Genomic DNA, 72,089 nt, shown 5'->3' with positions numbered 1-72,089 from the left:
TGTTAGAAACAATCACCTGAAAGAAAAAAAAAACATTTGAATACATATCTTAGGGTTGATTTCCTAACATCACCTTATCTGACCTTTTATGCTTGACTCAGACATAAACTAGATATTGCAAATAAGGGAAACCATGGGACCTAAGTTTCTTTGGGCCTGGCTTACTTCACTTAATATAATTTTTTCCAAGTCATTCCATTTCCTAATTTAATATTTTATAGTTGATTATCTAATATGACCCTACTATAAAAAATTTTAAAAGAATAAATTATGTTAAATCATCATGCTTTGTTCCAAATCTGGTTTTCCTATTACTACATTTTTGCCTTTCAGGAGATGAAAAAATTTTTTTTTGGGGGGTCCGGTCGTGGGACCTGAACTCTGGGCCTGGGCGCTGTCCCTCAGCTCTTCAGCTCAAGGCTAGTGCTCTACCACTTGAGCCACAGCACCACTTCCGGCTTTTTTCTTTTTGCCTATGTGGTGTTGAGGAATCGAACCCAGGGCCTCATGCATGCAAGGCAAGCACTCTACCACTGAGCCACCTTCCCAGCCCAGGAGATGAAAATTGTATACATCTTCAACAGAATTGCACATGTTCCATCAATCAAAGAAAAACAAGTTTTCAAAACTTGAATATTTAAACTGTGGTGTTTTAATAAGTGTTAGTTTGTTATTAAAATAAGTTACTGGAGCATTCTCCATCAGAAGTCAGTCCTCACCATAACAAGTATATTAAGGAATAAATGATAACACATATACATGCACACAAGCATACATTGTGTTTCTTAACAGACTGGGAAAATTTGAAGAAAGCTTAGGGGGAAAAATGCTTTTAACTTGTTAAACTTACTTACATGATATAATAAAATTCTTGGAACTAGGGCTGAGAAGGTGGCTTAGTGGTAGAGTGCTTGCCTAGCATGCATGAAGCCCTGGGTTTGATTCCTCAATACCACATAAAGAGAAAAAGCTGGAAGTGGTGCTGTGACTCAAATGGTAGAGTGCTAACCTTGAGCAAAAAGCTCAGCATCAGTACTCAGGCCCTGAGTTCAAGCCCAGGACTGACCAAAACAAAAACAAAAAAAAGTTCTTGGAACTAGACTAATTTAGAAGTTAGCTTCTGCTTTGCTATTTCATTCTTTCCATTTCAAATTTGAAGGTCAATAAACTATTTTTCTAACATTAAGAAATGTATTGTAAATGGTACAACTTATGGCCAAAATCTCAACACAATTAGTTTTAGTCCTTTATGTATTATCTTTTTCATCACATTACTGTAAAGACTGTTGTCATTTCTCAGTAGAAAAAAGATCTTTCTGGGCACATTCTTTAATTTTATGTGTCTTCATGCAGGTACTATACAATAAGCATCTTAGCAATATTTCTGTATGATCCCAACAAGTTTTCCAATAATTACTTATTTTTGAATGATTATGGCTGCAATCATTTAGGCATTGTTTCCTTTGCCTAGCTGTATAGATGAAACATGTGTTTAGTTAACTTGCCTTGATGTATTCAGGTATTCACCCTTCCTGGGGGAGATTCTTAACTGATGTCCTTATTCATCTTGTGGACTCTGTAATTAGCATGCCTGAAACCACAGACTTTCTAAGGGTTAGCTTGTTCAAATGAGTAATCATTACTCATTCTCCTAGCATTCAGTCATCTTTGTGTTTTCTACTGGTCTTTTAAAATACCAAGACCTAATAAAATGTGCTATGTCATTACTGTAGCATATTAATTTAACATTTAAAAAATCATGTTTTCTAGAAGCCCATTTAAAAACATGGAAAAAGCTATTGAAACAACATTTAGTGAGAAAATTAAAACATAAAATTGTATTTATAGAAGTATTTGTAGACATAAACATATCTTGTAGGAAATAGACTATTTGACAGAGTTTGTCTCTAAGAGAATTAATTTAAATAATTTCAAATTTTCCTTCACATCTTCAATATTCTTTGTAGTAAGCATGTATAATATTTGAAAATATATAAATATATAATATAAAGGACATTTTCTTTGCCCTAAATTCTTGTATCATCAAGTGCTTGAAACTAGATTCTTTCTATTTGAAATCATACTTTGGTTTCTTGGGTATCTCATTGCCTTTGCAGAAATAATCACCTGATCTAAGATTATTTGCTATAGTTCAGAAGTCATCAAACTGGTGTGCACAAACTAAATTTGGTACTAAATTTAGAGCTAAAAGGAGTTTACAATTGTAAGTGGAATGCAATAATTGAAGGGAGAATACTTCATTAATGATATGTGAAAATTAAACTTTAGCATTCATAAATATTATTGGAACACAGCCACATTCATTTGCTTATACACTATCTATATGTGCATTTGTAATATAGCTTCCAGTTTGAGCAGTTGAGCAAGAAACAGAAAGGCATGTCTTTCAGTGAGTCATGAATAGACATTTACTAACCCTTGTTTGCAATTTCAAGTTTTGTACACATAATGATTGTAAGTGGAAACCCACAGAAAATAGATTTTTAGCCTGGAGCCTGGAACTCAGCTCCAGGTCATGTCCATACCATTGACTCATGAGTCAAAATCCAGGTACTATTAGAAACACATGCATGAGAGAAAAAAACATTAAAATACATATCTAAGGTTTCATTTTCCTAACATCACATTATCTGACCTTTTCTGCTTGACTCATACATATACTAGATATTGCAAATAAGGGAAACCATGTAACCTATGTTTCTTTGGGCCTGGCTTACTTCACTTAATATAATTTTTTCCAAGTTTTTCCATTTCCTAACAAATGAGGCAATGTCATTCTTTCTGATGGAGGCATAGAATTCCATTGTGTATATATACCACATTTTCTTGATCCATTCATCTACTGAGGGGCATCTGGGTTGGTTCCATATCTTAGCTATGGTAAATAATACTGCAATAAACATAGTTGTGCTGGTAGTTTTAGTATGTCCCTCCCCCACAGTATAAGCCCTGCTTTCACTATATTTGATGTCAGTATAACTTGTGGAAGAGATGGGGAAAAACAAGTCGTTTAAGGATACAGGTGGACCTGTTGCAACAATGAGAAGTACAAGGTGGGGGAGGAGAAGGATTGGGATTGGGGGGAGAGAGGGGGGAGGCTGGGAAGGGATGTGAAGGGTAAACAAAGGAGGAGGCTGGAATGCTTGGTAAGAAATGTATGCATTATCCTGCCCATGTAATTGTAACCCCTCTGTACAGTATGTTCACAAATAAAATAAAAAAAATATATGAAAAAAAAATAAAATAAATTCAAATTCAAAAAAAAAAAAAAAACAAAAAAATCCAGGTACTAAAGTTCCAATAGGATACTACACTGTTGATTCAATATGAAAAACACACTATTTATTCACAATCCATCACTCCCAGAACATTTTCCATTTTGTGTGTATGTGTGTGTGTGTATGTGTGTATGACAACACATCACTCTTTTATTTTAAACCAAATAAAAATTAATCTGTACAGATGTTAAGCAGTGATAACGACAAATGTGTAATAAAAGAAGTAAAGAGGTAAATACATTTTTAATGGAAAATTTCTAAATGTCAAGCACATATAAAAATTTCAACACACTGACCTATCTAGTGTATTGTATTCCCTAACATAATGACATATAATAAAAGAATAAAACATAGTGTGTTCTAACACATCACTAAAATGTTATTTATAATATACTAGCAATGAATGTATATATGAAATCTATAGTGATTATTAGGTTATAACTGCTTAGTTATTTTTATTTTTTGAGAAAGTCTTCTCAAACTATTTACAAAACTACAGCAAAAGTGGCTCTGGGAAGTTTTTGTGTTGACTATAGTCCCAACCAGTTGAACAAGGCCAGGCTTTCTTATTGATGACAGAGTGATAAAACAAGCTATTATGCTAGAAACACTTTCTCAACAAGGAAATCAGGAGTTACAAGCTCTGCTTTCAGGTTTCTCCCTACTTTCAAATTATTTTCCCCTTAGGCTGTTTGGTAAGGATGATTTTATGATTACTTCTCCTTGGGAGGTCTTTTGTCCTCACAAATGAAATGTGGGTAGAAAAGCCTGAATGACCAGTTTATAGCAGCTTCTTTCTAGGCTTTAGAAGAAATAATTTACTTCTTTCAAAATTCCCCATTTCTCCTTAATAAAGAAGATTGCTCTAAGGAAAAGATCAAGAAAGAGACCTGTAAACCTAGTTCCAGTGTACACTTTAAACTAGACAGACAATGGAAATCTTTGGAGATCATAAAGGTAGATAGATGATGGATAGACAGATAGATAGATAGATAGATAGATAGATAGATAGATCAACAGATAAATAAACATACAATTTACTCTCTATATTGTTGCATTCCTGAAACATCTGACATATACTTAAAACATACAAAAATATTTTTTGCTTTATATTTGTAAAAGAATGAGAGTCTAAACATTGTTAGAAGCATTTAAGTTGTAGAAATGTTAAGCAAAATACTTTAAAGTCATGTAAGAAAGTTTTTCCTTCTCCAATTTTTCCTTCCGTTACAGAATGAGACCATTCCTAGCTGTCTATCATTAATAGCTTATAGTACCCCTTATAATGATAAAAACCCAAACTGGGGACCAGTAGCTCATACCATTAATCCTAGCTTCTCAGGAGTCAGAGATCTGAGGATTATGGTTCAAAGACAGCCTGGGTTGGTAGGTACATGAAACAATTATCTCCAATAATCTACACCCCCCCCCCTTCAAAAAAAAGTTAGAAATGGAGCTGTGGCTCAAGAGGTAAAGAACTAGCCTTGAGCAAAAAAAGCTCAAAGACAGTGCTGAGGCCTGAGTTTAAACCTGAATACCAGCATTAAAACAAAAACAAGGAGCTAGGAAGGTGGCTCAGTGGTAGAGTGCTTGCCTGGCATGCATAAGGCCCTGGGTTCAATTTCTTAGCATCACATAAGCAGAAAAGGCCGGAAGTGGTACTGTGGCTCAAGTGGTTGAGAGTTAGCCTTGAGCTGAAGAGCTCAGGGACAGGGCCCAGGCCTAGAAATCAAGCCCTATGACTGACAAATAAAAAACAAAGAAGAAAAAAAACCACATAAACAAAATTACAAAAATTAGCTTATTCTGTGAGCAAAATATGAGAGTTAATTATTATAACAATTAATTAGTTTTTAGAATACCTTACCTTAATTCTTTGGGCAACAACTTTATCTGTGTATTATATTATATACTTACATTATGTATTCCTTTTAAACACTTAAATATTTACAAGACTATTTTCAAACTAAGATCTACTAGCTGTTCAATTAATTTCAATATTTTTGTTTGTATTTCACTTTTAGGTGCCAATCTAATTATGAACTTGGTTTAGAATTCATTTTCTTCATGCATTACTATAACAAGGATGAAGCACATTCCTAATCTTGCACAGTGGCCAGGATTTTCTTAGTCTACATTAACCTTAATATCAATGTACATTAATATCAATGTAACATTATTTATGTTAATTATGGAGCTAAACTGAACCTTTTATTTATTGTTTTTTAATGCTGGTCCTGGAGCTTGAACTCAGGGCCTGAAGATGATCCTGAACTTGCTTTCTCGAGCCTGGGGCTTGGCTTTACTTGAAGCTTTACCAAGTGAAAGTTCCATTTCTCTCTCTCTCTCTCTCTCTCTCTCTCTCTCCCTCCCTCCCTCCCTCCCTCTCTCTCTCCCTACCTCCCTTCCTCCCTTCCTCCCTTCCTTCCTTCCTTTGCTTTTAATTAATTTATTTGTTGATGGTTAATTTGATATGAGTCCCATAGACCTGTCTGGCATTGAACTGAGATCTTCACATTTCAACCTCCTAAGTAGCTCAGATTACGGGTGTGAGCTCCCACCACTAAACTGAACTTTTTTTTTAGGCGGGGTGGGGAGGGGGTCAGTCGTAAGGCTTGAACTCTAGGCCTGGGCGCTGTCCATGAGCTCCTGCTCATGGACACCACTTGAACCACAGTGCCACTTCCGGGTTTTGGTGGTTTATTGGAGATAAGAGTCTCATGGACTTTCCTGCCCAGGCTGGCTTTGAACTGTGACCTTAAATCTCAGCCTCCTGAGTAGCTAGGATTACAGGCATGAGTCACCAGCGCCAGGATTGAACCTATATTTTTTACATAAGGAATAGGTTTTACTTCTCTAAACCTATCCATACTTTCAACATATTTCTACTAATTTCTTAAAAATTGTATGTAGTACAAAAGTCTTATACCCAAGAACACTTTTCAATATAGTTGAGCTTCTTTACATTTCAAATATATTTCTTTTTGAAGATCTGGTTTAAATTTCCACTAAACATGGGACACCTGAATGGGTAGCATAAGAAACCGATTATGTTACTTTCCTATATAATATTGTATTTTCTGGGAAATAAGCCAGGTTCTGAGCTATCTCATCTCTAGTACTTTGAATACTTTACCACATATTGTCTTGTAAAATCTTCCACAAACAGCAATGAAATATATTTGTCCTGAAAAACTTGGTTTCCTTTTAAATATATTTAAAGGTCCTGAAAATCTTATCAAAATATGTTAACATTAGCAAAGTTTTCCTTCCTTTTTGTTCTAATGCTTAAGTTATGACAACATACATTTTTATTTGTTTAAAGTTACAATTCTCATTGTATTTAATGTCCCTTCCCTTTTATCTCCCTTCAAGTTAGAATGTGCTGTTAAACCAAAATGCCCTGTGCAAGGGTGGTTTCTAAATGGATAGTTAGAGTAAATTTTTTCTACTTTGTATAATTTAGGATTAGACTCCCAGGTTGATTCATAAATCTAAAAACAGTGCAGATTTTATTTTTTTTTTGCCTTTCTAAGGCAGAAGTTACTTCAATATTTTGAAATACATTTTAAATGACTACTTTGACAACCTGTAGACCAAAGAGGTTCGTTCTGCTCTGGAAATGGAAACAGCTGGCCTGGTTAGGTGGTGGTGATTCAGCCTGAGTCACAGCCCACACCCAGATGGAAACTGCAAACCCTGAAGGTTTCAGGCATCTCTCTTGCCGGGAATCCCTTTGAGGAATCCCCCATTCCTGGGCTAGAATGGTTTAGAGAATATTTCTTATGGTTGCCTAACTGCATCAGAATGCAAGGTATTCTTTATCTACCTTCCTAGTAAGTACAGGCATGAGTGATTGTAGAATAGCTTGAGATATGACCAGTAGACCCTTGACATAACACAACTTTAGATTAACATCAATTTACCCATATCTTCCTTTAGTCTGGAAGTCTGAAAGAGGATAGACATTTCCCAACAACCAGCGACACTTTATGTTTTACACGTAGGCAAGAAGACCTAGGGTCATACAGTATATGGGATATACCTCACATTCCCCACCCATTCCAAAACATTTTAGAACAAACAGTGGTAAGAGTGACCAATGTTTACTCTGGCCAGAAACTCTTTAATACCTCATTAGGCTTGTTCTGCGTAGCATTCCTCCACAGTAAAGTGAACCTTGCTATTATTTCTACAGTTGGGCAGTAGGTAATTGTTATACCCCAAGAGTGAAACAAAATCTTAGACTTTACAACTCATATTCTTTCTAATCATGATTAAAAGCAACACCAAAAAAACCCCCTAATTGTACCTTTTTATTTCTTGAATTTTCTGTATTTCCTTCAAATTTTCTTTAAATTTAAAGATAACGGAAGCATTCTCAGTATATGTTCATGTACTCAACAAACACATACTAAGCAAAAATTATGTTGAGATACTGTTCTAGTTAGTAAGAATTTGACAATGTATATAAGGGACAACTGATTTAACGGAGCTCTTAACAACAATTCATAAAAGTAAACAAGTAAAAATCAATTATATGGTTGAGGTGCAATACAGAAAATAAAAATCAGAGAAATATAAAATTTAAATCCTGAGGAGAGTCATGGATTTCCTAAGAAGGTGATAAATAAAGGAAGACTTGAAGAAGGTGAAAGAATTAGACCTCCATCATCACTGCAATCTCACCTTCAGGGAAAATAGCTTTCTAAGCTCAAAGGACAAGCTTACTGGCTCTGACTCACTTAGAAATCTCACTAGGATACAGTAAAAACAGCAAGGGGACAGGTGGACTGTAGCAAAGTGGTAAATAAACAGAAGAGGAAACTGGGAGATAATGAAGCAGGGAAGTGGAGACCTACTCAGGTGAGAATAAAATTGAGTGTATTTTAAGCAGAGGTGGGATATAATCTGATTATGTCTTTACAGGGTCCTCTCTGGCTTTTTTTATTCAGAATGGAATAGAGGGAGAAAAGAAGGAACAGTGACTTATCTGTTAGGGAACTTACTGTAATTCTGGAGAAAGATGTGAAGTTTGCATGGACTAGAGAAGATGCTTGGTGAAAATGATGGGAAATGATTGGGATTCTGGACATATTTTGGAAGTGATAGAATTTGCTAATAAACTCTATATAGGATATAAGGTTAACAACCGAATCCAGCCTGAACATCTGGAAGAATAGAGATTTATTAGCTGAGACATAAAATAGCAAGGATAGAAAGTCTTTTTTTTTTTTTTCTAAGCAAGTGTAATAAAGAGACAATGGGTTAAAACACCCTGCAGAAGACTGGCCATCATGATTGTTTTAGAAAGGATGTAAGTGTGCTACATTATCTCATAGGATAATAAAATGAGGATGGGCTGGGGGAAGCAGATGGCAGAAATGTTAATGTCAGTACTGAGGGAGGGCTAATTTAATCAGTAACAATCCTGGCTCTCTCAAGTCAAAAAGCTTATTAGAATACACACTAGCCAAGTTCTTAATCGAAGCTAATTCCTAAGACATTCTTATTGTCTATCGCATGATCACTTCCAGATAAACTTCAACAATTAATTTTTTTTGGAGAGGTCGAGTCAGTGGCTATGAACAATGTCCCCAAAACACTTTCAGCCTCCTATACATTTAATGAATGTTCAAAAAATATTTATTTTGAGATACAACTTTTAAATTACATTAAAAAAACATTCCGCATATAACATCTAGGGGTGTACAAGATATCTGGAATGCATTTGATAATTCCTAGACTAAAATAGACTGTCCTTGATCAAAGCACATCCTCTGAGGCATGAGTCGCTGATTTACCAAGGAAATAAAATGAAATAAAACGTATCAGTATAGAAATTCAAGGCTAAGTATGAATTCTCCTCATTAGTTTTTAAATTGCAGTACACTTTAAATCTTTTAAACTTACTACATATCTAATCATTGGCTAGCTTCCATATTACAAGTACCACTTAAATCTTCAAGATTATGTTAAATTTGGTATTTCCCTAAGGTATGCATATTTAAATGGAGTAGTATAAATACTTAATATTCATGTCAAAAATAGTTGTTTTATGTCTAGCTGTCTTATGAATAAAAGAGGCCCTGTCATTTTGCATGGAAGTTCTACGTGATCGATCACTACTCAGTGAGACTTCTAAGTGATCTACAAAGGAATCCTCATAGAGTTTGGAAAATATAGATGGGTGATACTGCCCTCTGGAGAGATTTTATTTTCTATGAACAACTGCATGCTCAGATCCCAAATATTTTGAAAAATACTGGAAATTTTCCTTACAGAAAAGTATAGGTGTTTTTCCTTTAAATACTTGTTTTGAAGGCCATCACTGATATTTGTTATTGGTGCTCATATTTAATGCTACTATTATTCTCTCCTTCCCCACCCCCTCGCACCCCCGCAAGTAATTTTACTTCTCATCCTACTGACAGTGATCCAGGAAGCATATTTGAGCAGCAGTATATATGCTTGCTGCTTTGAACATCTCTCCTATGACAGTTTTCCTCAGAACATTTCTATGTATATTAGGAAGAACAGTGGTGATCATCGCTTGAAAGGAGAGAGAACGATTTGAGATCCCACAAATTCTATTATTTTTCTCAAGTGATCTTCTTGATCACACGCTGTCACAGATCTTCTTGATGATAGACTGGAAAACAAGGACCACTGTTACCAGCTAATCACAACCAAATCATTTGAGCTTAAGCTACAAAATTTTAGGTTAGGTAATATAACATGAAAATATCTTCTGAATTAACACCAAAGCATGCTTTTTGTGGTTTTAGTAATTAGAAAATTTTATATAGAAATTTGCCCTGTAATTTCGACAGATATATATATATATATATATATATATATATATATATATGTGTGTGTACATTTGAGTTTTATTGTCATGGAAATAGCCAAATCTGTCCAATTGTCTTCACTTAATACTTTTCTAAGTTTATTTCATACTAGGATGCTTTTATTGGAACACATTGACAAATATTATAAATATATTAAAGGAAGAAACCAAAATCTTTCAGAATGTTTTTTGTGGCTCCCATGAGAAAAATTTGCAACTCAATATTTAGCCTCCTTGGGTCCTTTACCAGCAGTAGAGTGAGAGAAAGCAGCATATAAATTTTATAACTTGTTCATTAGTAAGGGTAGACCTTTTCATATTATATAGTCTATTTTCCTACTGAAAAAATTCCCTCAAGAACATGTAGCCCTCAAACCATTTTTCATAACAACAGGCAAAATGCAAACCTATAAACCATAAACAGTATCACATTGCTGTTTTAGACTAAATATTTTTACATTTGGCAAGAATACTTGAAGATTTAATGACTACAAATTGTTTTTTCACTGTTTAGTACTCTTACAAATCTTCTGAGATCTCTAACAAGAGAAATATCCATACAATCTACATATTTATGTAATAAAATGACTCTGTTGATGTAAAATTCATTTAATGTTAAAATAAGGTAAGTTACTAAACTTTGGAATCATTTTTCAAAAAGTTTTATAATTTGTTATAATTAATGACTGTTTACTAAAATTTTTAAAGATTTTTTTGGAATAAGTGTCTACTTCTATGCTTTCATGAGAAAAATTCAATTTATCGTATTTAGAGTTTTGTTTTCAACAAGTTTGAGTTATGGGTGCCTTTATAAATTCTCAAGAATTTCTTTAAGAATACAAGAAATCCTATTTTATGTTGCAATTCTGAGTTCATGCTTCTTCAAGTTGGAATTGCTAGAAGGTTGGAACTAATGAAATATTAAGTGGGATAGGGAGGACTCTGTTTACTTTCTTTGTTTGCTTAAGTGGCACCGTGAGACATAACAAAATGCCCTGAACTTCCATCTGATTTGCCTAAGGTGAAAGCAGAAAGTGCCCATAGAAAGTACAGATAGGAACTCTGTGGCAGATCTTCAGGACTAATGAAGTCTAGGGCTGTGGGAATCACTTCTAGTAGTTTCAGCATCTGTTACATGTACTGAAATCCTGACAAACTTTCTCCCTAGGAGGAATGGATGGAATGTGGATTCTCCACTTCACCTAAGACTTTGAAACAGCAGGGAGCTCTTTAACTTCTCTAAGGGCTCAAGGAGCTGAAGGTATACAACATTCACTAGGAGAAGGGCCAGTATTTGGCCATAAATCAAAGCCAGGGCTCTACACTATTTGGAACTTCAGTGATTGTATTATCTTGACACTATTTCAACATATTCTTTTTGAAATAGAAACCAAACAAACAAACTGAATAGAAGAGGAGGTAAGATTGCCCTATCTAAAAGCCTATCTATATATTTGGCAAGGGCCAGAATATTTACTCAAATGATGATGTTGCTCTAAATTATTGTGTAATCTTTATGAGCGTAAATAATTTGAGCATGTGTAACATCTACTTAATTATTTGGAATGAAGAAAGCAAACTCAAAGGCTTTATAGGATCAGAGGATTGGTATGCATTAGGCACCAGATAGAGTAAATTGCATAACCTCAGGAGATAATTTCACTTTACTGGGCTTCAGTGTCAGTATCAGAAAAATGTGGAAGTTAGAACTAGGTATTTAAAAATCTAGTATTTGAAAATTTTCAGTTTTATGTTGTAAGTGTGTTTTAAACTTAAGTTTTTCAAGATTCATGAATTGCTTTATAGTTTTATTTTTAAAATATAAAAGTAATTTATATTCAGTACATAAAAATAATTTAACTTATTACAAACATCTATAAGACAATTACCTAGAGAAATCTAAACATTGTATAACTATTTATACATACATATAGATGTATACCAAATTAATATTATGTTGCCCATTGTATTTTATTATCTACATTTGTCTTGAAATGTATCATGTATCTTTTCTATTTTGGGCATTTACCCGAATGAGCACAAACAAGACCATACTAAAACTACCAGCACAACTATGTTTATTGCAGCATTATTTACCATAGCTAAGATATGGAACCAACCCAGATTCCCCTCAGTAGAAGAATGGATCAACAAAATGTGATATATATACACGATGGAATTCTATGCCTCCATCAGTGTTGGGTCTTCGTCCGTCCCACGAAAGACGGACGGGGTCCGAGGAAAGGTAAGTGCGGCGCTCGCCCGTTCCCTAGCCTCCCTCAGCCCAGGAGACAATCAGACACAGCGGGGAGCCAAATCCAGCAGGTAGAAAAACTCGTTTATTAACAGAGAGCAGCCCCTTTTAAAGACAACAAGGGTAGGTGGCATGGTAAGGGAGGAAGAGGAACCAATCACTGTCAAGGTCACACCCTATCATTCACCTGAGCCTTCACGGGCTGGTTAGGCGCTGATCAGAAGATCAATTGGGGTCTGCCCACTCAACCCCCTCCCAGAGCCATCTTGGCTGACCATGTGCTCTCCAGTAAATTAGGCTCTGCCCACTCAACCCCCTCCCAGCGCCATCTTTGCTGCCCATGTGCTCCACAGATTCCCCCTTTTATTTTTGTTTTAATGGCAGACCCACCTAGCACAGTAATAAACATCAGTCCCACCACAGTTAGAAATGTCCGAAGCAGTTCAACTAATTCCTGGGCACCTGGTGTCTTTTAAGTACGCCAGTTCCTTGTATGTGCCTTTAAGCTAGCACAGGAGTCAAGATGACCTTTGAGCTTTACTGTCAGCTCCCAATTGCTCCCAACATCATCTCCCCCCGTCTTTGCTTAAAGAAGCGAACCCGCCTGTCTTAGGTTGGGTGGATCGCCTTGTCTGCCTTACCCGTCATCGGGAACTTCTTCAGAGCGAAGCTGAAGGCCCTGTCTTAGGTTGGTCAGACTGACACCCCCTCTTACCCGTCTCTGGCTGCGATTCCTCTGGGGGGGGGGGGAATTCATTCATTTGGAGCTTGATAACTGGCTGGCTAGGCTCATAAGAGTTTTGCAGTGCACGTATAATGCAAGGAAGGCATAGAAAAACCATCAGCAAAAGCATTCCCAGGCCAGGAAATGTCACTACTAGTCCTTTAACCTTAGTGAAGGATGGGATAGCAGTCTTTGCCACTTCAGAGTCCAGAGGTGGGGATTGTTCTAATCCAGCTATTTGCCTGTGGGGTTGGACAAAATCTAAGCTGAAAGCATAACAAAAGGTGGTTGTTTAACAATAAAAGAACAATTAAAGCAGGTAACATTAAAATAATTAACTCCTACAAAAATATTAAACAGTCCATAGGGTGGTGATCAAAATGAAGGTCAGGCCACCAGCTCGAAGGGACAGCTTCTCTTGTGGTGCTCCTGACGATTTCTGCATTGCCAGCATTGATCACTGCCCAGGTCACCCGTTGAGGTTGATGCAGGTTCCGTAGGGCTGTTCACAGGATTCGGAGAGTCAGGACAGCCAACAGCTGGAGTGTCACCATCTGCAATTGTTAGAGAACACAAGAGCTTCTCAAGGGCTGGTTGCCCTTGGGGATGGTTAATAATTGTCTTTCTGGCTTTTGTCTTTAAAACACAAGCCTCGGCCATGGCCCTTTTTTTTTTTTTTTTTTCTTGTTGGTTAGCTTATTCTTGGGCATCCTCCTGTATAGAGGAAATGGGTAAAAACTTAAGGTTCCTGGCAGGGATCCAAATGGGAGCAGACTCCCCTATGGGGAAAACGCATCCAAATCCCCTGCCCATAGTAACTAGGGGGTCAGGTCCTCTCCATTGTTGTGTCAGGGGGTCCTTCCACCTGACTTTCACTTGGGGCTTAGGGTTTAGTTGTCCCCAGTGCTTCTGAAATCTGGATTCAGTTGCCCCTTTTGAAAAATTTAAGATGTTAATGGTAAACAAAGCTATCTGTAACTGTACATGGGGGCTAATTCCCATTTTTTGTTTTAATAATTGCTCTTTAAGACATTGATGATTTCTTTCTATAATTGCTTGGCCTTGGGGATTATAGGGAATTCCTGTAGTATGATTAATATGCCATTTGTCAAAAAACTCTAACATTGCTTTGCTAACAAAACAGGGTCCATTATCGGTTTTAACTTGTGCTGGTAGACCCAAGGTAGCAAAGCATTGAAGAAAATGTGCTTGTGAATGTTTAGTTCTTTCTCCAGTATGTGCTGTGGCCCAGCATGCTCCTGAGTAGGTATCTATAGAGACAAAGATATATTTAAACTTACCAAAGGCCGGGAAATGGGTAACATCCGTTTGCCAGAGGACGTTGGGTTTAAGGCCTCTGGGATTTACCCCCGGGGGTTGTAACGGGGGTACTTTTAAGAAAGGCTGGCATGTTTTACAGGTATGTACTATCCTTTTGAGGTCCTTTACAGGAATCTGAGGAAATCTATGCTGAAGACCTCTCCAATTAATATGGGTTAAATCATGCAAACAGGTAGCCTCTTGTAATGTTAATGCTTGTGGGCCAGTAGCTAACTGGTCCGCCCACTTATTGCCTAGGGAGAAAAACCCAGGAAGATTTGAATGCCCTCTCAAATGCTGAATATGAATAGGGGCTCCCCGCCCTTCTAATAGGCCCTTAAGGGTAACCATAAGGGGGGAAATAGGGTTTTTATCCAGCTTAATATGTGCCTGGGGAATATGAGGGAGCAAGTTAATCATATATAGGCTATCAGCATACAAATTAAAGGGTTTTTGAATGTCCTGAAGAGCCATAATTACGGCCAGCATTTCCTTATATTGTGCTGACCCCTGACAAGGTTGAAATCTTTGTTGGCTCGGGGTCTTTTGTTGTTCCTCAAAGGCTGCATATGCAGAGCCCGCTTTACCTCCGTCAGTAAAAACATGGAGGGCGCCAGGAATAGGCGTAGGAGAAAATAGGGATGGTATTTTGAGGGGAAGTCGCCATAACATGACAGTCCATTTGGATGGCCCATAATGGCAGTCAGTTTGGCCTAGAAACCCCTCCAAGGAGAGAGCAAGACGAGCATTGGCTCGAGTGAGCCACTCAACGTCTGCCATCCGAAAAGGAAAAACAATGGAGTGAGGGTCGAGGCCATAATGCCTTTGGGCTTGAGTCCTTCCCTTCACAATAGCATCTGCAAGTTGGTCTGCTTGAGAGTACACCCGAGGTGTGCCCCCCAGGGGAGTGTGAACCCACTCTAATGGCTCCCCATTTTGAGTTAAAACTGCAGATATTAATGTGACCCCTGCAAACAACCAAAGGGAAATGGGCTCACTAATAGAATACCTCTTTAGGGAAACTTCATCCAGGGCTTTTTGGAACTGCAAAAATATTGCCCTATGGCTGTCTGTAATTGTAATAACTTCTTGTGGCATCCTGTCTTTTAGCAGGGCAAATAAGGGCACAAGACTATCTTTAGGGACAGAAACCCATGGCAACAGCCAATTGATTTCCCCTAAAAGACTCTGAAGTTGGGTTAAGGTTAGAGAGGCTGGAATATCCAGCAAAGGCTTAAGGGGGCTGGCCTGAGTCAAGGTAAGGTGGGTCCCGAGCACCTTAAAAGGAGCTACCTTTTGAATTTTATTAAGGGCTATGGTAAAACCCCCCTTTTTTAGTATGTCGAGGACCTGGGCCAGAAGGCCCTCCAGGCAGCTTGGGTCTCGGTGCCCCAGAATTATATCATCCATGTAGGCATAGGCAAGGGAGGTATCTGAACCCAGCACAGGCCCTAAAAGTGTGGCCAAGTATTGTTGGGAGAAGGCAGGGCTATTGGCCATACCCTGTGGCAGTACCGTCCATTCAAACCTCCGGTCAGGCTGGGAGAAATTAAGAGAAGGTATAGAGAAAGCAAACTTCTCGCAGTCATCTGGATGCAGAGGGATAGAAAAAAAACAATCTTTAATATCAATCACAACCAAAGTATATTCTGAAGGTATAGCAGGAGTCCAGGGCATGCCTCTTAGGGGCGTTCCTACTAGCTCCATCCTTTTATTCACCTTCCGTAGATCTTGGAGCATCCGCCAAGCCCCAGAGGCTTTTTGAATAACAAATACGGGTGTGTTCCAAGGACTTATAGAAGGGCGGATATGCCCGAGGCTTATCTGTTCCTCCACCAGAAGGTGGAGGGCTTCAAGTTTAGGTTTAGTCAATGGCCACTGCTCCACCCAGATTGGGCTTCCTGGCTTCCACCTAATGGGAGGTACTTGGGGGGCAGTGGCCTTTAGGATTGGGGGTGCACCCGAGTGGGTCCCCTATGTTCTTCTCTGTAATTATGAAAGTTAAAAAAATCCCCTTCCTTAACTCCCTCTAGATCCTGTTTAAGCCTTTGTGCTTCTTCCCCATCCAAGATATCATCATATGATGCTCGATGGTCTGTAGTGACCACGGCATCCATTTGTCTTAGCATATCTTGCCCTAGTAAATTGGCAGTGAGGTTCTTTGCCACTAAAGGGCATATCTTTCCTTGTTCTCCATCTGGGCTAGTCCATGTCATAAGGGCAACCGTTTCTTTGGTCTGGGAGTTGCCCCCTACCCCCAATATTGGGGGCCGAGGTGCAAGCTTCCAGTCCAAGCGCACTTCCTCCTCCCTGAGTATGGTTTGGTCTGCCCCAGTGTCAATTAAGCAGTGAAACCTCTTTCCGCCTATGAGAATCATTTTAGGGCGGAGTCTGTCCACCAGGGGGATGGTCCAATGGGCCTGGGTCGCCCTGCCACAAGGCTGCCTGGGCCTCACAGCAGAGGGGGTTCCTCCTTGAGTTAAAGGGGCTAGAGGATGCCCCTCCCCAAGTTTAAAGACTTCCCATCTAAATCAAATTTGTATCCCTCCCTGCCCCTGGGGTAGGGTATAGGGGGCGGTTTGCCCACGGGCCAGTTGGCAGGGGATTGTTGTAAACAATCCCTCTTAAAGTGCCCTTCCTGCCCCCATTTAAAACAAGTCCCTCTCCCCGATGGCCTTGGGGTTCCTTGGCCCTGGGCTGCCAGCGCCTGAGTAATGGCCTCAGTCATTGTAGATGCCTGAGCCTGTAAAGCTAAAGCTAGTGATTGGGACTGGTGCTGTTGCATTCCCACATCCTGTGAAGCCACCACCCATCTGCTCAGGGAACTCTCTCTCAATCCCGTGCAGGCCATGCGGTGGTCTGCATTCCCTTCCCAGACCAGCAGCTTTACAAACTGATCTCGGAGGTTCCCTGTCGGCAGCTTGAGGTGAACACTCTGTTGGACTCGGTCTATGAAATCAGGTCGAGGCTCACCCAGTTTTTGTCTCACTTCTGCCATGGAGGACTCAGTAGGCCCATCATCTAGTTTGTACCACACGGCAAGTCCTGCCTGCCTCACCTGGTCACAGTACGGGCCAGGTATTGCGGCCTGTTGGATGCCGGTGGAGTACCCTTCCCCCTTCCCTGCTAGCATGGCATAAGTAATAGGTTTTGCTGGTTGAGCCTGCCGGTTACTCTCCGCTTGCACTCTGCATTCCTCCTTAAAGAAAGCACACCATTTAATAAACTGAGAACTAGTGGTCTGGGCCCAGGGAGAGTTTGGGCCATCCTCCGCCACCGCCTTGCGGAGCTCTTTAAGATCCTTAGCTTCCCATGGATACCATTCCAAGGGCCTGTTAGCCCCTGATGCCACCTTGACCGGATACGCTTGGGGAAGCGAATCCTGTGGCCGAGAGTCTGGGCTCTTGGGTGGCCCTTCCTTTCCAGAGCTCTTGGGTGGCCCTTCCTTTCCAGAGGAGGTCTCCGAGTAGGTTACTTCCTCAGCCCTTGGTCCCTCCATGTGGTAGGGGTCTGGGCTTTGCAAGTCCCTCTCGCAGGTCTCGTAGGGCGCCATACCTCCCGTCCAATCAGGGGAATAGGGAGGGGGCCTAGGACCGTCCGGGGCACCTGAGTAGCTGCCTCCGCCCCTGCATGCACAGATAGTGCGTTCCCGGTTGAATTTGACCTTTTCCTTTTCCTTTTTACTTCCCAAGTCCTCCTGTACTCCTTCTAGGCCTAATGTTGCCTCCTCCTCCTTCTTCTGTGATATAGCATTACCCATATTTAGGGTTTCACTTACCCCGAGAGACCGCTTAGCCTCGGCCGGTATCTTTTCCTTTCGTGCCCCACGTTGGGCGCCAGATGTTGGGTCTTCGTCCGTCCCACGAAAGACGGACGGGGTCCGAGGAAAGGTAAGTGCGGCGCTCGCCCGTTCCCTAGCCTCCCTCAGCCCAGGAGACAATCAGACACAGCGGGGAGCCAAATCCAGCAGGTAGAAAAACTCGTTTATTAACAGAGAGCAGCCCCTTTTAAAGACAACAAGGGTAGGTGGCATGGTAAGGGAGGAAGAGGAACCAATCACTGTCAAGGTCACACCCTATCATTCACCTGAGCCTTCACGGGCTGGTTAGGCGCTGATCAGAAGATCAATTGGGGTCTGCCCACTCAACCCCCTCCCAGAGCCATCTTGGCTGACCATGTGCTCTCCAGTAAATTAGGCTCTGCCCACTCAACCCCCTCCCAGCGCCATCTTTGCTGCCCATGTGCTCCACACATCAGAAAGAATGACACTGCCCCATTTGTTAAGAAATGGGAAGACTTGGAAAAATTTATATTAGGTGAAGTAAGCCAAGCCCAAAGAAACATAGGTCCCATGGTTTCCCTTATTTGCCATAACTAGTATCTGTCTGAGACAAGCAGAAATGGTCAGATAAGTTGATGTTAAGCGAAATGAACCCCAAGATAAGGACTCAAATGGTTTTTCTTTCTTGCTATTGTTTCTAACATATTTATAAGAAGATTTCTTTGTTGCTTAGTATGTCCCTCCCCCACGATATAACCCCTGCTTTCACTCTATTTGATGTTGGTATAATTTGTGGAAGAGAAGGGCAAAAACAAATCGTTTAACTAGGGATACAGGTAGACCCATTGGAACAATGAGATATACAAGTCGTTATGTCGAAAACCGAACTTTACAACTTTGGCGAGGATGGGAGGGTTGGGGGAGAGAGATGGGGGTGAGGGTTGGGATGGTAAGGGGGAACAAAGGAGGAGGCTTGATAAGAAATGCTTGATAAGAAATGTACTCATTACCTTGCTCATGTAATTGTAACCCGTCTGTATGGCATTTTCACAATAAAAAAACTTATTAATTAAAATAAAAACTAATTAGTTTTACTAATATCAGCCACATACTTTGCTACATGAACATTTGACTTAAATATAATTTATTTAAGAAATCATGGTAATATTTATGAACATTATCTATTAATATCTATTAACAATGTTTAAGACATATATAATATATGGTTAAATTCATAATATTTCAGTGTTTCAATGAATATTTCCTTAAGATAATTTCCAAAAGCAGAACTGTTCTATCAACAGACAGGTGAACTGTTTGTCTGATGCAATTATTTTCTAATTAAATATTCTTAAAAATTATACAATACACAGAATTCATGATTAGTCAAAATTTCAGTTCAACATTTTGTTGGATGTCTTCTAAGTGATGTTATAGTGTTACTATATTTCAACATTTCTGAGATTAAACACATGTACAAGAGCATATTCTGAAAGTAGCAGCAAGCTCTTGTGCTCCAGTCAGGGTTTTACAAAAGTCTCCATGCTAAAACCTAGCGCTGGGATTTTCATATACGGATTTCAGGAGACGTGCACAAAGCCTACCCCTTGCCCTGTGTGTAGCTGTGGGTTGAAGAGCCTTGGATTGTTGTCTCCCTATAAGTGTCAGAATCCTACAGGTATTCATTTAGGAAAGCACTTTGGGGGTGGACACATCTTGAGCATGCTCTGTTTAAGTTCATAGTTCAAGGAAAGCTAGTGGAAACATTCCTGACCATGCCTGGGTCCAGGTTATGAAGCACATGGTGGAAATGTTAAAATGGCAGATAAGAACACTTCTTGCTGTATTTGTCTCTTGTTGAAACCAAAGGAAAGGATTGTTTTAGGAGGTATGTAAATATAGGAGTTTGTGATGACTGTTTCAGTTTGGTGCTAACAAATCAACCAATTAAAAATATTTCTTGATGTACAGATGGATTACAATTACATGAGCCAGGTTTCCTCACTCTCTTTCAGTCCCTCTCTCCAGTCGTCACCCAGGAGTTGTATAGTTCACTTTTATCAGCATCCAGTGAGTTCCACTGCTGTCCTTTATCACCAGTTTCCCCTTGAGTTCTGTACTCCCCCCTCCACTCTCCTGAAGATATACATGTGAATACACCATACATAAAGAAAAAAAAAGACAAACTCATCAAAAAAAATTAAGAAAAAGAAAGAAGAAATAACCACTTTGGGGATATTTTTATTATCTTTACGAGGTTGTACAAAGGAGCTGTCATTTAGCACAGCAGTCTGTGAGTACAGTGCACCTTGAGCAGTGTCATCCCTTCGCTATTTTCACCCACGTTGGTCTACCCCTTCCCCCAAAAGTAAATCAACTATTTGTAAATACAGCTGGCAGGCACGATGCTCTATGACTTAAATACATTTTTATCAACTGCATGAGGTAAAATAAAAGGACAGAAGGCAGAAAGCAAGGATTAGAAAATAATTTAAGAAACACTAAGAGTTAGGAAAAGAGTTAAGAAAGAAAAAAGAAAGCAAGCACTTTTGTTGAACAGTTCCACTAAGGATTCTTGAAACAGTCAAATTAATAGAACCAAAGAATGAAAGAATGTGAGGTGGTTAATGGGGGAAGTAGGGAGCCATGAACCAACATTCCTAAAACTTTATTTAAGCAAGATGAGTAAACTCTATATCTGCCTATAACATTTATCTATAGTCATCAATATTACATTTTATACTTAAAAATCAATCAGGGAAGCCTGTTGAAAATGAAGCTTTTTGAAATTGGTTTGGGAAAGGGTAGAGGAGGTGAGAGTGAGATTCTGCTCAAGGTATACTATATGGATATATGAAACACACCAAAATAAAACTGACTTATAAAACTAATTAGTGCTAATAAACTATGCAGGAAAAAATTGTTACAATAGAGGAATTTGTATTCAGTGTCCTTATAAATCTATTTTTAATGAAGAAATTAAGATCTAAAACACCAGGCCCAGGGAGGGATAAGAAGCTAAAAATGAAGCATTAATATTAGCATTAAAATGATAAACTATCATAAATTCATCTCAATATAAGGATCATCTGAAAACCACTTCTTATACCAAATAAGACCTTTCATGTATCATTTGTTGCAATATTGAAAAGTCTCATACATTTCCATTCTAAAAATGCAAGGTGTCTGTGTGTGAGTGTGTGTTTGGGAGGGGGAAGGGCTAAATTCTATTTCTCACCATAATCTCTAATAAATCTGACATGGGTAAAATTTTCTAACTTGTTTTCTCTGCATCCTGATTACTTGGTTTCTCAGTTAATATAATAGTGCCTATCCCATTCTTACTGATATGTTGATTTTGAGGGTACAGTTATTTAACAGATAAGCATTTTCTACTAAGAACCCAAAACATGTTTCATCACGATTACTAATCAATAGTTTTTTCTGTTTTATTTTGTTGGTCCTGGGGCTTGAATTCTGGACCTGGGCACTGTCCCTTAGCTCTTCAGCTCAAGGCAAGTGCTCTACTACTTTAGCCACAGCACCACTTCCAGTTTTCTGGTGGTTTATTGAAGATAAGAGTCATGGACTTTGAACTGCAATCCTCAGATCTCAACTTCCTGAATAGCTGGGATTACAGGCATGAGCCACTGGTGCCTGGCAGGTTTTTTTTTTTTTTTTTTCTTCCTGAAAGTTAATGGAGGAATCTGAGGAGCTATTGAATAAGCTCATACTTCTGTTTTACAAAACATGCATAATTTATTAAATTATTTTTAGTCACATAAATCCCATAGCATTTTATGGAACTTAGGTATGTTCCCCTAGTCATATAGAACATTTCTTCTTCTTTAAATAGGTGATTGAGATACATCACAAAAATATGACATTGACTTCCTCAACATCATGCAGCAAACCAGCTGCAAAAATAACTTATTTTTTGTAGTTTTAAAGTTAAAATTAACAGCATATTTTAAAAAAATACTGTGAAAGCTTTAAAATAACCAGGAAAGTAGACTAAAACTTCTCAACGTATGCTAAACAAAAGAAGATTGTTTTATCTTACCAAAGGTCAAAATTAAAAAATGTGTGTAAGCTGATCCTGAAAGATTGTTTCAATCATAAAATAACCTCATATAATTATGATTCAGTCATGGGATCAAAGCTTTTCGGTCATACTCAAGGTTAGAAAGCAAGTGTAACAGAGAGGCATTTAGAATTTCACTATAGTAAGCCGTTTGTATCTTTTTATCTGGATTGCTCTTCATGTGCTGACAGTTTGCTTCTCAACGTTGGTGTTAATTTTTTTTTTTTTTTTCTGTTGTGGGTCTTGAACTCTGGGCCTACGCACTGTCCCTGAGCTCTTCAGCTCAAGGTATGCACTCTACCAGTTGAGCCACAGTGTCACTGCCAGTTTTCTGGTGGTTAACTGGTGATAAGAGTCTCTTGGACTTTCCTGCCCTGGCTGTCAGATCTCAGTCTCCTGAGTAGCTAGCATTACAGGGGTGAGCCACCAGCACCTGGCTCCTTTTCCTTTTCCAGTCTTTATGCTTGTCTGTTTATTGCAATGACAATTCTGTATCTGTAATAACCATTCCCAAGTGTATTATGAACGATTTGTTTAAATACTTAGTTCCAGAAAAATTTAAGAAGCTTTCTTTACCTAAAATAAACATTTTGAAGAACCATCTAAGAGGAGGCAAGATGATGAGTAGTGTGTTTTGTGTTAAACATAACATTGGCTGAAAGTATGAAATCTTTGCTACATTGTAAAAAATAGTCTCAATGCTTTATTACAGCAAATAATTGGTTTGCCTGGAAATCTAAAATAACCATGTCATCCAAACAGAAATCAAAAGGCTAAGATATGTGTAGCATTTGTTATATGAACTTCACTTTTCTTTGTTGGAGCGTTACATGGAAGGAGGTAAATTGTAAATTGCAATGAAATGAAAAGCCTAAAAGAAAATCAGTGCGTGAAGTGAAATATTTGCATTTGGGCATACTGTTAACAGACTTTAATAAGAGTTAATAACAGTTAATGTAGAAGAGAAACTTATTTTACTCTGAACACCTAACCCATGTAACCTAACATATGATGAGACACCTTTATAACTGAAAAGTTCTTTAAGTTGAAGAAAATAGAAATATTCAATAACATAATGTGAGGTGAAGAGAAATAAAAGTAAATAATGTTCTTTCAGATCGATATTATTTTTAGTAGTACTGGCATGAACATGATAATCTCAAATAAACACTAATTTGTTTTGGAGCAATCTATTCCTAAACTCAAATGTTCTGGATTCTCATTCCATGAAACATCCAAACAACAACAAATTTATAGTTCTATCACTCTGGAGAGAATCATGTCTATTTAAAAAAGTAGCATGGTTTGTTTATGTGTTCTCTAATTTGGTTTTGTGGCCTTGTGTTAGGATGGGGGCTATAAACTCTAGCTCTGTCCTGATGGATGTTTATCTTTTGCCCTTCATGGGATACTTCTTTATCCTGGAAGGCAGCCTGTTCCTAAATGGTTGCCCTGTGACCAGGTGTCTCTTTGATAGGAAACTTCTTTATACTGGCAGACACCTTTATAGTTCTTATCTGACCTTCCTCTAGCTCATTCCTCCCAAGATAACCCCTTTCTAGGAAAACTATATTGGGAAAAGATATCTGTATGCATCAGTCTAGTGAGACACAGAGGAGGTAATAGAAGAATTTTTATTATTTGCAGGCCACACGGAGAAGGCAGTGCACTTTATAGGATCATGGGAAAAGTGAAGCTGACCAGAATCTGCATATCTAAGGAGCATAGGAAGCAGGAAGGAAGGAAAGGTACCTGTGGCTATAGATTCTATGGCATTATCCCCGCAGTGGGAATTGCTCAGCCTATTTGGGCAGTGGTGCAGGGAGTGCAATCAGTAGAGCAATAAAAGACATGAATTTAATTATTTCTTAGGGAAATGGCAAAGCAATCAGAGCAACCTCCCCTCCCCTCCTTCCAGCTCCCCCTCCCAGGATGTACCTCCTTTACCCTGTCCTTGTCCTTGTCAGAGCAAAGTCCCTCCCATGTCCCTCCCCCATCCCCCATAACGCCCTGCCTGCCCCAGGATCTGCATCCTTCATTCCATCATTGAATAGTCAATACATGCAGTCCTCTGGGTATCACATCATGGCCCATTGCCCCTGGAAGACTTGCTTCTGAACAATGGGCTGATTGGATCACAGAGGTGTGGTTGAACCAACATCCAGTCAAAAGGGCTAGAGAAAGCAAGGACAGCCTTTAGTGATGCAGGATTTCATCTGAGAATGATATGGCCTGAAGACTGCCCAATGGCCTTGAAAAGTCATGGCTCTGTCCTAGAGAAATACTATTAAACCCAAACAACACAGCCCTGGCAATGCTCTCCCTGGGACCCCTCTGACACATTGGGAGCTCTGCTTGTCTTTTTCTTTAATAAATATTTTCCATTTTACTTCTCCCTTTCTGTCTCTGGACTTAATCTTCGAGACTGTAGTGATAAAGGGCCTGATTCAACTGCTTCAGTTTTCCTATACCATGATCAAAGTTTGTATACGTATATAACTGGTTGTTCACAATGAGGATATGGTAAAAGAGGAAGAACAAGAACCTCTGTCAAGTGACTCAACCTGCTTCTGTATGAAAAAGCTGAGCAAATACAGCATTATATAAATTTACTATCTTGTATGTGTATGTGAGGTCAAGAAAATGCAGGTGTTCATTCAGTTTATCTCTAAACATCATCAGGTATCAAGGTTGCATTTGGTATTGTTAGGGCCCAATTTACCTAAAACATGTCCATAGTATATGCAATTTTATAGTATCGAGTCAAGCATAACATATTATGCTGAAAATCTTGTACAGCTTTATATAAGTCAAATAAAATTAAGTTTGTGTTATTATCTACCATATGTACAAGCATAGTCTTTCTAAAATAAAGATGAATGTGAGGTTACCATAAAAGTAATTAATAAGAGTTACTATGAAATGAATAACTCCATTGTTTTACAAAATTTCTGAATGTGTGCATTAAGCACTAAAATTGCATGTGTAAAAAGAGTCACAGCTGGCATTAGCAACATAATCTCCACTTACAGCATAAAATTACCAATTTCCACTTAGCTGCAAAATTTTACACCATCACTTTTTCCCTAGATATTTAGGTTTTTGAATAAGTATAATGAAATGGATACTTATTGTCATATTTTGGATCCCGTTAATTTATAAAGTATGGGGAATTCTTACAGCTCAGGTATTTTTCTTAGCAAACAAATATAAATAAAAATTCTTCAATTAACTTGACAATGGTGTTAAAATAAGAAGCATGCATTAGTTCTAATTTTTATCTTCCAAGCTTATACTTTGATAATGTGTTAGTTTTACTATTAAAAAGTCACTTTAATTTCACCATTTGTTTAATAGTACATTCAGCATTTATTTCAACTAGAAATTTATTCTTTGAAATGGTCTATAAGAATTCATATTACTACCAGTCAAACCTATACAGGATTTGGTTTCTTCAGTCATTGTTGCTCAGCTGCCTTCAAGTCAAATTATTCTTTGCTTCACTGTCTTCATTTGTGAAAAAGATGGTTTGGAATAACCAGTTTGTGACGTCCCTCCTTCTCTAAAATTCTGAACAACAAATGAGACATACTTGCTGCACTTTGGGACTTCATGATGTTATTGGAGACAAGACAATTAGACAGAATTTCACAAGTGTAATAAAGATTAAGAAAGTTTAAGAATGGCAGCAGGGAGGAAGTAGTTGCCCTCTTGAAGGAACTAGCACTTGAAACTGAATATGAAAATTGTTAAGACATAGTGTTGAGAGAAGAAATTATTTTAGGTGGAATGAAAGCAATAAGAAAAGGTGTGGAATTTGGAAAACTAGTGGTGTTTTTAGAACTTCTAGTTCATGATACAATTAATGTTTTAGTGGTTTTTTTTTTCCCCCATCAGTCATAGACTGAAAGAAATCTTTGGAAGAATTATGAAGTAATTTCCCTGAAAATTATAGTGTGTGCAAAATTTCCTGTAGTGTGTGACAGATATATCAGTATCATTAAGAGTTGTAATGTCCGGCAGTTTCTTGGTTCCCAAGTTGGGGACCATTGCTACAGGATATTTCGTCATAGCATATTAAAGATATGACAAGGGCATTGAGAGAGAGAGAGAGAGAGAGAGAGAGAGAGAGAGTATGTGTGTGTGTGTGTGTGTGTGTGTGTGTGTGTGAGAGAGAGAGAGAGAGAGAGAGAATGTATGTGTGTGTGTTGGTGGTTTTTTTTTTTTTAATGTTTTCACTTCTCTGCCTCTAAAATAAAAATCACTTGAACTAGGTGTAATATGGTAAACTTCTAGAGGATGCAGCCATTACATGACCCACTTTTACCTATAGACTATCTTGTAAAGGAAATTCATCAATACATATGAATTCAAGGTTTCTGGTGTCAAATTCTGTCCTCAGGATGAAGAACCAGGGATTTGATTTTATAAGCAAGGCCTTCACCTGTTTTTCCTTGTAACTTCATTTTTTGAAAATTTAATTTTATTGTCAACGTGATGTACAGAGGAGTTACGGTTACTTACATAAGGTAGTGAGTACATTTCTTATCAAACTTGTTACCCCCTTCTCTCATTTTTTGCCCACTCACCCTCTCCCAGTCCCCCCACCAAGTTGTATAGTTCATTTCCAGCAAATTGTCTTGTAAGTATCTCTGTTGCGTTGGTTTGCCTTTTGTCCGTTGTCTCACCATTTTGTTCTCCTTCCTATCTTTAATTCAGATAAGCATATTTAAAATATCCAGGGCACGAAATCAAAAACAGTGACAACAAGGGGTAAAAGCATAGGAAAACACACACACACACACACACACACACACACACACACTCTTTAGCTTGTCTTGTAATGGTGATGACAGCAATAGTGGTAAGAAACAGAGTTCTCTGACCAGAAATATAAAAGTATAATGACTTAGCTTGTTGAAATATGATTAGAGAGTACGTGCATGTATCATGACTTTAACTGCTCTGTCTACCAAGAAGCAGTCCTTAGTTCCAGCACCCAGCCTGCATCATAGGTGTTATTTTCTCTTTCATTGCCCTTATTAGCTTCAACAATGGTAGGAATCCAGAGAGATCACGAGGGTTAAAAAGAGGACCAGGACTGAGGTTGTCATTCATTTACAAACTGGCTCATTTGTTCTTATTAGTGGGGCCAACCATCAGGCCCAGCTTCTTCAGAAAACAAAGCAAAGCAAAACAAAATATGCACCCCCCCATACTGCTGTAGTAGTTCTATTAGTACTGTCACAGACATGTAAATGTGTGGTTACAATTTAAACATATTAGCTCCATCCCCCCCTCAAGCATTGTCCTGTGGTTTCAGCAGGATGGTGAAACAATGTTCCAAAACAGTGCCACTTTTGGTGCAAAGCAGTAGATTATCTCTCATGCTGAGACTTTGAAAGCTCCAACAAAACCCTACTCTCTGCTTTCTCATCAAAAGCAAACACATGGCCCACCCAAAGTAAAGACCCCCCAAACTCCTTTGCTGGTTTTATTCCTCAAAATTTAAATCACAAAAGACACAGAAAGCAGCCTAGAAATACCAAAACCACCAGAAATCCAAAGGAAGTTGTAAAGCCCAGAGGACAAATAGCAAATTCTTTTAAAATAGGAATGGGAGGGGGGGGAGTTGGGGAGGTGGAGGTGGGGAGGGAAGGGATGGTAGGGGGAAAACAAAGCAGGAGGTAACAATGCTTGATAGGCAATGTACTCTTTACCTTGCTCATGTAACTGTAATCCCTCTGTACAGTATTTTTACAATAAAAATATATACAAAAAATGGGAATGTGTAGAGGGAAATGCTTGGTACTGGGAATGATCTGCAACTTAAAATAGGGAGAAAAGCTCAAAGGGTTTGCAAGCTGTTGGCAAGAAGGAAGATTATCATTGTTAGGCCAAAGCAAGTGAAAACCATTATTACTGTTTCAAGTTTGAGGAAAAACACAAATCAAAAATAAGTTTCCAACAGAAAAGGTCAAAAGCTATGTACATATGACCATATAAGATGATGCAAGTGAAATGAACCCCAAGATAGGGACACAAGTGGTTTTACCTTTCTTGCTATTGTTTTTAATGTATTTATAATGTACCATGTGATTGTTTTGTTTCTTTTGTTACGTTTTTTTCCCATGGTATAACCCCTGTATTCACTGTATTTGATTCAGTTGCCCTGCATCTTGTATGTACATTTTTCCAATTTGGGGAGGGGAAGAGAAATAACAAAATGCTAAAATAAGGATGAAGGTTGACCCATTGTAACAATGAGATGTACAAGACACTATATTGAAAATGAACTTTACAACTTGGGGTGGGGGAGGAGTTGGTAAGGTGGGGAGGGAAGGGATGGTAGGGGAAAAACATAGGAGGAGGTAACTGCTCATAGGAAATGTACTCATTATTTTGCTCATGTAACTGTAACCCCTCTGTGCAGTATTTTAAAATAAGTTTTTTATTGTGAAAATACTGTACAGAGGGGTTACAGTTACATGAACAAGGTAATGAGTACAGTTCTTATCAAGCATTGTTGCCTCCTCCTTTGTTTTTCCCCTACCATCCCTTCCCTCCCACCTCCACAACTACTACATTCCCTTCCTGCCCCCACCCCCACCCCTGCCTAAATTATAAAGTTCCTTTTTCAACATAGTGTCAGTATTTTTACAATAAAAATATATACAAAAATAGTTTCAAGAATGAATTCATAGAATTATACATGATCCACTGGAATTACAGCCAATGTTAATACACAGACAGGTTTCAATTGATGATGACCCAAATCTGTGTGGTGACAGTTGCTGTTAACTCAAAGTGAGGGAATTCTAAGAATTCAAAGACCATCCATAGATAAATACTCGAGACCATAATGACTTATGTACATCAAGTGGAAATAGGGGAAGGTGTCATATTCAGTTATACAGTTTTGTAGATGTGAGATACAATTTGAGTAATACTATTGATCCGTTGGGAAAAATTTGAAGGTTTAGAGAGAATATTGTATTCTCTATACTTCTTCCAGGTACTCCTTACTTCTGATGCTTACTGGCCTTCTTGGTCAACTCCAGATATTACCTGATAGATAGATACATAAAGGAAGAGATTTGAAAATTATACTCACTCTGCTATTTTAACAAATATCAGAAAGGTGAATTGAAACCAGAGCAAAGGAAAAAGCATTTAGGCTTCCCTTCCACTGCACCTTCTTTTTGATGCTAAGTTACATAAACTGGACAATCAGAAAGGGACTATCTAAATCTGCCACCTCCTTTGAACTGGTAAAAATCTGCCAACTCCTTAAATGAGTAGAAGCAGAAAGTTCAGAAGTACTTGGAATAAAGAAAGCTCTAAAACCCACCTGCTGTCCCTAGGTAAGCCCAGACACACTTCTATATTTTAGAATAAAAAACAGCACCCATCTTGGCCACCCAGAATTTTTGATGTTTCAGGATTGCAAGGCAACATGACTACATGTATTCCCTCCACCTCTGAAAAAATAAAGGCAACTGGTTTTAGCTGACATTTTGGGTCTTTAATTCCCATTTCCAGCATGGGGAACACTGTTTCTCTTTCTGTTTCTTTCTACTTTAACCTTGCTGTGTTAAAATAAACTTTTGCTAAAAGTTTGATTTTCTGATACTCTCATCTTGGTAAGATATTGAGAAATTTATATAATACATGGATCTCAAGGACTTGTGATTTTGTATGGAAGTTAGGAAGCTGAGAGGAGCAATCTTTCATTATTCTCCAGAGACACTTTACATATATTCGCTGAAATAACCCTCATAGAACATCCTAATTAGATAATATAATCGTTATCTACATTTGACAGACAGGAAACTGAATTGCAGAACAACTGAGTAAATTACGAATTGTAAATTGTCTATTTGATTTGCACCTTGGCATTAAGGCTCCAAAGTCCATGCTCTGATTTATTTCAAAATATGAGTAGGTATATTGTTTTTCAGTTTCCAGTTCATCTCTAATAATCCCATCTACTCTCCATCCCCCTTCAACTCCTCATCCTTCTGATTGTACCTTTCAATTTCTGTATAATTAGAAACCTTCTTAATCTCATTTTCAATGTTTTTACACTGGTCACATTTCAAGTTTCAAGATTCAAATTAGAGCCAGGTAAAGTAATGCTTTGACCCTACTCAATACTAATGATGATCATTTTGCATAATCACTTTATTCTTTTCTTCATCTAGCTTAAATTTCAGAATCAGTCTTTGCTCATTCTGTCATATACACTTAGGTTTCTTGATCTTTCTTTCACAGTTACTCTCCAAAACTACAACCCGATTTGATTTAATCTTTTGTCTAAAACATAACAATGGATATTCATTTTTATCACTCCACCAAAACTCAACATACATTGGCCATTTAAAGACTAGTTGTAAACAAGTCTTAATCCCAGCACTCAAGAGGTTGAGTATCCATATGATTTAGCCATGCTAGAGAAAAACCTACAAACATCCTACCAGTTGTCACTTCAGGTTCTTGACCAAGAACCTGAGTGCCATTTGAGGATAGTGCTTTATTTCCCTAGTACATTCACTTTGTTAGTCTCCTGAAAGAATTGTTCTCCAAGTTAGGTCAAGATGGCCATCCCTATGATCTATGAAGAGAATCTTGAAAATCAAAATGCTCATGAATACTTACGCTATTTTACTATTATCCTAAAATAATCCTGTCATAGTACATGAGGTGCCATATGATAGAAGAAAGAAAGGCAGTCAGATCTAGAATTCTACTAAGGGAATTTGAAAGGAAATTTTCTGATTTGGTGTCATAAACCAATTAGAGCATGGAGCACCACAATTTGGTTCACAAAGAGAGACATATATATGAGTTAGGACAACTGCAATGTCACTAGAATAAGAACTGGCTTGTCAACCCAGGGTCTCCAACTAAGAATTTTCCACTAACGCTACACCCCAATCCATCTTATTTTCTCTAGCTATTTTTCAACTAGGATGTCAGATTTTATGTCCAGGGGTAACCTTTGACTATGATCCTCCATCCTATGTTTTCTATATATTAAGGATTACAGACATATGCCCTCCTGACCAGCTTGTTATGCTTTTTCCCCAGTGCTAACCTCAAACTACAACCCTCCTGATCTCTACTTCCCAAGCAGTTAATATTACAGCAAGACATCATGTATACTCAATCTGGTTTCCGATTTATTATTTTAACTAACCTTATTTACTTACTCATTTATTCATTGCTCTTTGTGAAACAACATCTCACCATGTGTCCCAGGCTGGCCTCATAGACTTAAAATTCTCAGTCTTCTGCCTCAACCTCCTGAGTGCTGGGATTAAGACTTGTTTACAACTAGTCTTTAAATGGCCAATGTATGTTGAGTTTTGGTGGAGTGATAAAAATGAATATCCATTGTTATGTTTTTTTAATTCTCCTTGTTCCCAGATCCAGCTATGAGAAGCCATGTAAGCACAGATATGTAGATGACTTCTTCTACTCTGTCCAATCAACAGATTGCTTCATCTCTGTCAGATTGCTTCATCTTTTTGAAGACAGTTCCCTCATATACTCCAAATCTACACTACGTTCAGATGATGACACATCTCTGCTTTGATCCTCTAGTATTTTCCAAATGGCTTGGCCTAAAAACTGAAGACCTTGATAACTAGAATGGCCTTGATAACTTCCCCAGGACCTGGTCCTCAGCATGGAAGCAATACTGGCAACCTTGGGTTTGTTGAATACATGAGGGAGATTTCAGCTGGAGAGTCTGCATCTGCCTTGTTCTCTATCTAGAAGGTTCCTCCTCCATGTGCCCACATAGTTGTTTCTTTCACTCCTAAGGTATTTACTTAGGTGTCATGTAAGTGAGAGCATACATGCCTACCATTTTAAAACAATAGCTTTTCCTTTTCTTTTTCTTTTGAAATGAGTTTATTCCTTGTAGCATTTGTTCACAATTAGTGTACTCCGTTATACTTTTATTAGTATGTGTTACACCTTCCTGGAATGCAAGTCCTACGAGAGGAAGGATTTTTCTCATCATTTTGTATTTTGTTACCAACTATGACCTAGAGAAGGATCGGATAACAGATGGGACTAAACAAATAAATAATACATATATCTATATGTATCTGTCTATCTATATAAAGTATATACTGTGTACAGGTACTCAGGAAGCACAAAAAAGGTTTTAAAAATGAAGATACTGAATCTATAAAGAGCTTAGAGGACAGTGGTCAAAGACTTAGAGGACCTAACATAAGTAGTAAGGAAATTGTTAGAGGAATTGATTTGTTCTGGGTGATATGGGGCTTTATTATTAATACCAAAAATTTACAATGTTTTCTTAAATAAAATTTATCAATATTTCTTTTTTTTCAAAGTGGTTAATAGAAATTTATTTAAAAATGGATGAGATTTTACAATTTTCTATCCCAGGGCATGCAGACAGCCAGCTACCTTATGAAATATGTAAGCTTCAAACTTACTGACCTTTTCTGTTCCAAAAGTGCCCACCTGCAAGTCTCAGGGTGGATTGTTTTGTAGTCCTCACTTTACTTAAAACTCTTTCATGATCTTTCACTCCTATGTTCTAAGACAGGAGTACAGGCTCAATCCACCACATGCATCTTCAATGTACATTCTTGACTTAAAACTTGGTTGTGCACTGACTATTGTAGTGCAGATGATGCTTCATATACCTTATTTCTGACTCTCCATGCAGGACCCAAGAGCAAGGGATGCAGTCAAGAATGTTTATGCAGGTAGTAGAAACTAGCAGTCATCTCAAATGGCACCATTTGAGCTTTTCTTCTAGTAGAACCTGTGCTCACGGCCAGACTGGCTTGCTCTTCACTACCTCATTTCTTTACCTTCTTTTACAGGTAACTGTCCATAAGATGTCATCAAAAGCCACGCTGCCTCCACTTGGAGCACCATCTCTCCAAGCGAGCGGCGAACTCCCAAAGCCGAAAGGTTGTCAATATTTCTTTGTTAAGGATTCCAGAATCAAATATGCAAGAATATTTCAACTTGCATCTAATATGAAGAATCACATTAATACACTGAGTACGTAAGTCATTTGTAATGAAGTTACTTAGGAGAGATTTACCTGACATTAGCATTATTTCAATGAGAAGTATAGTGATAAAAAAATCAGCTCACTGAGGAGGAGAATGAGAACAAAGCTATCACTGTCAATCAGCTGTTGTCAAAAGTATGAAATACTCTTTTTGAGAAATAGCATGGTTGATACGTAAAATCCCTCCTCTAGCACCGTACTCAAAATTATGTGTGAATTACAAGTGTAAGCAGAAATGATTTAGTTTAAGAAGTAAATGTTACCTCTTTCTTGTTCCTCCCTACAATGTGTTAACTGGAAGCTACACTAGCTGTAATTGCATTTGTAACTACTCTTATGAGCCTTGCTGCATTATAGTAAGGGTTTATGGCAATTAAACTTACTGAAAGCAGTCATATCTTTTATAAAATTCTTCTGAATGCTCAATTTTGAGATACATATGGATCAATTCAGGCAAAGGGGTGTTAGACAAAGTGTTAGATGAATAAAATTATCAGGAAGATTTTCTCTCTTGGTTAAAAGTCTACAAAAATGGTAACCAAATTGTTATAGAATTATTAGTGACTTTATAATTTATTTTTATTCACATTAGTTTATTCAGGATTTGAAGATATTTATAAGTGCTATATACTCCTATGTAAAAATGTCTTTAAGCCGAGCACAGATGGCTCATGCCTGTAATCCTAGCTACTGAGGAGGCTGAAATCTGAGGATCACGGTTCAAAGCCAGCCCGGGCAAGAAAGTCTGTGAGACTCTTATCTCCAGTAAAGCACTAGAAAACCAGAAGTGGCACTGTGGCTCAAGCAGTAGAGTGCTCACCTTGAGCTGAAGAGTGCAGGGACAGCGCCCAAGCCCAGACTTCAAGCCCCACGACCAACAAAAACAAACAAAAAATTTTTTAATACATCTTTAAATAAAGTATTTTAATTGCTCTTTTTATCAATTGTCATTTTTTAAACCTTTTAAATGTAAATTTAAAATTTGTATGTGAGTTGAAAAATAATTAATTTATTCCTTGCTCTGGACATTGAGGAAAAAATGTATAAAACTCAAATTTAAATCTGATTTTAGGGCTGGGAAGGTGGCTCAGTGGTAGAGCTCTTCCCTTGCATGCACGAGACCCTGGGTTCAGTTCTTCAGCATCACATAAGCAAAAAGAAAAAAGCCGGAAGTGGCGCTGTGGCTCAAGTGGTAGAACACTAGCCTTGAGCTGAAGAGCTGAGAGACAGTGCCCAGGCCCAGAGTTCAGGCCCCACGACTGGACCCCCCCCCCCAAAAAAAATCTGATTTTATTTGCATTTTACTTCAGTATTCTAACATTGATTATATTTAATATATTTCTAATTATAAGTATACTTATCATGGATCTTTGTCAAGAAAAATTGGGTATTCACTACTATTAGTTAATGAAATAACCTGAATTTTTAAACTGTAGAGAGAAACAAGAATATTAGTGCAACTAAGTACTTCTATTTTTCATCACTCTCACTGAGGCTCTGAAGTTCTTGGCCGGAAAGCAACTTATTAGGAATTTTTGTCATATTTTCTATAATGGAAATATATTGTTTGCTTGATTATGAACAGGTACCAAATACATAGAAAAAGTCTTAATTTCATTTAAATAGATCTAATATGGCTCAAATCTCACCCTTTTATGCTCTTATTCATCTTGGCTCTTCTAAGAGGCTTCTTTATACATTTCTTTCTTACATGTTTTCTTCTTTTTGTGTGTGTGTGGGGGGGGTCCGGTCGTGGGGCCTGAACTCTGGGCCTGGGCACTGTCCCTCAGCTCTTCAGCTCAAGGCTAGCGCTCTACCACTTGAGCCACAGCGCCACTGCCGGCTTTTTTTATTTTTGCTTATGTGGCGCTGAGGAATCGAACCCAGGGCCTCAGGCATGCAAGGCAAGCGCTCTACCACTGAGCCACCTTCCCAGCCCTTTCTTACATGTTTTCTATACCATGAATTTATTATTTTTTTTGTCCATATAAGCCAAAGGTATATTTTATTGAGAAGATTCTGTAGTGTTTAACAAAATCCAGGAGCTGATAGATCTGAAAGTAAGGAATGAGTAAAACCATTAGTAGGCAGTCCAGAAGTGCTTCCTTTCTTTTTTTTTTTTTTTATCTCTTTTCTCTCTGGGTACCAGTTTTTTACATCCCTTCCCCAGACTTGCTTTCTTAGCCTTTGCATATAGATAACAAATGATAGCAGACCCATAATTCTTGAATTTATACCCCTCAGTTTGAGTTACATCCACTTACACTGATTAAATCCAAATTCCAAATTCCTTGGAGAGAACATCTGGAGCAGTTTGGGTTAAGGATTTATTTATAACCTAGTCAACTGGGGCTGGCAGAGAGGATGTAATATTAACAACATGCCTGTCAGGGGAAAATCCCTGGTGGAGTGTGTGGAGAAGAGAAGGGCAAGTCTCTGAAGTATGCTCTAACCTTTTATCTGGCTTTCCTGTGAAACCATCATGGCTTTATATGGCTGTCATCTTTTCTGGTTGAATTCTTCCTTACCATTGCCTCCCCTGTCATGGAATATTCATATTGTGTCACTAACTCACTTAGCCATTATACAGACATCTTATCTTTTAGCATTATGTCTCTAGTTTTTCTTTGTAGTCATCACTTATACTGTAAAACTTAGAAATATTGAATGTATATGTACATCAATATATGAAAGTATGTACAGATTCTTAGTCAATGTACATATTTGCTTGCTTGATAAGTACAAATAAGTCTTTTATAATAAAGCAAATATAAACTATATTTGTAAATATATAGATTTATTTTTGTGGTACTGGTGGATGAACCCAGAATCTATTGGATGCCAGGTATGTGCATACCACTAGAGTTATATCAAGTATTATTCTTGTTGTTTATGAGATTAGGTTTTTCTTGTTACATTCAGCCAGGTTGGCCTCAAACACATGACCTTCTATTTTACTTCTTCTTTTTTTAAGAAAGGGTTAAAGGTCTTGTTATATTGTACAGGCTGACTTTCAACTCCTAGGCTCAAGTGATCTTCCTACCTCAGACTCCTGACTAGTTGGGACTTTAAGTATGTACCTTTACATCTTGTCAATGTTAACTTTAAATGACAATGGACCATCTTTTCTTGTGTAAAATCAGCTTTATTGAGATAACAATTCTCATACTACATAACCGTGTCACTTATTTGGCCCAATTTAGATGTTTTTATTATATTCACAGGTTTTAGAACATGTCCATCCATCTAAGAGTCTTTATATATATTATTAGTAATTTACAAACATCTAAATTAGATACAATCTAAATTAGTAATTTAGATACATACCTAGTAGCTGAGAATTAGAATTTCTTGTAACTCTTAAGTCCATCTGTTCTAGATTTGTTTGTCAAGTTCTGTATCTTTTGTGAAATGATCTGAATAGACATTTGTCTAAAGAAAATTGTTAGCTGCTTTGCTAGTAGGCACAAGAAAATGATAGCATCATTATTCATTAACAAGATGCATTTAAAGACTATAATGATATATCATTTCCCATCTACTACAATTGCTATAATTAAAAAGATAGAAAATAATATGGCTTGGACAAAGAGTGGAGAAATTAGAATCCTCTATTTCTTTATAATCCCCCATTCCAACATAGAACTCATAATCTGTGGCTATCGTGATGTTATTTATGAACTGACCAGCTCTTTGAAGTCATGAAGAAATATAAACATTGCAATATTTTAACTTGAACTTTTAAAATTCAATTTTGAAGAAATAATAACTGAATTATTTTTAAAAGAATAAAGTAATATGCATATATATTGTGATCATGATAAAAAAATTCATACATGATAAAAAAGACTTCCACCAAAAAGAAAGATTATTTCTTCATCACTTGGCATTGATATGGTAATTCAATGCCCTTTAACATAGTGCTATAACATTTATGAGATATCAGCAGAGAAAACTGATATATTCATGTGAATTTTTGTGCTAAATATAATTCATATCCCTACACTGTATGCTAATGCTTTAGTTCATCAGTAGTTTTAAAGATTCATAAAAAATAATATGAACACTTTTTGACCAATATTTATGCCATATTAAATGTTATTAAAGTGTCATACTGGATTATTTAAAGAAAATAAAAAAATCAAATTTATATATCCCCTTTGTATTTTATCAGCAAGCAAGAAATATTCAACAGTTTGCTTGTCAGTCTTTGACTCACAATCACTAGCAGGTGCTAATTGGTAAAAGCAAGGAATTTTGCATAAACACCTTTCTCCACAAAGAAAGTGTTGGGCTGCAAAATCAATGTCTTTAAACTTTATAAGCTGTTTACGAAATAGGTTTTTCATAGAAACAAAATGTCTGGCTTTATATTAGCCTTGAAAATATCATTTGTAATTGAGTAAGTGATATTTTCCAGACTTAGTTTTACATTTACTTGTATTACTTATACAAAAATGTCTAACCAGTTCAAAGTTTTGTGTAGTTCAGATTTTTGTTGGATAATTACTATCCAACGAGCAACAATACGACCAATGTATAGGCACAGTTTTATATTTACTGTTCAATGAAAATGTGCACCTATGTAACATTACAAGGTCTAACTTCATAGAAAATTTTGGTGTTGTAATAAACCAGGAGCTTAAAATACAAACCTTTAAAGCCTTACAAATTAAAGAATTGTATTATTTTAATATTCTGAATAACATAATCTGTACATTATTAGTTTTTAAAATGTTCATTCTTTATTATAATCATAATATATGTTATAAATAATTCTGCAGCAAGAGATGAGTAATACTATATCATAACAAATTATAAATTATAATCATTCAGAGCTGGTTTAATATATATAAAACCATATTTTATGTACGTTTTTGAGTGATAGAAAGATTGAATATATTCAATAATAAAATCTTTAACTGGGTGCCATTATTTTACAGATATGTTTACACCAAATTAAAGTTGTCATTTTTGTCTAGAAGAATGTACTGTTACCAATTGCATTAGTAGGTTTCAGTGAAACATATTCTCAGTTTCTTTATTGACTATTCCACAGTCAACATACTGAATATTTAATGCATTACACTATAAGATTTTTATTAACTGTTAATCTACTAACAAAATATTAATTCATTTGATTTGGCTTGGAGTTTCACTATTTTTTTCTTCTTCTTTGATTTGGTTGAGACAGAGTAGTGACAGGGAATGCATGCTGAAGCTGACTCTCACTTTATCAGGCCCTGGGAAACAGCCTTGAGTTCTAGCCCCTCTCTAATTCCTCTCATGGACACTCTTCTTCAGTAGTTACCAATTCAAAGTTAGGACAATTTTCTAGAAGTAGAAAATCATGTCTGAAGGATTTCTAACCAGTCCAAGAGATTAACACAGTGGAAATATCTGTGTCCTTAGCCTGGTCACTACATACCCTTCAAGCATAGGGACCATATGTAGTACGTGTGCTTAAAATTATGGGATGACAACCTTGTACATGTTCAGATCCCTTTCAAAATTCTGCTGTCATAATCACTCATTTCCCTCAGATTAGCCTGCTATCATTTCTAGGAACACCTATACATCTGAAGCCTAGAAAGATGAATTTTTTTAATTGTGAAAATACTGGAAAGCTGAAATTTTGTAACCATGCAGTTGGTTGAGCTACCTAGTTTTAGCCACCCTTTCCTTTATGCTGTAATTAGCTTTCTCTATTAAACTCATATCATTCTATTTTTCTTTTCTTTGAGATGCCAAGAGTCTGCAATCTTCACCTCCAAGACCACCCACTTGGTAATATGGCCTTTTGGATTCTTGCTACTATCTAACACTGTTTGGCAACATGAATGGCAAGATACTTTTATCAATATAAAAATGAAGGATTACTTTTGAGGGAAAACTAGGATTAAATTAAGATTTTTTAAATAAGTATTTTATTGTGAAAATACTGTACAGAGATGTTACAGTTACATGAGCAAGGTAATGAGTACAGTTTTTATCAAGCATTGTGGCCTCTTCCTTTGTTTTTCCCCTACCATCCACTCCCTCCCACTTCTACAACTCCATTCCCCACCCCCACAATGTTTACATAGGGATAGAGGTTGACCCATTGTAACAATGAGATGTACAACACACTGTTGAACAATGAACTTTACAATTTAATTTTGATTATTCCAATTGTTCTTTCCAGATTTTTCTTGATTCAAGAGTATCCTTTACATGGATCTTGGCCATCTAGGGTATGCTTGGAGCAAAGAGTGAGTCAAAACATTGTCACATTAAAATGTGGAATGTGTTCATTTAGAGGCATGGAACTTGAAGCCTGTTATGTATTCAGCATTTGACTTCTATCATTTTGGTGGTATAAGTTGTTATGTGATAAAAAAAAATTATAACAAATTCTCGTGTGTAGGGCTGGGAAGGTGGCTCAGTGGTAGAGTGCTTGCCTCACATGCATGAGGCCCTGGGTTGGTTTCCTTAGTACCACATAAACAGAAAAAGCTGGAAGTGGTGCTGTGGCTCAAGTGGTAGAGTGCTAACGAGCAAAAATGATAGAGTGCTCAAGTGGTAGATTGCTAACCTTGAGCAAAATTAGCTAGGGACAGCACGAGTTCAAGCCCCAGGACTGCTCAAAAAATTAGGAAAAATCAAATTCTCATGTGTAACTTTAATTGGCTTTTATCTATAGTGTTAGAATTATTTAGCTTTCTATACAAAAATTGTTTCAGAACATTCTGCTTTACCACATGTTCAGGTTAGATTTGTAGTCAGAGAAAATAAGGTGAAATATAGAAAATGTGAGTCACATAGAAAGCTGGTTAGAGCTGTCTAATGAGAGCCTGGCATTTACTTTATTTGAATGTTATTTGAACTGTTGTCTGATGGTGATTGGCTAAAGCCCCAGCATAATCTTTGCATTGGCTAAATTATACCTATTTGTTACAAAGGCAGATTCCCAGGTTAGATTTTAATTTTGTGTATGTCTACCGCTCCTTACAGATTAAATGTAGTTTGTTTGAACATTTATTTCATACATTTGTATTGACATTATTAAAAACTATGAATAAGTGAAACTGTTCTGGAAGTAAATTTGTCCAAGAAACATTTGTTACAGTGTATCAGTCACCATGCTAAATATTAAGAATTTAAAAACAAACCATGGGCTCTACTGTCAAATTCTCAAATAAACATTGGTATGCAAGACTGATATTAAACAGATAATTATAAAATGTCTAAGTGGTCATTTATAATAAAGACAGGTGCAAAGCAGTAGGTATCTAAGTGGGAGAGAAAAAATAGGCACAAGAAATAACAAGAGTAGTAGAGACACTTAGGTATGATATATGTAAGAAAAAACACTAAACACATTTGTTGGGATATAATTCAATAGCTTGTGTTGCATTCATTTAAAGTATATCATCAAATGGTTTTCTTTAATAAAAAAACAAAAATCTTACTAAAGTTGTGCAACCACCACCTCAGTCCAGTTTTCAAACATTGTGAATTGTGATAAATATTTTTGAAAAATATTAAAGCCAATAAACACTTAAAATTCAGCTAATTTTCTGCATACAAAAAATAATTGAGTTACACATGGAATTCACTGCCTAAGAGCATCTCTGTTGTGAATTGTTTTACATGATTCAAAGACAGTTGCAAATAATATGCAACTGAAATTTATTATCTTTCATAGTGATGCTTGCTAGAGAAATTAACTTAAAAAATTTTTTCCAATTTCAGTAAGGTTCAATGTTATACTTGATAAAAGCAAAATAAATTGAAGCAACAGCAATTAATTTTTTACAAACCTATATTTGTGCTTAATTTTAGAAGATAAATGCATAATTTATGAAATACATAACAAATTCACTTCTTGTAAGTTCAAAAGCATATCTTACGTCAAAAGACATTTATTGATAAAAGTATTTTATCATAAAGTATTATTTTAGCATTCTCATTTTTTAAGACATTGTTGCCTAACTTAACTTAGAGGTTTGCTTATCTTGGTGCCAGTACTGGGGCTTGAACTCAAGGTTTTCCTGCCCACAGCTGGCACTCTATCACTTGAGACACACCTCTATTTCCAGATTTCTTGGTGAATGGGAGATGAGTCTCCTGTGTCTACCTTCAAGCCACAATCCTCAGCTTCCTGAGTAGCTGATAAGTGTGAGCTACTAGAACTGATCTATACATGTAACTATGAATAACTGTAAGTTTTATGAGTCTGAAGCATTATTTTCAAGTACACACATATAAATACAGTATTTTAGTGAATATATTTGAGCTAACCAGTACTTATTTGATCTGTTATAAAGAAATGTAATAAGTTCTCCACACACAGGCTTTGCTTCTGCAGTGCAATATGAAATTGAAAAGTTGTACTTAGGTTATACCAAACCTAAATAGAGAGAAGAATGTAAGTTAGAAGGAACACAGCCTCAATTCATTAACACATCAGTATACTTCAAAATAATGAAATTTGAGACTAATGTAAAGCAGGGTTTATTCAACTATTAAAATTAAATATAATTTTGGAACTTGTAATTGCATTAAAAAGGATTATGATAAACTGAAATGTATCAGTTTGTGTTATAATCTTTATATTAAAAATTGCAGATGACTCAGGAGGTTGAGATCTGAGGGTTTTGGTTTGAAGTCCATGAGACTTATCTCCAATTAAGCACCCAAAAGCCAGAAGTGGAGCTGTGGTTCTGGTGGTAGACTATCTAAAAAAAGTTCAGAAAGAGTGCCCAGGGTCTGAGTTCAAGCCCAGAACCTGAACACACACTCTCACCCACACTTGAAATGTAGTAATTTACAGTGAGCCAACACAATAGTGAGATGTTAGAATATAAAACTTACATGGACTCCTTGACTTATTCACAAATACTAGAATTTTATGTGTAATTCCTTGGCAAGTGTTTATCCTATCTCTAGTTTAGTTGTGCCAAACTGTGGTCCTAATCTGCTTTAAATTTTCTCATATTGAATAGAAATAGGATCTAGTGTTACCCACAATGCTTTAAAAATATGGTACCTGAAACTAAATTAATAACTCTACATCTCTAAGAGTGGAATACAATTACTCTACATCTCTAAGAGTGGAATACAATTGTCATCCAGGCTCCTGTCATTGACACGGTATTTTCTTCCTTTTTAAATTAGTGCGTGTTAACTGTGCCAAGGGTTTTCATCATGCTTTTTTTCACACAAATAGACATAGCACATTGATCAGGTTCACTATCATAGTCTCCACCTCTCTCCATCGCCTTTATTAAGATGCTTTTTTTTAGACTTGAAATGCTGTTTAGTTAGCACTTTTTTTTTTTTTTTTTTTTTTTTTTTGCCGGTCCTGGGGTTTGTACTCAGGGCCTGGACACTGTCCATGAGCTTCTTTTGCTCAAAGAAAGCACTCTACCACTTGAGCCACAGCATCATTTCTGGCTTTTTCTGTGTATGTGGTACTGGGGAATCGAACCCAGGGCTTCATGTGTGCTAGGCAAGCACTCTACCACTAAGCCACATTCCCAGCCCTCCATCGCCTTTATTGTTGAACAGCTTTCAGTGAATTGGCTTGTACCATCTTTATAGAGACCATGCATTTCATTCTCTCCTTTTACCCTTCTCTCTCTTTCTTCAAGTCACTTTATCGCACTTATATATCACTTATATATCATATCTCTGCATATGGATATGTACATATTTATATTTTAAGCCTAGATTTTGTATATGATAGAACACATGCATTCTGTGCCTTTCTGAACATAGATTATTTCACTAAACAAGACATTTTCCAGTTCCATCCTTTTACTTAAAAACACCACTATTCTATTCTTCTTTATGGCTAAGTAATATCCTATGTGTATATCTACTACATTTTCTTTAACTTGTCAGGGAAAGGAATATGTCTACTTTTGCTATTTATTCAGAAACAGCTGCAAACATTTCATTTTGTGTTTTCTGGTATGTAACTATGAATCTTGTTATATAATGTGATTTTGGAGGATTTATCCAATTGCTTTCTGTTCATAATTATGGTTTAGTGGTTTTATATATATATATATATATATATCAGACAATATTAGCTAATCTACTTTCCTTTTATAAGTATGTTTTTGTAGAATGATCTTAAAATAGGATTTATTTTATTTTTGTTTTCTTTTTGATTTTTTTACAATCATATTTGAGTACTTGTACAGAGAAGGTGCCATGTAGCAAAACAGTTGATTGGTATCACCCTTCAAACATCCTCACCCGCTTCAGCACAATTTTCTTTTACTTTCTTTAATTTTGTGGTGGATACAATGAATTATTGACTGTATTCTTCCCTCCTTACCTTCTTCATTTGTCTACTCCTTTCCTCTTGTCACCTCCAATCATTGGATATACACATTTCCTGGTGTTGATTTTGTTGGGCTTTCACCTACTTAGTCTTTCTAAAAGATCATACTATTGGAACTCTCCATAGAATCTATTGTACTTCAGCTAAGTCATTTGTAACCACCTGTATACTATCCAATGTGCTTACTTGTAGAGTTATAGGTACGTTCTATCTCCCAAAAATGAAGGAATCCATACAACCAACCTATGTTTCTATCAGTCTGGCTTAATTGATATAAGAATGGATTTAATGCTTTCAATTGTAGTCAGTGCACTTGCGTTAGATTACTATTTTGTTTTCTTTTCAAAGGAGTAGAGGTTGGAGTACAATGATGTTCATTGTTTTACATTCATTAACTTTATATTCAGGTCTTTCTTTCATGAGTTTTCTAGTTCAGACTCAGGAGATAGCATAAAGGCAACTACTACAAGGCAGAATAAGCTTGGATTAATGAATTTACTCCTACAGTGAAAATTTTCTGTGGAGCAGAAATGAGATGCGTGCCTCACAGAAGAGACATTTGATGGAAAAGTTTTAGAAGATGATGGAAAGCTTTCAAAGAAAGCAATTCACTTTTCAAACTTTGCTCACTTCATGATTCTTAACAATTTATCTTATTTTTTCTGTTTAATGTTGCTTTTTACTGACAGTAAATGAAGGAATTTGTGGAGATGAATGATTTTCAATCAAATTTACTCCATCATTTGCAGCCAATGTGTCAATCAACTACCAATAACTGGTCAGGAATTCTTTTTCTCCTCCCAGCACTCTATCATCCATATACTTCAAAACATACCTGTCAAAATAACTTAGGCAACTCAAATTGCCCAACTGGAGAACCACGAAATAAATAAATGGTGGTTATTTGTTTTTTATGTATTAAAAATTAACTGTGGTCAGATTTAAACTTACCTGGTCAATTTTGGATCTTGCAAGTTAAATGAACATCTAAGCCTGTTAATGTTTAGAAGCAAGTCAAACTCTCACGAAAGCTTATATGTTACAAATATGTTTCAGTTAGGTGGGAGAAATTTCTGGTGTATGTGCATCGCATGGTGAGGTGATGACTATAGTTAATAATCTAGATTTCAACATGGTTAAAGGAGAATTTTAGGTCTTCTCATCTAATGTTTTAGTAAATACTTGAGGCAATAGATTTGCTAATTAGGTAATTTGCTCTTTATTTATATATATACATAATGAAATGGCACACTGTTTACGATATATATGTATATATATATCAACTAAAATTAAAATTTTAAGACACAAGGAAAAGAATATGTATAAAAAAATTGTGACATAGAAATTGGATTTTTATTCTGCATTTTCTTGTGGTTACAATTAAGACTTTAAGCATATATAAATTAAAGGTGGTTAAAGGTGGGTGCCAGTGGCTTGTGACTATAATCCTAGCTATTCAGGAGGTTGAGATCTGAGGATCACAGTTCAAAGCTAGCCTGGACAGGAAATCCCAAGCAACTCTTATTTCCACTTAGTTGGCAAAAGGGTGAAAATCTAACTGTGCCTCAAAATGGTAGAATGTTAGTCTTGAGATCAGAACTTCAGGGGCAGCACCCAGGCCCTGACTTCAAGCCCCAAATCCCAGTACTGGCACAAGAGAGAGAGAGAGAGAGAGAGAGAGAGAGAGAGAGAGAGAGAGAGAGAGAGAGAGAGACAAAGACAGAGACAGAGACAGAGACACAGAGACAGAGACACAGAGACAGAGACACAGAGACAGAGACACAGAGAGACAGAGACACAGAGACAGAGAGAAAGAGGGGGAAGCAGAGACAGGGAGAGACAAAGTCAGAGACAGGGAGACAGAGACAGACAGAGTCAGAGAGACAGAGAGGGGGAAAGAGGGAGAGAGAGTGAAATAGGGAGGAGTAAGAGAGAGGGAGAGAGAGGGGGAGGAAGATGGAGATGGACAGGGAGAGGGAGAACAAGGAGTTGACTGTGAATTTATACAGACGTTTACAAAGCGAATCTTCTTTTCTTTTCTTTTTTTTTTGATTGTGAGAATACCGTACAGAGGAGTTACAATTGCATGGGCAAGATAACGAGTACATTTCTTATCAAGCATTGTTGCCTCCTCTTTGTTTCTCCTTCCCATATCTTCCCATACTCCTCCCTCCCCCCACCCGATTCTCGCCCCCTCCACCAAAGATGTAAAGCTCGTTTTCGACATAACAACTTGTACATCTCATTATTGTAATGGGTCCACCTGTATCCCTATTTAAATGATTTGTTTTTTTTTTTTCCTTCCCCTCCACAAATTATAACAACATCAAATACAGTGAAAGCAGGGGTTATACCGTGGGGGAGGAACATACAAAGCAACAAAGAAATCATCTTATAAATATGTTAGAAACAATTGATGAAAGGAAAAAAAATTTGAATACTTATCTTGGGGTTCGTTCCCCTAACCTCAAGCTAATTTATGTAAAGAAGAAAACCTAACTATGACCAAGGAAACGATCAGTTAGTATTGGAAAATGAAGACATCTTAAAACCATAATCCATTTTATAACTAACATTTCACAGAATTAGTTATTGGAAATAATAACCAAAGAAAATATACAATTTTTAGGGGGACATTTTTTTGAGAGACTAATAAGGAAAAAATTATTTTTAGAACAAAAGTGAACAAATGTATTCCCATTTTCTGATCCCAAATAGTGTTTAAACAAAAATGAAACAGCGAGAGACAGAAAGATACAGAGCAGGAGACAGAGACATTGACACAGAGAGAGATAGTAAGAAAACAACAGATATTGAAGAAGCAAACTCAAACAGCTAATACTTGCAAACATGAGAAATATAGCCCTACCTGAGGAATGAAAGAAGAGAATGTAGATGAAAAGTAATGGCTGTAAAAGTTTCTGAAATTAGAAATATGGAAGAAAAAAGATTTTAACTATCAAGGTAAACGTGGGATAAAAAACTTGCATAAATAAGTAACAAGAGCTGGTTCCCCTCTGTACAGTATCTTTAAAAAAAAAAAAAAAAGTTGGGTGCCATGGTTCATTTCTGTAATCCTAGTTACTCAGGTCTCAGAGGTCTGAGGATCATAGTTTGAATCCAGCCCTGACAGGAAAGTAGGCATGAGACTCTTGTCACCAATTAGCCACCAGAAAACTGGCAGTGGTACTGTCACTCAAAATAGTAGAGACTTGCGTGGAAAAAGCTCAGGGACAGTGCCCAGATCCTGAGTTCAAGCCCCTTGACCAACTGAAAAAATAAAAAAATATATTGAAAAATAAGTAACAGGGAATAAAATAATAGAAACTATAGGAAGGAATGGAATAGAAGGCAATATCCTCACAGATAGAACAGATTCTGGGAGTCTTCAGGACAATGGATAAGATTGGGCTTCTATATTAACTCATTGTGGAACCTCAGATCTTGAAACTAATGAAAAAATCTCACAATTTTTTTCTAATGTATTTCTATCCTCATAGGATGTCACAAAAAATAGAGAAGTGATAACCTTGAAACCAGAGCAATTATCTATAGTATTAAGGAAGACAAATATATATATTTCTGCCATTGGAAAGCAGATTACATTAGCATCTTCCTCAACCATGTTTTTAGGATTACGTTGGCATCTGATTTATATCAGATTTAAAGATGATTCTACTAAGCAATTCCTCAACCCTCTCTGATGCTTATATACTATTTTCATATGGATTTTTAAAATCTACCATTCTAACTATTGGAGTTTTAAAATCAACCATTCTAACTATTGCTGTGTAACAGAACACTCGTAAACAGTGGCTTGCAGAACAGCAACCACATTCGTTTTATACTACTGATTTGGTTGTGACTGGGCTCAGGTCTTTGCTTAGGGTCTTAAGATACTAGCTAGGGTCATTTTATGGATATCTATCTCACTCATATATATACTGGGGCAAGAAAGACTCTGATACTGGGGCAAGAAAGACCCAAAGGGTAGAACCTCTACATCCTACCCATATATATACATATAGACACACACACACACATATACACACACATATATACATACATACACACATAATTTCTTCATGTAATCTCTAAGGCTTCCAAAATAAGTGCCTCTAGAGACTACAGTAGATATAACATGCTCTAATCCATTCTCACAATTCACACAACACAAACTTGTTACTCTGTTGTATTTTGTCAGGATAATTACAAAAGCTGACACAGTGTCAAGAAAACACAAACAAGTCCATTTCTTGGTGGAATGATTGTCAAGGAATTTGGGAAGACATTTGAATGCTACTGGGCATAAATATAGCTTTCCACCTATCTATTTGTACTGTTAATGTATATATCACAGTCATACTCCAGGAAGAGCTCACCTGGTTGTCTAGACTGAGAATGAGGAGTTAATTTAAACTTTTTTTGCTTCAGTACTTACATTAAATTTTTAATTTTTACTTCTGTGAATACTTAAAAGTTACTTTGCATACCTTCCTGGAGTGGCCTGTTTGGTTTTGTATGTCAGTGTTTTCAGCACCATAATTCGTTTATTTCAAAATGTTACATGAACTCTGTGAATGGCCACTTTGAAAAACATTAAGTTGGGCACCTTCCCTTATCATGTCTAATAAAGTTAAAACATTAACTGTCCTTGTGCAAAGGAAAAGAGGAGACTATTTTTCACTCAGTGAAAGAATTGTCTTTGTTTTGTGTTGAAGTGTATTGAAATCTTTTCAAGTGTGAGAATGAAAATGCAGTTATTTTCTTTCATGCAGGGCTCAGATGACTACTTAGATCATTTTTTTTTCAGGCTTTTAGATTAGTGATTTCAAAGCTTTTTTATGTTGTGATATGCTGCATTGATATATTGCACTTCTATCATTTTGTGTGGGCATTGTTTTCTGTTTTTAAAATTAAGTTAATGAAACCAATTACTAAATGGGCAAGGGAACTAAAGAGGGACTTCTCAAATGAAGAAATAAAAATGGCAAAGAAACACATGAGGAAATGTTCATCATCCCTGGTGGTGAAGGAAATGCAAATAAAGACAACCCTGAGATACCACCTTACCCCAGTCAGAATGTCCCACATCCACAAATCAGCCAACGACAAATGCTGGAGGGGATGTGGAGAAAGAGGAACCCTATTACACTGCTGGTGGGAATGTACACTTATACAAACACTTTGGAAAGCAGTCTGGAGGGTCCTTAGAAAGCTAAAGATTGACCTCCCTTACGACCCAGTCATACCACTTCTAGGCATCTACCCTGAACAACAGGAACCAATATACAAGGACACGTGCACCTCCATGTTTATTGCAGCACTGTTCGCAATAGCTAGGATATGGAAACAACCTAGGTGCCCCACCACAGATGAATGGATCCAAAAATTGTGGTATCTATACACAATGGAATATTATGCAGCCATTAGAAATGACAAAATAATGGCATTTGCAGGGAAATGGATGGAGCTAGAAGGAATCATGTTGAGCGAGGTAAGCCAAGAACGAAGAGACAAACGGTACATGGTCTCCCTCATAAGTGGATGCTAAATCCAAAAGGTTAGGTGATACGACAAAACTAACAGGACTTAAGAAACCAAGAACTCCCGCTCATCTGGTTGAACCACTACTAAATATCCTCATGCTGCTGATCACAAATATGGTATATAACATGTGAACACTGAAGACAATTTGCTCCAGGGAAGTTAGAATGAACTTGTGACTTTGAAATTATGTAATCATTTAATCACAATCAAAAAAAAAAAAAAAAAAAGAACCTCGAGGAAGGGAGGGAGGGAGGGGATGGTAGGGGGAAAACAATGGAGGGGGTAACAATGTTCAAGAGGAAGTGTACTCATAACCTCACTCATGTAACTGTAACCCTCTGTATAGTAGCTTTACAATAAAAAAAAAAAATTAAGTTAATGATTTGTGATTCATCAAATAAGGAGCAGAGTAAAATCTTACCTAAGTGTGGAGTTCTTTTTAATCTCATCTTAAGTTTATATTTAGCTACAGAAGGCCTCCTGGGCTCTACAGTCAAAGGTTTGATTCATTCCTAAGCCTTTGTCCCCAGTCAATCTTTTTCCTACTGATCAAGAAACCACTTATTCTGAGGTGCTTATGTGGCCTGGCAATCAGGGCTCCCCAGAATCGTTGCATGAGATAAATAGCTGGCAGCAGCCACCAGGTATCTGTTTGTTTCTCCAAGCCCCACCCTTCTGAGGAAGCCAGGAGAGGCTGTCAGAGATAGTGTGGGTGAAGACCAGCATAAAGATCTCATAACTTGTCTACTCTGCCTTGAACTCCCTGTGTAAATATTATTGAGCTTATCTTAAGAAATTATTTTAATCTTTTAATTAAGATATTAATGTGTAAAGGAGTTTCATTGTGATATACCCATGTATGCATTACATCTGTAGTATTTTTTCCTTTCTTCTCCCCCCCACTTTTTTCCACAGTTTTAATGTGTTTTATTTTTTGAATTTTATACATTCATGTAATATATTTTAGTAATTTTCATTCCTTCACACTCTCCCTTCTAGTATCAGAATAGTTTAAATTGCCATAATGAGAGCTAATTGTGAATTTAGAAGTAGAAAATGAGGTTAGGAAATCAACTATGGAAAAAATAGCAATCCAAATCACTAAACCTATGGATTTTTGTGTTTAAAAATATTGGGTGTTTACCTGAGCACTAGCAGCTGGTGTGTATAATCCTAACTGGTTGGGGGGGGGGTTGATTTAGAGAAGATTACAGTTCATTTGAGGTCACCCAAGGTGGGGGGAGTTCAAGAGGCTTCTTCTGGGGCCTAAAATCCTACCTTCATGGAAAACAAAAGAAGGTCAATCATGGGCCAGGAGCAAACCCAGACAGGAAACAAGACATATCTCAAAAATAATCAATGCAAAATATAGCTGGAGGTGTGGTTTAGTAGTATAGTGGCTGGCCTAGCAAACATTAGACCCTGAGTTCAAGCTCCAGTATGGAAGAAAAAAAAAAAAGAGACTATCCAGTCACTACCTCACAACCTCAAATCATACACAAATTTTAGATAGGAGATAAAATTACATATAAAAAGTATAACTTCATCACTTTCAGAAAAAAAAAATAGAAATGTTTTGATAAGCGAGGGAAGAATTTCTTTAACAAAGACTCAAAAGCAAAAGTACATTTAAAATATATAAAATATATAATATATAGGTATATAAAATATTCTGTTGTATCTTTTATTTTGATTTTTGATTTCTTGAATTACTAATTGTCTACCTAGAGATAATGTATTTTTGGTTAATATTTGTATACCTTTTTCTTTTTATATTTAAAAATTTTTATTTTACTATAAAGATGCTGTAAAGAGGGGTTATATCTACATGAGTAAGGCAATGAGTACATTACTTGTTGATCATTGCTATCTTTTCATCAGCTTTCATTAGAAGATTTTTTATCCATATTTTTTTTTTTTCTTTTTGGGTCCGGTCGTGGGCCTGAACTCTGGGCCTGGGTGCTGTCCCTCAGCTCTTCAGCTCAAGGCTAGCACTCTACCACTTGAGCCACAGCGCCACTGCCGGCTTTTTTTTCTGCTTATGTGGTGCTGAGGAATTGAACTCAGAGCCTCGTGCATGCAAGGCAAGGGCTCTCCCACTGAGCCACCTTCAAGCCCCTAGAAGATTTTTTTAAATCATTATAATGAAAGATGTAATTTTACAGTTTGAAGGCAATCTATACCTGTCAAGAAGGTATATACCACATAGGCAAATAATAAAAGCTCATAAATCACACCAAAGAAGTACAAAAGACACAAACTACTATGTTAAGTCACATCAATAAGAGCCATTTCACAAGAGTAAACAGAAGCCAAGATAGAATGTTGCTTTCTGAAATAATAGTTAATAATTAACATACTGTTATGACATAACTGTCAATGGTTAACTTTATGATGGTATAAAACCATGTAGATAGTCAGGTGATAGTGGATCTCTCTCGTAGTCCTCCTACTCAGGGGGCTGAGATTTGAAGATCACAGTTCAAAGCCAGCCTGGGCAGGAAAATCTGAGACGTTTATCTCTAGTTAACCACCAAAAAGCCAGAAGTGGAGCTGTGGCTGAAATGGTAGAACACTTGCCTTGAGCAACGTAGCACACAAACAGCACCCAGGTCTCAATTTTGAGTGTCAGAATTAGCACCCCCCCCAAAAAAAACAAACAGCAACAACAAAACATATGTGTTCACTTCCTAAGATGGAATATATTTTGATTACTAGAACCATTAATTCACTTATGATATTGTATTGTATAGATAAATGCCAAAAATTTGCACTAATTGATCGGTGTTTGATGTGAAATGAAACCAAATTAAAATATTAATTTAATGGCATCCTAAAATTTGTTCAAAAGTTTTAGTTTGGATATGAAATGCCCTCCAAAGATTCATATACTGAAAGCCTGATCCTCAGCCTAGCAACATTTATAAGTGAGCATTGAGAGATGACAGAGTTATGAGGGCATTATAACCTAAACTGATGGACAGTACCTGTCTTTGAAGTATATATCTAGTTCATGACACTTTGTTCCGACCCTCTTATTGCTTCTGTGCTGCCATGAAATGAGAATCATAACGTCTGCATTGACGTGCACCCACAGTAGAATAAAACTTCTGAAATAGTGGACCAAAGTCAATGTTTTGTCCTTTCAGTTCAAAGTTGACTAACACAAAAATGCATTTTGAAGTACAGGTTATATACACATATGTATATGCATATATATACACATGCGTATACATAATTACAAATATACTTACGCACATATTGCTAAAACCATGTACTTAGAAATTGCTACTGACCTTCAAAGTTAAATGACCATCTGATATATAGAAAACTAACAGCAAATGGATATTTGATAAGCAATCTAAATAGCTTTTTGATACTAAGGTTCAAATTTCAATATCATATTAGTTTCAAGGGCTAAAAGAATTCTAGGTTGTTTCCACTTAACTAAATAAGTCTGATCATTCTCTGCATCCTTTGGAGATTAAATATGAATGAGAATCGCTTATGGTTTCCCATGGAAACCCATTAAGGGGCCTGTGGTCCAGCCAGGTCCTCTTACATCTGACATTGCTTAATGTGCTTTCAGTGTTTCATAGATGCCCCACGACTAAGCACTAATTTGTCATGTAGAAGTCACTTACTATGTGTATTTTTTATCTTCTTAATGCTGTCTTCATACTCAAAATTCTTCATTGTAGAGTTGAATAGAATCTACATACCTGCTGATTCATTTTTCATGGAAGTGTTTTAATATAGATTACAAAGTAATCACAAAGAAGAGATTACAAAATAATCACAAAGAGGACATAATGATTGATAGTTTTTTTTTTTTGTCTGTACTATTTGAAGTTAATTAAATTTCTGCTACTTCTGTCCATTCTGCCCATATAAGTGGTTTTAACTTAGTAGAGGGATGGTAAGTATACAGTATAAATCTAGGACCATGGATACCTTCAGCAAAGCATCATTATCTTTGACAATATTTTTTTTAAATGCAGATTTCTAGATCATGTCTGTTCTCATTCACTATGCCATTATATCTCAGGAAGGATCTGGAGTGTCACATTCATTCCAGTGTTGCCTGGATACTGTGGGTACTGATGGACCTGCATGGGAAGCTTAGTTATCCTTAAGATCTGGGGGAAAGTACCTACGTTTTCAAGGACACCACTACTTACACCAAGTGTTCAGACTATTATTTCCCATTGCTGATGCCACGAAAAATACTCATTTGCTGTTTCCTGGCTTCAATGTTTCAAGAATGAAACAACCAACTCTTAGTTTTTCATCAATGTTCCAGCTGCATTGCTCTTTCAGAAAGAGGGGCAAATATGCCTTCTTCCTTTGCCTACAGCAATACACCTGCATGAACTTTGGTTGCCAAAGCATTGTATCTTTCCAGCTTATAATCTCCTTGACAGTTTCCCTACCTTCAGGCTCGTTTGGGTCATAGGTAATATTATTCTCTACTTGAAAAGTCTAGAAGCTTCACCAATGTGGATTTTTTAGGACAAAAAGAAGAAAAATGCAAAACAGAGCAATGATTACATGGTTCAAACATGGACTCTTTAGTGATATCTCCTTTTTTACAATAAATCTGCCCCAAGCCAAAAGTATGAGTATACATGGGTGGGATTTCTATCATAAGACTCTGAGCACATTCCAATTCTGAGTATTTTGCCATTCTTTCCAACTGGTCTAGGTATCTGTTGATTTTCTTTTTTTTTTTTTAATTTAATTTAATTTTTTTGTGTGAACATACTGTACAGAGGGGTTACAATTACATGGGCAAGATAATGAGTACATTTCTTATCAAGCATTGCAGCCTCCTCCTTTGTTTCCCCTTACCATCCCTTCCCAGCCTCACCCCGCACCCCCCCTTCCAATCCTCCCCCCCCCCCCTCCCACCGCACCAACGTTGTAAAGCTCATTTTCGACATGACAACTTGTACTTCTCATTGTTGCAACAGGTCCACCTGTATCCTCAAACGACTTGTTTTTCCCCATCTCCTCCACAAGTTATACTGACATCAAATATAGTGAAAGCAGGGGTTATACTGTGGGGGAGGGACATACAAAGCAACAAAGAGATAATCTTATAAATGCGTTAGAAACAAATGCATGAAAGAAAAAAACATTAAAATATATATCTAAGGGTTCATTTTCCTAACATCACATTATCTGACCTTTTCCGCTCGACTCATACATATACTAGTTATTGCAAATAAGGGAAACCATGGGACCTATGTTTCTTTGGCCTGGCTTACTTCACTTAATATAATTTTTTCCAAGTTTTTCCATTTCCTAACAAATGGGGCAATGTCATTCTTTCTGATGGAGGCATAGAATTCCATTGTGTATATACACCACATTTTCTTGATCCATTAATCTATTGAGGGGCATCTGGGTTGGTTCCATATCTTAGCTATGGTAAATAATGCTGCAATAAACATAGTTGTGCTGGTAGCTTTAGTGTGGTCTTGTTTGTAAACATTTGGGTATATGCCCAAAAGTGGGATTGCTGGGTCATAAGGGAGCTCTATGTGAAGTCTTTTGAGGAACCTCCATACTGCTTTCCAAAGTGGTTGAACAAGTTTACATTCCCACCAACAATGAAGTAAGGTCTGTTGATTTTCTATATTAGACAGACTCCTTAAAAGTACAGAGTATCAACAATATTGTTAAATACATCATTATAACAACAGCATAACAATATTAGGTAACATTAGAACAACATTAAAAAAGTATTAGCTAATATTTGTTGTATGCTTACAACACGTTCTTCTGGAGAAATCATACACAGTACATATGATAGGCATTTTATAAATAGTATCTCAGTGATATCATTGAAGTAGTCCCAGGTAGATAATATGATGCATTGTATACATTCAAGTATTTCTATCAGTGCTTATCTAAGACATAGATTAATTATTATTTATTAATTATTATTCCCATTTTATAAAATGGTAGGGAAAATTAGTTTTAGTAATGGTTATTAAATCCCTTCCATTTCTGACCCACTCTGATTCATAACACAGACATACATATTGTATATGTGTTTATCAAATAAATAAAAGCACCGTGCTATTCCTGGGCAATGGAGTGGGGAGTGAATGTTAGGATTATTTTTTTGAGAGAGAATTTTAATATAACCAGAGAGAAGGAATAAAGGAAGGACTTCAACAACAAATTTACAGATCTTTACCAACCCTACCCTTTCCTCTGCTTTGGAAATCATTTAGTTCTCTTTTAAAGCTTGGCATTGTCCTTTGATCTCGTTAGGGAGCCTGAGGGAAAGGGCCATCAGGAAAGAATTCAGCACCTTCTCCTGGTGGCTGTGTTTGTGCAAATAAATATGAGAAAGACACACCCTCAACCAAGAAAAACAGCCCTAGAGAATGATGTATTCTAAGGAATATTTGATGTAGGTTGGATTCATTAATTTGGATGTTTATTCTGTCTCCACAGATTTGAGATATGACAGAGCCAGGAATTGTTCAACTGAAGGGCATTTCTTTACCCCAATTAGGTTACTATTGTTTTCTAAAGTGGCAGGTATTTCTAAATGAGTTTTAGTTGGATTAATTACCTTTCTACTTGGAGACTGTATTGCTAGATTCTGAGAGCCTTTGTTCCTAAGTTTAAACAGGCAGAGATAAATAAGTACTGGTACTTTAATTACTGCTCTAGGAATAAAGAAATATTCTTAGTGAATAATAATATAAACTTTATTCTTAGTGTTTATCTGTCTCTCCTTCCTCTTTTAAATTTAATCACAACTTCATGGCGGCTCTTCTGTAATGCTTTTAGAATAACTTGTCTTCTAAAACAGGATTAAGAAAGAACATCAAAGTCATCTTCCCATGTCATTTTTGCTTTATTTTCAACACGAACAATGCAGAAACATACAAACCTAAATGTTAACACAGGCATTTTTTTTAAGTTGAGTGGAGAATGTAAAGGCAAATATGTAAAGGCACTGGAGTTTAAAATCAGGGCCCCAGCCTCTCACTTAGCGTTTTCACTTAAGGCTGATGTGCTACCATATGAGCCATAGTTCCATTCCCAGCATTTTAATTTCTTAATTGGAGTCTCACAAAGTTTTCTGCATAGATTGTCTTTGCAGAGTGATTCCCAGATCTCGGCCTCTTGAAAATGATTACAAGAATGACCCTCCAGCTCCCAGCCTAAAAGTCCTTTTAGTGGAAGTATTTCTAGAAATGATTTCTATGTACAAAATCAGTTTTATTAGTGATTAACAATCGATATCAGGGTACAGAGTTCAGGATTTACTCTTACTGTCAACTTTAGATTATAACTTTAAAGTCACTGTGAAGTCACTATATTTAATCTAGGTCCACAATTAAGCAAGGGAGCTTGAAACACAGAAGAAATAAGGCTACTCAGATAACCTTGAAAAATCAAAGGGAAATTTTGGTAAATGATTTTGAAGCACACAAAGACTGTTATCTCTATCTCCCCTGTGGTTAGAGGAGAAAAGAGGAAACGTCAACCACAGTTTAAGAGGATTATGGATGTGTGTGTGTGTGTGTGTGTGTGTGTGTATAAGAGAAAGAGAGAGAGAGAGAGAGAGCTTCATTTATATTTAGGATTTCATAGATCTAGTATTATAAACTGGCAACACTCCTGTATGGAAAGCTTCTGAAGTCCAACTTTTTGATCTTTCCTCAGTCATCAAAATTACTAAAAAGAAAAAAACAGCAGTGAGTCACTTTGTTTAAAGTAAATTTAGCTTTTCTGTTTTTAGAGCATGGTACACATTGCCTTTCCTGCTTAGAGAATGACGGCAGATTTTAAGTCAGATCTGTGTTCTCATTCTTCTCTTCATTCTAAAAGGTTACAAATGAAGCATCACCTGGAAAATCAGCTTAGAAAAGTTACAAGAAGCGCATTAATCATGATTTAAAGGACATAGTATACTCTAGGGTATTTTGGAAGGTACAAGATCAAAATACAAGGTTTAAAAGATCTTTTCCCAAATAATTATATGCTGTTTTTTTTAGATGATCTTACTATGATTGCATTATTTGGTAAATAGTTCACCTTTGAAAACATCTAATGAAAAATTAAGCATATATAGATATACGTATGTATCTATATATACTCACTTAACTGTTTTAGAAATAGTTCTTAGATCTTCATTCTTTGTTTTTTTTGGGGGGGCAGTCCGGTTGTGGGGCCTGAACTCTGGGCCTGGGCGCTGTCCCTCAGCTCTTCAGCTCAAGGCTAGCACTCTACCACTTGAGCCACAGCACCACTTCTGGCTTTTTTTCTTTTTGCTTATGTGGTGCTGAGGAATCGAACCCAGGGCCTCAGACATGCAAGGCAAGTGCTCTACCACTGAGCCACCTTCCCAGCCTGATCTTCATTCTTTCTATTTTTCATTAAGCATATACAAGTAAACATAAATATATTCTCCAGTTGATAAAGATGTGGGATGTATATATATTGGCTTTTGTAAAGTATAATTTCCATCTTAACTTATCTGAAGAATAGTTTTCATTTGGGTCTTGAAGAATCTGCTTCTTACATGGGCTTTGGTGGAGGTCAGGGTCCACCAGCAGCAGTGTGTTGGGTCTTCTTCACCCTTTGAGCCCTAAAGGATTGATTGCTGTATTGTTTTAAATGACTTTCAGTGGGAACAAAAACAGCTATAGAAAGTTACATTTGTCATTAGGGAATATACACAAACATTTTCTGTTTAAGCTTAATAAATGTTCATTTTTTAGTATTGCTTTGAAGCCATTCCCAAAGAGGAAATTAACCTAACATCAAATGTGTAAGAATAACTTTCAGAGTATTGAGTGTAGCTAAAAATACAGAGTAGACTTCAAACTTGTCACTGAAATACACAGGGGAAGTGTGGGTGATCCTATCCTCATCTACTACAGTCTCAGGCTTTCCCGCAGACGGTCTAACCATAGCACTGGAACCAAGTTCTCATGTGTGTAATTAACATCTATCCATTTTAAATACCTCTTGTGTTGTGGGTCTTGCCCTGGTCAATTAAGATAGGTTTTCATTCCAGAGTTGGACCTACTTTCCAAAAACAACACTAGTCTGGCTAAATTTGGCAGGCCATGGCTTTCTCTTCCACCCTTCCCTTTCTTTCCTTTCTCTCTTCCCTTTCTCCCCTTCCCTTTTCCTTCACTTTTTTCCTCCTCCCCTTTCCCATCTCTCTTTGCTTTTTTGTTTTTTGAGGGCAAAGAAGCAAAACTAAATATAAACTTGACAAGTTGTAAAGCATTGTAGTTGATTCCTAAAGCAATTGCTTTGCTGAAAACTACCGGACTCATTTTCAGGGAAGAAATTGCTGTAAAATATGGTCTGTGCCTAATGTTATCTACAAAAATGTTTGAAAAGACTATTGAATCAAGATTCCATAGCTTTGCATTAATTTCCCACAGAAATGTGAGGAAAATTCCTGCATAACATTTCATACAAGTGTGCTGTGAAAGATGCCATTCACTGTGTCTATATAAAGTATGTTTTATTTTTTGTTGTGAATTAATTCACTTCATATTACTTACTTTTATTTTGTGTGAGACTGCTCTTTTACTTCAGTTTACCTTATTTTATTTTTCTGTCCCTGATTTCCTTCTAATTCCCCTTCTTACATAAATATTTTCTTTTATGTTTGCTATTTGTTCTTAAAAGTAAATTATTAGAAATTGTAAATCACTTTTTTCTTTTTAATTTATGTAAATGTCTTACTAATTTTCTCATGGAACATAGGTTTCTGAGATATATTTACACTGCCAGGTAATTACTTTTGTATAGTACATGGTAGGTCATAGCATGAATCTGCTGTGCTTTACTTTTCCATTTCTCTAGTCAATTCCCCAGTGTGCTGCTGATTTGCACATCTTAAACAATGCCATGAACAATTACACCATTCTGCATGGGAAACCATGAGAGAATTTTTCTATCATTTACTATTTTCAGAGCCTTGACTTTTCTGGCTTGGTTACTTTGGGTAGTACTCTACCAATTGTGTCACCAATCTGGTTCAGCTTTTTGCTCTTATTATTGTGTAGTTATTACTATTACTATTACTACTACTACTATTATTATTATTTTATGATAGAGTCTCATGGACTTTTCTTTCTGGGCTGGTCTTGACTCACATTCTCTAGATTTCAGCCTCCTCAGCAGCTAGGATTGCAGGCATGAGCCACCTTCATCGGGCTCATTTTGTTAACTTTTAATGTGTTCAGTATATAGTAGGCCCTTGACAGCTACAGATACATGGTTCCAAGGAAATTAAAGTTGAGGAAAGTCTACAACTCTTTAGGATACATAGAGTTCAGGGCTGTGATCAAGTCTTCCATTTGTTTCTTATAATGCTATTCAACTTCCATGAAAGATATGCTTCCTGCCTTTCAACAAATCAAATTTTCTCTTTATCACTTAAATAAAACACATGAATTTTACCTTGTTTCTTGGGCAACATTGGCTGTTAGGGAGAGATATTTTCACAATTTAACCGCAGGGAAAGACTCAGCAGATCGCACAAAACCTTGAACACAACTGATAATGCAGAAGTGACTATGCTTCTCTACATTATCTGAGCCACAGGATATACGTGTGGGAATAGAAGATTTCTGTTTTTGAAATAGTTTTATTTAATCATTTATTTTAAGATTCTTTTGTTAAGGACTTGTAGAAAGAGATTATAATTCAACAAATCAGATTATGAGTGAAAGGAATGTTGATCAATGTCACCCCTTCCATTTTCTCCCTCCCATCCCTCCACATTTGCTCCCATTTTCCTCCCTCCATTTGTATGCCACCCCATTGTGCTACCCATGGGTGTATGGTTAAAAGTGTATATAGTAAGTTCATGAATAAGACATTGTTACTGTAGAGATTTCAGAGCTGCTGGTAGGTGTTTCTCATTCTCCCAATTTTATGAGGAAGATATTGATCATGAATGACTCTGTTAAGCTTATTCCACTGGGGAGGAAATGTGTGGGAGTAAACAATGTTTATGTAGTTTGTGTGTCCCTGGATCAAGTGAGTATACATATGGTCTTGATAGTATGAATACTCCGCACATCCAGAAATACTGTGCTCTGAGTATTATACAGATACAATTTTTGGACAGAGTGTGGTTTGACTGTAAGACAAGGGGAGACAATAACAAGAAGGTAAACTTTGAATATCATAGCTACCTTTCATGTCATATCTCTGGTTCTCTGCTTTTAGGAAAATGATAGATTAGGACTGTGTGATAGAAGTGACATTTGTCATCTCTGGCCTTAGCCATTGAATTGTTGATGGGAGAACTTCTAGAACCCTCTTCATTCTGCCACAGTCAAGAGCAGATTACAGATTACATTTGACAAGTTTGTGTGAAAATGTGAAGACTATCTTCAAATGTGTGGACATGTGAGGATATTCCGAAAGCTCTCCTCAAAACCCATGATAGACATGCAATGAGAGTCAAATTAAATTGTGCTGAGAGATGCTGAGCAATTGAACACTTGTGTTACCAGAGCATAACTTCATGTGGACAAAGTAATACAAATCATGTAGTAAAAGAAGTATTGAAAATTCATGGTCTAAGAAAAATTATGAAAGTTTCAAATAGCTATTATGGAGTAGAGAAGAAAATGCTCACTAAGGGGTGATAGTTGCATTTCTGAATGTGTTTGAACACCCCAGGGTTTGGTATCTATGGACTTCCAGAAATCACTGTACCATATATATGTGAGTTTTCCAAAATACTGAATAGATCAAAAAGCCATCTATTGGATCACAAATTCCACTTTGTTCAGGTGCCTGAGGGTAGAGTGGAAAGAGCAATGTTAAGAGCTGGCAAAACATTAAATGAGAGTTGCAACTCAGTTTCACTGAAGCGAGTAGCTTTGTACAGATAATAGGAAGAAGCTCTGGGAACATCAAAGTATGATGCAAGTGTGTGTGTGAACACCTGTGGGGCTTTTTCTACTAGAAGAAGAAGCCCATTTGTCTGTACTTGTGATAGTGAAGGGCTAGATTGTCAGTGAGTTCCTGAACAAATAAATCACTAGTGAGGAATAGGGAGAAAGAGGAGAGCTTCACCATTTTCTTATTCATGTCTAGTATCTCTGGTCTTTAAGGAAAGACAAAACATTTTGCTGTTGCTAAAGGAAGCAGAATATAGGACATCTGATGGACCACTGGGGATCATTTGAAAAGTGGTCCTGTCAGAGGTAGCAGAAATCTGTAGCCTAGGAATTGTGCTAAGCCAGATAACACATTTTGAGGCTGCTAAAAACCCTCTGAATCATGCGCTCTATCATGAGTGTGTATCTGTGCATAGCTATTGTATGAACAGGTTTGAAATTCCGTCTTTACTTTGAGATTTCATATGTTAGATTGTAATCATATGAAGCACCTACTTAAAATCTTTTGGGGACTTTTATTTATCTCCAGAAGACCATATACCCTATCACTTTCTATGTATAGTAGAATTATTAGGAAGGTCAGATGGCATTTATGTTATTTTTAGGATTGTCTTTAATTTTATAATACTATAGTAAAGTATGCTAAGGTATAAAATGATAATCAACTTTCATTTTTCTATTTATTAATCAGTGTGTTATACAAAGGAATGCATATCTCCTAAAGTTCATACACATTATTCCTTTTTACTTGATAGATCCTGCTAAAATATATTAAGTACTAGACTGGAGAAACTGCATGTACATATATACATTGAAGTCATTAGGTACAATTGTCTCAAAAATATACACTAATGGGAAGGTGGCTCAGTGGTAAAGTGCTTGCCTTGCATGTATGAGATCCTGGGTTCGATTACTCATCACCACATAAGCAGAAAAAGCCGGAAGTGGTGCTGTGGCTCACGTGGTAGAGCGCTAGTCTTGAGGTGAAGAGCTGAGGGACAGTGCCCAGGCCCAGAGTTCAGGCTCCATGACCGGCAAAAAGAAAAAGTAAAAATAGATGCTAATATGCATGTTTAATTTTTCATAATTCTTTAGTTCTGACTTATGAGTAAGTTAATCAATCATTTGTAGCTGTTTTAAGCTAAATCCCACATCCATGTCAGCTGGCTCCTGTAATTAAATTCAGCATGTGAACTCACAATTTGTAGTCAAAGAGCTCTTTTAGTCAGAGCTTTCATTATAAAAATAAATCAGTGCCAGAAATGTCAGACATAGAGTCCAGCCATTTTGGCATTTATTGATAATAGACTCACAGTGATAGGTAGCATATAGTTAGGAGGACTGTGGAAATGAAAGGGAACATTGAAGAAGAGACCACAAGGTCTCTAAGAGAGACATTGTAATGAAACTTTCCAACAACCTATGTGACTCACAAAGTCATGGAATGTTTCTACGTATGTGCTGTGCATGTGTACGTGAGTGTATGTGTGTTTTAAGTACTCCACCCACTTACAAATTAATGATATGCTTCATTCCAATCTAAGGAGGGTCAAGGAATAGTATTAAGGCAAGGCATCTTAGCTAGGCATCATTGGCATATGGTTATAATTCTAGCTTTCAGGTGGCTAAGATTTGAGGGTTATGTTTTTAACTTGGCCTAAGCAAATAAATCCAACAGACTCTTAACTCCATTTAACCATCAAAAACCTATAACTGTTAATAGACTATATTTAGGATTGATTTGTATATAAGCAAATTTCTGTAAGTAGAACTTAGTATATAGTTGGAGGCCAGCTATTTACATCAGTTATTAGTTATAACTAGATGGGTAGCTCAAGTGGTAGAGCAGCAATTATGAATAAAAAAGCTGAGAGCATGAGGTCCTGAGTTCAAACCCGCACAAATGAAATAATATTAAAATAAAATAATGAACTTTTAATTTACCACGCTTCAGAGGTCAAATATAATTCCTTAAGCCTTCCTCAACTTTGCAACAGTGACTTCTAGAGTGGGCTAGTTCTGGGAGGGACTTAATTCTCTAAAGCCTGTTGCAGTGATAACGCAGTAATTTCAAAAAGCACACATTTCATAAAATCTATATTCTTGTGTATATATGTACTTTGTGCTGTGTTTGTTCATGTGTGTCCAGAATCACCTAAGATGACAGAAATGTTATTCCTATAGGTGTTCGGTAGAATTTAATATTGGGATGTGTTCTATTTGGAAACGAATCATGATTTGTATTTTATCTATATTTTAACTGGAACCTTGTATTTGGTGATGGCCATGCATATAAACAAGTCAAACTAAAATTACACTCATCTAAAATCTGTCTGTTAAAGAGAAAAATTTTATTAAAATTTGTTTTCATTTCCTTTAAAGTTTTTCAGAGCATATTTTATATATTAATATCTATTTATGGTACATTTTGTTTTGGTTAATTAGCAGAAGGCTTTCTCTCATGTAGTTCATTTCCTTAATAGACTATATTTGGGATTGATTTGTATATAAACAAATTTCTGTAAATAGAACAGTGATAATTGAGTTGGAGGCTAGTTATTTATACCAGTTATTAGTGCTATAATTTGATGTTTTTTTATATTGGAGAATAGTATGGTTATGCAAGTAATTTGGTGATTATTTATCAAATAAGCTACAAAGCAGTCTTTGAGCACAAGTAGCACATGAAAAGACATCAAGTGATCTCTAAAATAGACACACATCCCTATTATTAAGATACAGCTGTCCAAATGATTTTTGAATTCCTTTTTCTGTTTTGCTATAATTGAAATGAAACTAATTGGCAGAATTTTAACATGTTTCAATTCCGCAATTTTTCTATTCAGTCACATAACCACTCAGAAATCTAACCCATTAAATCCACCTACTTTAGGATAGATCTCAAGACTTTTTATATTAAAAAGCTTTGTATAGTCCTTACAAAATTATGAGTGTTAAAATATAATTGCAAAATGTATCTGTGAATTCCTCAAGCTTTGTATTTGTGAAGATGTAAAATATTGAAATGAATAATAGATTCTTATTCAGATTTAGATTTAGAGCCATAGTTTGATCCAAATTCCCCTCCCCCTCACTGTCGTTGGGCCTGAACTCTGGGCCTGGCCTGGATGCTGTCCCTCAGCTCTTCAGCTCAAGGCTAGTGCTTTACCACTTGAGAACCACAGTGCCACTTCCAGCTTTTTCTGCTTATGTGGTGCTGAGGAATCAAACCCAGGGCCTCATGCATGCAAGGCAAGCATTGAGCCACCTTCCCAGCTCCTGATCCAGAATTTGCATATCTTTATTGGTAAAAAATGGCTGTGTTTTGTTTTTCCTTTTCTTTCTTTCTTCCTCCTCCTCCCCCTCCCCCTCCCTCTCCCCTTCCTCCCCCTCCTCCCCCTCCCCCTCGTCTTCCACCTCCCCCTCCCCCTCCCTGTTCTCCTCCTTTTTTTTTTTTTTTGATATTCAACATCTAGGGCTTTATTTATTTATTTTTTTTACAATTGTTTCATTTCCCTCCAACAAATGATTTCATCCCTTTCTTTTATTTTTATTGTGAGAATACCATACAGAGGAGTTACAATTACATGGGCAAGATAACGAGTACATTTCTTATCAAGCATTGTAGCCTCCTCCTTTGTTTCCTCTTCCCATCCCTTCCCATACTCCCCCACCTTCCCCCACCTGGTCCTCCTCCCCCACCACCAAAGTTGTAAAGTTCTTTTTTTGACATAACAACTTGTACATCTCATTGTTGCAATGTATCCCTAGTTAAACGATTTCTTTTTGCCCTTCCCCTCTACAAATTATACCCTCTCCTCTTCCCCCTCCCCCTCCTCCTCCCCCTCCTCCTCCCCCTCCTCCTCCCCCTTCTCCTCCTTTTTTCTTTCTGTCCTGGGGCTTGAACTCTGGCCTGAGTTCTGTCCCTGAGCTCTTCAAGGTGAGCACTCTACCACTTTAGCCACTTTAGCCACAGCACCACTTCCAGTTTTCTGGTGGTTAATTGGAGTCTCGTGGACTCTCCTGCCTGGGCTGGCTTTAAACGGTGATCCTCAGATCTCAGCCTCCTGAGTAGCTAGGATTACAGGTGTGAGCCACCTGTAGGCAGGGTTGTTTCTGAGTATTGGTTAAAATGGAGACTTTTCTATTGTCTAAAGTATAAAAATACCTTTGGTGCTCCATCACAAAGACAGAATAATCACAAAAGCATAATGAGTGTATCCATTCAATTTTTTTATTAGCATCAATTAGTTGTACAAGAGTGTTTTATTTAGCATATTCATTATATATACATGCATCTTGACCTCTTCCATTCTTCTTCCTATTACTTCCTCTCTGTTTCCCTGTTCCCTTTTCAATATGTACATAGATTATTATGATTATATTCTCCCTCTTTCCCCATCTCTATTCACCCATCCTCCTCCCACTAACATCCATCCCCCAGTTCAGATATGTTGCAACTTCCCAGTGTTCTTTTTTTGTTACAGTGAATGTTAATTGTTAAAAGGGATTTCACCATGGTATACCATATCTAAAAATGCCATGTTGATTATCTAGTAGATTTTTTTTCTGCTGGTTCTGGGGGTTGAACTCACAGCTTAGGCACTGTCCCTGAGCTTTTTCTGCTCAAGGCTAGTGCTTTAACACTTGAGCTGCAGTTCTATTTCTGGCTTTTCAAAAATTAATTAGAGATAAGTGTCTGATGGACTTTCCTGTCTAGGCTGGATTTAGATTTGACCTACAACCCTCAAATCTCTGTCTCCTGAATAGCTTATGCCATTATGCTAATTATAAGTATGTGTGTGTGTGTGTGTATATATATATATATGTATATACACATAAAAACATAACTACTGATTTAGACATGCACACACATATGGACATAAGAATTTCTAATATATGAAAATGTATGCCTTGATTATAAAATTTTAAAGTAATGACTTAATGTAATAGCAATGAGAATAATGAGTCTACAAGGAAGCCAATTTCTAGTTTTACTCCCATGAACTTAAAATTGAACATAATCACTCATAAATATTTACAGACTGACTTGTTAAATGACCAAATAGAAACCAAGGGAGAACATTTTGACTTTTTAAAATGAGCTTTTTTATTAGGAAACACTGAGAAATTAAAAATATTGATCAATATTTTTCTTTCAATAATCTATACCTCATAATTTATAAACAACAAGCTTTATCTTTTAAATTAGTCTGACAAGCTTTCATCTTACCATGAACTTTTCATCCAAATCAGCACTGTTATCTACAACATATCACCATATCATTTTGTCTGAGTTCTTGGCATATATTTACATAAATGAAATATACTTTCATATATTTGTGGAGAGTGATATATTAATAGAAGCAATGCAATTAATTTGAAAAAATTAGTCATTAATTTTAGTTTGAAATTTCCTAAAAACTCATGCCAATTTCCACAAAATAAAAAAGCAAAGCAACAATTCTATAGAAGTGGAAAGAAAATTAAGTAGAATAACGTATTAGTAGGGCCTACTTTATACAAACATTGGTAAAGTAGTGTATGTTTGGGTCATATGCTTCTCAATAACAACAGAAAAATATACTTTGGCAGATGTTCAGTTTGAGATTCATACAAAGAATGCAAGAAATAATGTGTTTAGTCTTAGAAATAATGGAACCCCTCAAATGTTTTTATGGGGGAATTTACATATTGTTTATGCTCACTGGGAAAATGCTGATGTCATTACAATTCTTCTTTGTCACACAATAATTTTTTTAAAAGCCAGCACCACTGAAAGATTTATAATGTAATCACCACCAGTGCAAGATCAGTCCCTTGACTGCGTTTTTGCTAATTCATTCATCTAGTCATCTATTGGAAGATTTGACCAAAGTTATAGTGAAACAGTTCCTAAATTATGTGGAAATCATTAGCTAATGAAAAGTTAACAATAAAATACAGTCAATATGCATGTCTTGTAATGGACTGAGACAATATAATCATATATTTGGTCATTTTTACCATAATAAGATTTTCACACAGTAGGATAGTTTCTTTTCTAAAATAAAATAAGAATTTTTACTTTATCTTTCCTTTTTTCTCATTCCTGTATCTCTATGTTTCTCTTTCTCTGACTCTGTCTTCCTTAGTATCTCCCTCATCCCTTCCTTTAATCCTGTTACACTAATAGGGTAAAGTTTGTTAAAACTAAAAAAAAAATGTGATTGGAACTTTTATTCTAGCTGTATTAATATTGATTCCTAGAAGCTTTAAGTTTCTGGCATTTTTTAACCTGGTGACAATAAAATAAAATTATATTTAGAAATATCTGATTGAGTTCCTTCGAACATAGATGCTAAATCTGTCTAGCCCTCTCTACACATGCTAGGATGTTTCCTTATGATCAATAATTTTGGAAAGTGGAAAAGGAAATCATCACAGCCTACTCAGATGAAGTGTAGGGTACATCAATTTGATCTCACAAATAGTTGGGGAGCTAAAATAGCACACTGGAGTTTTTCCTAGATTGTGTTTTCTACCTAACTTTCCCATACATGTTCATACGAATCAGCCATTGGGTGTGGGCATCTATGACAGGCGTGAAACCTTGATGACATGTGCCCCATACCTCCAAAAAGTCTCTTAGAACAAGTTTATACAGACATGAACTTTACGACTTATGGGGGGGAGGAGTAAAGGGGGAGGGTCACGGGAGAAAAATGAAGGAGTGAGTAACAATGTTCAACAAGAAATGTACTCATTACCATACTTATGTAACTGTTACCCCTCTGTATAGCACCTTTACAACAAAATAAAATTTAAAAATGCTTAACATAGCCAGTTATTAAGGAAAGGCAAATCAACCCCATCAAATGTGTCATTATTTGACTCATCAAAAAGACTAAAGGAATGAAATCTGGATGAGGGTATGAAGAAATAGGAAGATTTGCACACTGTTGGTGGGTATGAGTGCAGCTATTGCAATGGCATGCATACGCACACTTTTGAAGAAAATAGAATTCGTGTGGGGAAAAGACAGGTATCTGCAATTCCATATCCATTTCAACACTATTCACAATAGCAAAAACTGGAAACACCCATCAAATGATGGATAAAGAAAATGTATACACAAGATATATACACAAGGGAATATTACTTACTTGTGAAAACAAGGAAATCCTATCATTTGAAAAAAGCTGCATAGAAATGGAGATTACTGTTGAATGAAATATCACTGGTTAATTATACTCAGAATACTTTGAGAAATACTACATTATTATAAGTTTAAGGGTGTACACTAAGAGAAGTTTATGTTAACAGATACCTTCATTTTGAAAAAGAGCATCTGGGTAATATGACATGTTTTAGTTTATAAATTTATGAGGTGATTTTCAAAATATAATTCATCTGCCAGCTTGAAATATACTAGAATTACAAATATATTAATGGAACACATGTATTATGAAATACAGTCCATATATATCATTTAGGAAATACAATAAAATACTCCAAATCATTATTTTTTCATTCATTTTGAAAAGCAAACTTAAGACATTATGAAAATAGTAACTTATAAAACCCATTACATTATATAAATAGAATCTTAACAGTTCATTTTGGAAGAAACACCTTGACAGTTAAGTGAAGATGACAATTTGCCTCCAGGATCATCAATGAATTGAGGCAAGTCAAAAACTGAAAAAGTTATTACAGATGCACGTAAAACATACTTTTATCAGATATTTCAAATTGGAAAGTTATGAATTTGAAATGAATATTTTCCTTAAAAGAAAATGAAATCTGTATTGTAGTTGAATTTGTCTTCCATTACTTTTTCCAAAACAAGAATATGTCTGTGGCCCTGACAGAAAATTTCCCTTCCCATTTATCCTAAAGATGCGGAGATATTTTCATACCAATTTCAGTTTAAAGTAAAATAATTCAAATTATTTAAAAAATGATATTTTTTTCTAATCTGTCACTTAATCTTATAGTTTAAATTATTAATGACAACTTTGCTTTAAAAATTTTTCTTCTCTTCGTGGACACTAAAATGATAATCTTCAGAAATAGTTCTGCTTTCAGGATGTGCTTTATTTCTAGAGAGGTAAAGGGGAGAAAATTAAAGTTCTTTTCATAGATACTGATTCAAAGTATCAGTATGATTAATGACTCATTTCATTACCATAAAGTGTTTCCAAATACAGCCACCCACACAGAGTAAATATGATTCTGCAAATATTACTCTCCATGATAAAAAAAACCCACATTCCACTCACAGTTCATTAGACTCTTATGTGTCATGCCTTTATTTCACAGTGCCAATTGAAATTGTTTATTAGCCAAATGACTTCTTTCAATATTTTTCAAGTCTTTTATATAAGTAGACATTAGTTGTACAAGAGATGTTTCATTGTGACTTTTCTTTTTTTTTTGGTCGGTCGTGGGGCTTGAACTCTGGGCTTGGGCGCTGTCCCTGCGCTCTTCAGCTCAAGGCAAGCGCTCTACCATTTGAGCCACAGCACCACTTCGGGTTTTCGAGTGATTTATTGGAGATAAGAGTCTCATAGACTTTCCTGCCCGGGCTGGCTTTGAACCTTCATCCTCAGATCTCAGCTTCCTGAGTAGCTAGGATTACAGGCGTGAGCCACTGGTGCCCGGCTTCATTGTGACATTTCTATAAATGCACATAATGTACCTCAAATTTGACTTCTGCAGCCTCCAACACACTGAGGTAATAAACATAGCAATCACACCATGCTCATAGCCAGCAGCAAGAAGTCTTCTGAAGGAGGTGGTAGCCTAGCAGTAAGTACTATGCCTCCCTTATTCAGGGACCCACTCTACTTCACTCACGATCCGTGTGGGGAGCTCACCTCCCACCACCTACAGCATGTACCTGACTTGCTGACTTTGGCCCAAATGATTCCTGTTTTAGTGTGTTTTCTTTTCTGACCTTGTTGAGTCTTCACTAGATTCAGATACCCAGTCCTCATATTGTTTCAGGGGTTCATAATCCTTAGAACATCAGAAACTGGATCCCCTAAATGTGTGGAAAGGAAAGTCTGTCTTAACTTTTCCACTCTGGTATTAATAAATAAAGTTAGCTTCCTCCCCCCCCCACACCAGAATCAAGGAAATGAGTCAACATTCCTATATTGATTTGAAATAGGGATAGATATATGAAAAGGGGAGGGTTGATAATAACTCTACTGTATAATTTCAATGAAAATAGTATGTTAAAATATATATGGAAGCAAAGAAACTTTTTTAAAAAGATGAAAGCTCAGTGCTTGATTATTATCACACGACACTTCTAACTTATTGGTTACTTTTACTACTTTGTCTTCAATTAAGTGGAAAAATTTCACAAAGATAGTGAGTTTGTAAATTACACTGAATTATATACTTCTTTGTTTCTTCTGAGGTTTTATCATAGTGCCTTGCATGGTAGGGTCAGTCTGTATTTGGTGACTAATTTCAGTAATTACCCTTTGCATGGATTTTGTGGCAAGGTATCATGGAACTAAAATCAATTAGGGAAAATGTGAAGGAAAACTTAGACTTCAAATGTCACTGCTGTGAGTCCTGAGTCATATTGTAAAGTGCTCAAGGAAAGTCTCTGGCATTGCCAAAGAAATGAATACAAAGGATTTCTGGTTTCAGAAAAATAACACCTCATTATACAATCTAGTTCTAGATCACAAAATGAGTTTGTTTTAAATACTTTCTTGTTAGTAACATTATTTGCTGGCAAAACAAGAAGATATAAATGGTTTGATCTCATCTCACTCTATTAATGAGAAAGAGGTAGACTATAACTTTTATAATTTAATCAATACAATAAAAATCTAATTAAGTCTATTTTCTATTTTCGTTAAGAATAAGTAAAAAGATATAGACATGAGCCCATAATTCTAAACCCAATGTCTTCTATGAAATTAAAGATTTGCTTTGTGGTTTAGACTAACAATTTAGTTCTCCAAACTAATAATTAGCTTATATCTCAAATGTTTTCTAGTAGTGTTAGTGAAGAAGAATGATGTAACTGTTATTTTCTTCTTTAATACATACATACACAGTGTCCAATGATGGAACATAGAGATAATAACAATTTCCATTGAGAAAGAGAGTAGAAGACGCCAGTGATTGCCTAACAACTACAATTGCCTAAAATCCACTGGGATTTTAGAAATTTGAGAAGGTATTCAAATATTTGCCTGAGAGAGAGGATGCACCTCCATTAAGTTCTACCCACCCATTTGGAAACTCATTCAAGTCCTTTATTCTCCTTTTGCAAAACTGAAGAAAGTATCAGAGAGAATGACTTCAGTGGAGCTGGAAAGGTTTCAGATCTGCCTCAGGTCGGTGGCAAGTTGAGGTCTTTAAGCATTATTATTAGTAGTAGTGGTAGTATTATTTTATTACAACTTCTTTTATGTTTATTTGATTTAAGTCAGAAATAGTCAAAAAGTCTCATTTAATTCAAGTTTCTGAGTTTTGGCAATTATGTTTTCTTAAATCACCAGCCTGGTGAGGATTGTTTTGTTCTAACTTTGCATGTTGCAGTAATTACATACCCAAAGTTTTTCTCCAGATGTACCTCTCACATTTCTTTATTCTCTTGCTTTTCACCAACTTGCTGCTTTCTTAATTTAATGGTAGCCAACTACTGAGGCAAATGAATGTGAAGGGCATATATAACTTTATTGGTTTTAGCTTTGATTTATTTTATTCATCTGAAACTTTTTTCTGGTTCTTTGTTCAGACCTTTTAAAATTCTGTCACCAACTGCTGGAATCTATAGCAGCCAGCTTTCACAACTCTGGAAGACATTGAACTTCAAAGTTCTTTTTATTTCATATTCTTTTTGCTTGCAAAGTGGCCAATTTTTTTCGGAGCTCCTTTCTTTGATAGAGTGAT

The sequence above is a fragment of the Dipodomys spectabilis genome, unplaced genomic scaffold (genome assembly GCF_019054845.1).
Source record: "Dipodomys spectabilis isolate Male_0828 unplaced genomic scaffold, ASM1905484v1 ptg000089l, whole genome shotgun sequence".
NCBI lineage: Eukaryota > Metazoa > Chordata > Mammalia > Rodentia > Heteromyidae > Dipodomys > Dipodomys spectabilis.
This window is presented reverse-complemented; position numbering follows the sequence as displayed.